This window comes from Tachypleus tridentatus, chromosome 13 (genome assembly GCF_004210375.1).
Source record: "Tachypleus tridentatus isolate NWPU-2018 chromosome 13, ASM421037v1, whole genome shotgun sequence".
In the NCBI taxonomy this organism is placed as follows: domain Eukaryota; kingdom Metazoa; phylum Arthropoda; class Merostomata; order Xiphosura; family Limulidae; genus Tachypleus; species Tachypleus tridentatus.
Genome location: NC_134837.1, coordinates 266493662 through 266565750, shown reverse-complemented (window position 1 = coordinate 266565750; position 72089 = coordinate 266493662). Strand labels below are relative to the sequence as shown.

The window sequence follows — 72089 nt, the reverse complement described above, 5'->3', positions numbered from 1 at the left end:
ATTACAGCTCGATGAGGATGTAACAATTACAGGTGAACTCAGTTTAGCTTTCAGAAGCAACAGATACAGGTTAACAACAGTGTAACATTTAGAAGGAATAATTTTAGGTTAACCACAGTGTAAAATTTCTAAGCAACAGTAACTTGTTAATTATGGTGTAACATAGAGAAGGTTGAATTACAGGTTAATCAAAGTATCATAATTACGGGTTATCTCAATTTATCATTCAAAAGCAACTAAAACAGGTTAATCAGAGTGTATTGTTTAGAAGCAACAACTACAGTTTAACACATTGTAATATTTAGGAGCAACAATTTCTGGTTAATCAATGTGTAACGTTTAGATGCAACAATTACATGTTAACACTGTAACATTTAGAAGCAACAATTACAGGTTATAACAGTGTAAAATTTAGAACGAACAAACACAGGTTAATCATTGTGTAAGATTTATAAGCTACAATTACAGGTTAACTCAGATTAACGTTTATAAGCAACAATTACACGTCAACCACAGTGTAATAAAAAAGGAACAATTACAGTTTAATCAGATAGTAACAATTAGATGTTAACTCAGTTTATCATTCAAAGCAACTAAAACAGGTTAATCAGAGTGTAACTCTTAGAAGAAACAATTACAGGTTAACACAGTGTAACATTTAGAAGCAAATATTATAGTTTAATCAAAGTGCAATGTTTAGAAGCAACAAATACAGGTTAATACAGTGTCACATTTAGAAGCTACAATTACAGGTTAACACAGTGTAACATTAAGAAGGAACAATTACAGGTTAATTAGAGTAATATTTACAAAGAACAACTGCAGGTTAATCAGAGTGTAACAATTACTGGATAACTCAGTTTAGCATTCAGAAGCAACAATTACAGAGTAATCAGAGTTAAACGTTTAGAAGCAACAATTACAGGTTAACACAGTGTAACATTTAGAATTAACAATCACAGGTTTATCATAGTGTTAAATTTATAAGCTACAATTTCAGGTTATTACATTCTAACATTTAGAAGCAACAGTTACAGGGTAATTAGAGTTTAACAATTACAAGCTAACTCAGTTTAGCATTTATAAACAACAATTACAGGTTAACCCAGTGTAACATTTAGAAGCAACAATTAATGTTTAACACAGTGTAACATTTAGAATCAACAATTGCAGGTTAATCAGAGTGTAACAATTACATGTTTACTCAGTTTAGCATTTAGAAGCAACAATTTCTGGTTAATCAATGTGTAACGTTTAGAAGCAACAATTGCAGGTTAACACAGTGTAATATTTTGAAGCAACAGTATAGGTTATTACAGTGTAACATTAGAAGGAACAATCACAGGTTAATCACGTTTATGAGCAACAATTACAGGTCAACCACAGTGTAATATACAGAAGGAACAATTACAGTTTAATCAGAGTGTAACAATTAGATGTTCACTCAGTTTATCATTCAGAAGCAACTATAACAGGTTATCAGAGTGTAATGTTTAGAAGCAACAATTACAGGTTAACGCAGTGTAACATTTAAAAGGATCAATTACACGTTAATCAGAGTGTAACGTTTAGAAGGAACAATTATAGTTTAACACAGTGTGACATTTGGAAGCAACAATTACAGGTTAATCAAAGTGTAATATTTACAAGCAAGTTTTACAGGTTAACACTGTGTAACATTTGGAAGAAACAATTACAGGTTAATCAAAGTGTAATGTTTAGAAGCAACAATTACAGGTTAACACAGTGTAACATTTATAAGCTACAATTACAGGTTAATTCAATGTAACGTTTAGAAGCAAGAATTAATGGTTAACACAGTGTAACATTTAGAATCAACAATTACAGATTAATCAGAGTGTAACAATTACATGTTAATTCAGTTTAGCATTTAGAAGCAACAATAACAGGTTATCAGAGTGTAATGTTTAGAAGCAACAATTACAGGTTAACGCATTGTAACATTTTAAAGGATCAATTACACGTTAATCAGAGTGTAACGTTTAGAAGCAACAATTACAGGTTAACACAGTGTAACATTTAGATGCAAGAATTACACGTTAAGAGAGTGTAACGTTTAGAAGCAACAATTACAGGTTAACACAGTGTAATATTTAGAAGCAACAGTTATAGGTTATTACAGTGTAACATTTAGAAGGAACAATCACAGGTTAATCATAGTGTAACATTTATAAGCTACAATTACAGGTTAACACAGTGTAACATATAGAAGCAACTATTACAGGTTAGTCAAAATGCATTGTTTAGAAGCAACAAATACAGGTTAATACAGTGTAAAATGTAGAAGCAACAATTACAGGTTAATCAGAGTGTAACGTTTAAAAGGAGCAATTACAGTTTAACACAGGGTAACATTTAGAAACAACGATTACAGGTTAACACAGTGTAACATTTAGAAGCAACAATTACAGGTTAATCAGAGAGAAACGTTTAGAAGCAACACAGGTTAACACAGTGTAACATTTAGAAGCAACAATTACAGGTTAATCAGAGAGAAACGTTTAGAAGCAACACAGGTTAACACAGTGTAACATTTAGAATTAAAAATACAACTAAATCAGATTGTAACATGTAGAAGCAGCAATTACAGGTTAACCACAGTATAACATAAAGAACGAACAACGACAGGTTAATCAGAGTGTTACAATTTCAGGGTAACTCAGTTTTGCATTCGGAAGCAACTATTAGGTTAATCAGAGTGTAATGTTTAAAAGCAACAATTACAGTTTAACACAGTGTAACATTAATAAGGAGCAATTACAAGTTAATTAGAGTAATATTTATAAAGAACAACTACAGGTCAATCAGAGTGTAACAAATAGAGGTTAACACAGTGTAACATTTAGAAGCAACAATTACAGGTTAATCAAAGTGAAACGTTTAGAAGGTACAATTACAGGTTAACACAGTGTAGCATTTAGAAGCAAGAATTACAGGTTAACACTGTAACATTTAGATGCAACTATTACAAGTTAATCAGAGTGTAATGTTTGGAAGCAACAATTAGAAGTTAAAACGGTGTAACATTTAGAAGGAACAATTTCAGTTGGGTGAGAATGTAAGTTACAGTTTAACTCAGTTTAGCTTTCAGAAGCAAAAGTTACAGACTAACAACAGTGTAACATTTAGAAGAAACAATTTCAGGTTAACCACAGTGTAACATTTGTAAGCAACAATAACTAGTTAACTACAGTTTAATATATAGAAGGAAGAATTACAGGTTAATCAGTGTGTAACAATTACAGGTTAACTCAATTTATCATTTACAAGCAACAATTACAGGTTAAGCAGATTGTAACGTTTAGAAGCAACAATTACAAGTTAACACAGTGTAACATTAAGAATAAACAATTACAGGTTAGTCAGAGTGTAACTATTACAGGTTAACTCAGTTTAGATTTCAGAAGCAACAGTTACACCTTATGCACGTTGTAACGTTTAGAAGGAACAATTACAGGTTAATCAGAATGTAAGAAATACAGGTTAACTCATTTTAAGATTTAGAAGCAACAATAACAGGTTATCGGAGTGTAACGTTTAGAAGCTACAATTACAAGTTAACACAGTGTAACATTTAGAATGAACAATTGCAGGTGAATCAGAATATAACAATTACAGGTTAATTCAGTTTAGCATTCAGAAGCAACAATTGCAGGTTAACTCAGTGTAACATTTAGAAGCAACAATTACAGGTTAACACAGTATAACATTAAGAAGGAGCAATTACATGTTAAATAGAGTAATATTTACAAAGAACAACTACAGGTTAATCAGAGTGTAACATATAGAGGTTAACTCAGTTTAGCATTCAGAAGGAACAATTACTGAGTAATCAAAGTTAAACGTTTAGAAGCAACAATTACAGGTAAACACAGTGTAACATTTAGAATTAACAATCACAGGTTTATCATAGTGTTAAATTTATAAGCTACAATTTCAGGTTATTACATTGTAACATTTAGAAGCAACAGTTACAGGGTAATTAGAGTTTAACAATTACAGGCTAACTCAGTTTAGCATTTATATGCAACAATAACAGGTTAATCAGAGTTTAACAATTACAGGCTAACTCAGTTTAGCATTTATAAGCAACAATAACAGGTTAATCAGAGTGTAACAATTGCAGGTTAACTCAGTTTAGCATTGAGAAGCAACTGTTACACGTTAAAAAATTGTAACATATAGAAGGATCAAGTACAGGTTAATCAGAGTGTAACAATTACAGGTTAACTGAATTTATCATTCAGAAGCAACTATTACAGATTAATCAGAGTGTAACAATTACACATTAACTCAGTTTATCATTCAGAAGCAATTATAACAGGTTATCAGAGTGTAATGTTTAGGAGCAACAATTACAGGTTAACATAGTGTAACATTTTGAAGCAACAATTACAGCTTAACTCAATGTAACGTTTAGAAGCAACAATTAATGGTTAACACAGTGTAACATTTCGAATCAACAATTGCAGATTAACACAGTGTAACATTTAGATGCAAGAATTACACGTTAACAGAGTGTAACGTTTAGAAGCAACAATTACAGGTTAACACAGTGTAATATTTAGAAGCAACAGTTATAGGTTATTACAGTGTAACATTTAGAAGGAACAATCACAGGTTAATCATAGTGTAACATTTATAAGCTACAATTACAGGTTAACACAGTGTAAAATATAGAAGCAACTATTACAGGTTTGTCAAAATGCATTGTTTAGAAGCAACAAATACAGGTTAATACAGTGTAAAATTTAGAAGCAACAATTACAGGTTAATCAGAGTGTAACGTTTATAAGCCTCAATTACAGGTTAACACAGGGTAACATTTAGAAGCAACGATTACAGGTTAACACAGTGTAACATTTAGAAGCAACAATTGCAGGTTAACACAGTGTAACATTTAGAAGCAACAATTAGAGGTTACGAAAGTGTAACATTTAGAAGCAACCATTACAGGTTAACATAGTGTAAGAGTTATAAGCAACAATTGCAGGTTAACACAGTGTAACATTTAGAAGCAACAATTACAGCTTAACTCAATGTAACGTTTAGAAGCAACAATTAATGGTTAACACAGTGTAACATTTCGAATCAACAATTGCAGATTAACACAGTGTAACATTTAGATGCAAGAATTACACGTTAACAGAGTGTAACGTTTAGAAGCAACAATTACAGGTTAACACAGTGTAATAATTAGAAGCAACAGTTATAGGTTATTACAGTGTAACATTTAGAAGGAACAATCACAGGTTAATCATAGTGTAACATTTATAAGCTACAATTACAGGTTAACACAGTGTAAAATATAGAAGCAACTATTACAGGTTTGTCAAAATGCATTGTTTAGAAGCAACAAATACAGGTTAATACAGTGTAAAATTTAGAAGCAACAATTACAGGTTAATCAGAGTGTAACGTTTATAAGCCTCAATTACAGGTTAACACAGGGTAACATTTAGAAGCAACGATTACAGGTTAACACAGTGTAACATTTATAAGCTACAATTACAGGTTAACACAGTGTAAAATATAGAAGCAACTATTACAGGTTTGTCAAAATGCATTGTTTAGAAGCAACAAATACAGGTTAATACAGTGTAAAATTTAGAAGCAACAATTGCAGGTTAACACAGTGTAACATTTAGAAGCAACAATTAGAGGTTACGAAAGTGTAACATTTAGAAGCAACCATTACAGGTTAACATAGTGTAAGAGTTATAAGCAACAATTGCAGGTTAACACAGTGTAACATTTAGAAGCAACAATTAGAGGTTAAGAAAGTGTAACATTACGAAGCAGCAATCACAGGTTAATCTTAGTGTAACATTTAGAAGAAACAATTACAGGTTAATGCAGTGTAAGATTTAGACGCAACAATTATAGGTTAACAGTGTAAAATTTAGAAGCAATTATTACAGGTTTTTCAGATTTTATCGTTTATAAACAACAATTGCAGGTTAATCAGTGTTTAACAATTTTAGGTTAACAGAGTTTAGCATTCAGATACAACAATTACAGGTTAACCACGATGTAAGATTCAGAAGCATCAGTTGCACGTTAAAAAGTGTAACATATAGAAGAAACAATTCCAGGTTAATCTGAGTGTAACAATTACAGGTTAACTTAGTTTAGCATTAAAAGCAACTATAACAGGTTATCAGAGTGTAATATTTAGAAGCAACAGTTAAAGGTTAACACAGTGTAACATTTAGAATTAACAATTACAAGTAAATCAGAGTGTAATGTTTAGAAGTAATAATTACATGTTAATCAGAGTGAAATGTTTAGAAGAAACAGTTACAGGTTAACACAGTGTGACGTTTAGTTGCAAGAATTACATGTTAAAACAGTGTAATATTTAGACGCTATAATTATAGGTTAACACAGTGTAAAATTTAGAAGCAGCTATCACAGGTTAATCAGATTGTAATGTTTAGAAGCATGAATTACAGATTAATACAGTGTAAAATTTAGAAGCAACAAATACAGGGTAATCAGAGTGGAACGTATAGAAGCAACAATTAGAAGTTAATACTGTGTAACGTTTAGAAGCAACAATTACAAGTTAACATTGTGTAACGTTTAGAAGCAACAATTACAGGTTAACACAATGTAACATTTAGAAGGAACAATTAGAGGTTAATCAGCGTTTAAAATTTAGAAGGAACAATTACAGGTTAATCAGTTTGTAACAGTTATAGGTTAACTCAATTTAGTATTCAGAAGCAACAATTACAGGTTAACCATAGTGTGACATTTACAAGGAACAATTACATGTTAATCATAGTGTAACAATTGCAGGATAACTGAGTTTAGCATTTAAAAGCAACATTTACAGGTTAACTCAGTGTAACGTCTAGAAGCAACAATTACAGGTTATCCCAGTGTAACATTGAGAAGCTACAATCACATGTTAATCACAGTGTAATATTAGAGTCAACAATTAGAGGTTAATCAGAGTGTAACAATTACAGGTTACCCACAGTGTAACATTTAGAAGCAACAATTACAGGTTAACAAAGTGTAACATGTAGAAGCAACAATGACTTGTTAATCACAGTGTAACATTTGTATGCTAAAATTTCAGGCTAACTCACTGTAACATTTAGAATAAACAATTACAGGTAAATCAGAGTGTAACGTTTATAAGCAACAATTACATGTTAACACAGTGTAACATTTAGAAGCGTCAATTACAGGTTAATCAGTGTAACGTTTAGAAGCAACAATTACAGGTTGACACAGTATAATATTTAGTAGAAACAATTACAGGTTAACAAAGTGTAACATTTAGAAGGAACAATCATAGGTTAACACATTGTAACATTTATAAGGAAAAATTGTAGGTTAATCAGAGTGTAACAATTACAGATTATCTCAGTTTACCATTTAGAAGCAACAATTACAGGTTATCTCAGTTTAAGGTTTAGAAGCAACAATTACAGCTTATTATCTGTATTATCAGGAGCTTTGTTTGTGCGAACTAACGGACTTCCTATATGATGGAAGAATAAGAAAATATCATATTTTTTGTAATAGTTCTTTGTATAATATGTGGTTTTGTTAAAGGTGGCGTTGTTAAGAAATCAGTGATGTCGAGAAAACTCATTTGTAGGGAAATATATATACAAAAAATATATAATATAAATTAACGCCTTTATATTTGTATTAAATGTAATAAAATAATTGATATATTCAAACATCTTTCACCGCCCTCTACATTCCGACACTCAGTTACACAACCCCTTCCAAACATGTGGTCAGCTTCCGGTCAGTTACCTCTTTCTTTCTTTGTGAACATGACGATGACCGAAAAGGTCGAAACGTTGTTCGCTCTTCTACGTAAAATATTTTCTCAACCCAAACGATTCCTTTTTGAATATATATGGTTAAAACACGTTTATGGTGTGTGGTTTCAAGTAGTTTACCAAATTATGTTGATATATTCTGTTTCCAAGATTTTATTTTTATCTAATACCAATGAAAAGCTCTAACCTTCACTTGTATATTCATGCTAGACCCAGGACGTGTTGAGCAATCTCGGAGGTCAACTTGGTCTGTGGCTGGGCATTTCCCTCTGTTTTATCTTCGAAAGAATCGTGCAGCTTCTGAAAGATATCTTTGTTAAGTTCTGGAAAGGAAAACGTTCATTGAAGGTCTCTCCGGATCCGTCATCAGGGAGTTCCAAGAACGTCTTCGTTGTCCAACAAACTGACGTTGTTCTCTAAATTAATACGCAATTAGGCCTAGCAGATATATATGATACTTAGTGAACCATCTAGAATCTTCCTGAAACAGCTTGTTGATTTACTTGTTGTTAGGCTATACAATAGGCTATTCATATATCGAAAAACTTGATTTTTGTCGTCAAATCCCTCAGACTTATGAATGATTTACCAGAGTGCGCTTTGAAAGTACAGAATTCAAATACTTTAAAGAAAATACAAACTGAAAAGAAATTTGTTCTGGTTTTAACAAGTTAAGAAAGACAAAACCTCGATAAAATACTACCCCTTTGAAAAAGGTTAGTCAAATGAATTATTTCATTTCTGAAGGTAACACAATTAAAACATAACCCAAGCTCAACACATCTATTAGAATCCAAGGGATTTTTTACATTACAGTTTGTTGAATACTTGAACGTATTTGTTAGAGATAAGTTTCTTAATATATATTTTTAATTGAAAATCAGAACAGTACGTAGTACCGAGGTCTACCTAATGACAGTAAATTCAGTATATATCAATAAATCCACATTTTCAGCAACATTAGGTAGAACTAAGGTCTACATGATGACAGTAAATACATATATCAATGAAGTCACATTCTCAGCATTATTAGGTAGGACTAAGGTCCACATGATGACAGTAAATTCAGTATATATCAATAAAGTCACATTCTCAGCATTATTAAGTACGACTAAAGTCTACATGATGACAGTAAATTCAGCATATATCAATAAAGCCACATTCTCAGCATTATTAGGTAGAATCCACATGATGACAGTAAATGCAGAATATATCAATAAAGTCACATTCTCAGCATTAAAAGATAGAAACCACATGATGACAGTAAATGCAGAATATATCAATAAAGTCACATTCTCAGCATTATTAGGTAGGACTAAGGTTCACATGATGACAGTAAATACAGAATATATCAATAAAGTCACATTCTCAGCATTATTAGGTAGGACTAAGGTCCGCATGGTGACAGTAGATATAGAATATATCAATACAGTCATATTCTCAGCACTATTAGGTAGGACTAAGGTCCACATGAAGACAGTAAATACAAAATATATCAATAAAGTCACATTCTCAGCATTATAAGATAGAATCCACATGATGACAGTAAATGCAGAATATATCAATAAAGTCATATTCTCAGCACTATTAGGTAGGACTAAGGTCCACATGAAGACAGTAAATACAGAATATATCATTAAAGGCACATTCTCAGCATCATTACACCGTTGTGCAAATTAATTGAAACAAGACGGAAAATTACGATTTTTTTCAATTTTTTTCGTTTTATTTCGAAAAACCAAAAAATTACTCACAAATTAATACATGATATGACCGCCTTTATTTTTCAGAAGATCATTAATCTGCTTTAGCATCGAGTTCACGAGTTTACTGCAATCTTTACTAATTTTTGGATCGTGGTACCATACCTCAGTTATGGTCTCAATTAGCTTATCCTTCGTAGTACAGTCTTTTCCCCGAAGTATTTTTTTACAAATCGCCCAAAGATTTTCAATAGGATTTAAGTCCGGAGAGTTTCCAGGCCAAACCAGCACCTTTATTCGCGTTGTAGTCATAACATTCTTCACAAGTTTCGATGTGTGGCACGGAGCCAGTTCTTGCTGAAAAATGCCAGATCCATCTGGAAATCTATTTTTCAATTCTGGAACGACTCTTCTCTGCAAGACTTTGATGTACTGCAGTCCTCGCATCATACCTTCTACGATATATAAGCCTCTGACGCTACAGTAGCTGAAAAAAACCCAATCATCTTCAAGAGATGTTTAACGAACTGATTGATGTGAGATTCTCGAAGTTTCTCATCTGGAGATCTGCGAACATGCAGACTTCTTTGCCCTTGTACGAAGAAATTAGTCTTGTCACTGAATAATACCTTCCTCCATTGTTCTTGCGTCCAGTTCTTGTAATTCAGACCCCATTGATACCGTTTTTTCTTCATTAAGTTCATTAAGTTGGTAAGAAGTTGTTTTTTGACTGGTCTCCTTGCCCTTCTTACGCAATTTCGAATCGCGTAATATTGCTGAAAATTTCGTTATATATCCCAAAAATAGATCGACCGTACTGCAAAACACAGCTAATGACGCCGTCTGTGTAAAAAGAATGACTATTAAAGGAAATCAGCGGGTCCAGAGAGTCTACACCGGCCGCCATGCTAAAAATATTGTAAAATGACCATTTGTTACAATTAATTTACACAAGGGTGTAGGAAGAACTAAGGTCTACCTGATGACAGTGAATTCAGTATATATAGATAAGTCACAGTCTCAGCATTATTAGGTGGGACTAAAGTCTACACGATGACAGTAAGTACAGAATATATCAATAAAGTCACATTCTCAGCATTATTAGGTAAGATTAAGGTCCACGTGATGACAGTAAATACAGAATATATTAATAAAGTCACATTCTCAGCATTATTAGGTAGGAGTGAGGTCCACATGATAACAGTAAATTCAGTATGTATCAATAAAGTCACAGTCTCAGCATCATTAGTTAGAACTAAGGTTTACCTGTTGACAGTAAATTCAGTCAGTATATATCAATATAGCCACATTATGGTCAGCTTTACGATGTACTAAGATTTACCTGATGACAGTAAATTCATTATTTATTATTAAAGTGACATTCTCAGCATCATTAGCTGGTCCTAAGGTCTACCTGATGACATTAAATTCAGGCCTAATATATCAATAAAGCAATATTCTCAGAAACATTAAATCACAGTTAGGACTACCTGATGACAGTAAATTCAGTCAGTATATACCAATAATGCCACATTCTCAGCATCTTTAAGTAGTTGTAAGATCTACTTGATGACAGTGAGTTCAATATATATCAATAAAATTACATTATAGGCTTCGTTAGTTAGTACTAAGATATACCCGATGACAGTAAATTCAGTATATATCAATCAAGTCATTTTCTGAATCATAAGTTAATACTAAGGTCTATCTGATGAATGTATGTTTAGTCAGTATATATTAGCAAATCTGTGTTATCAGTATCATTAGCTGGTAATAACGTCTATATTAATTAATCAAGTGTGAGCCTTTTTGCTTCTGATACTTGAAGTCTCTGTTGATAGCCCTAACGCAAAAATATGCGGGAAACATGTTCTTGTTGTAACTATAAACATGTCGAGAAATTCATAGTTGAATTTAAAAATATCGGATTGGGCAATTTTTGGTTTTGATTTTTGAAGTAAGTTGTTTCCCACTGTCTAGTGAGGGGTGTGTTGGAAATATGTTCTGCCGAGGTGTATAACAAACGTATCTAATAATTCACAAGTACTTTAGGTATTTTAATTTGTAATATATTCTGATTAAAAAAAAACAATAAATATTTCATTCTTTCAAACTGCTAGTAATTCGTTTAAAAACATTTAAGTGAAACTGTCTTTAACACAAACATAGTTTAAACAGCAAATCCACACCACCCCCAATTGTACTGCGGTATGTGTGCCGACTTACATCACTAGCTTTCGGGGTTTGATACCCGTGCTGAGCAGAGTACAAATATTCCATTGGTGTAACTTTGCGTTTAATATAAAATAAATTCGTATTTTTTATCAGACTGGTGTCAGTTTTTGCAGTTAACTCTAATATTGAAAAAACAATACCTAAAGAAACTTTTATTTTATTCTGCGCATGCCTGTATGTTACACGTACGTTTTTCTGAAAAAAAAAACACAACAACACTACCAAAGTAAATATTGGAAAAGCGAGAACAGAACTGATGATGTAAGGTCACTTGGAATTCTTTTCCTTGAACATTACTTGTCCCTCAACAGGATTCGTACTTGTTTATGTGGTTTTCAAGTAACTGTGGCAAGTTTGCTGCACTATTTATTATCTCGCAATGTTATAGAGGCCGCACTCTGCGAAAAATCAGGTGAAAAAAGGTAGTTTTGCTTTTAGATGCGATGTACCTGCGTTTTATATAATGTATGTACGTACGTTTTCTTATAGGAAAGTGAGATCGGGCTATCTGCTGAGTCTACCGAGAGTTAATCTGTAGACTTACCGCTGTATCAGCGGGGTTCCGTTTTAAGTAAAGACTATAAACTCGAGAATTTTTAACTTTATATATATATATATATTGCTGTTTGGAGATTCGAATACCAGAAATGATTGTAAGCTATATAAAAGCTAAGGTAATTTACATTAAATATAAGATTTTTCTGTACTGTGTGAAAACATGTTTATTGTGTGATATTTGTTAATGTTTAAAAGATATCTCTACTTTATGATAAAGAGAAGCCTACTTGAAGTAAAATTGTATCTCAATACAGATGGTTTAGGTATTAAAACTTTTACTAAAATGTAACAGAGGTCAACGTTTCGACTATCTTAGGTCATCTTAATATTTTAATACCCATAGCAGCTGTATTGATAATATAGGTATGTATATTGTTTGAAGACTTTTAAATGCGTGTATATTTTTCTTCTCAGAATGCTAACCCTAATACTGCACTAAAAAGTTGATATCCTTGTTTTACGAGTGGAAATATAATTATTTATTGGTGTTAGTGTGATAATAAATGTTTGATACATTTTATAAGCTTGAACAATTATTGAATTAAACGTTGTTCAAAGTCGTCAAATTGTTGAATTACACATTGTTTAGAATCATCAACTTGTAAAATTGTTGAATTAAACACAGTTTAAAATCGTCAAAATATTAAATTGTTGAATTACAATTGTTTGAAATCGTCAAAATGTGAAATTGTTGAATTACACATTGTTTAAAATCATCAAAATGTCAAATTGCTGAGTTATACATTATTAAATATTTAAGAAATATCGTTATTAAATTATATATTATCAGTCCAAAATAGAACTGCTGAAGTACATATTTTAAAATCAACAAAAATGTAATTGAATTATACGTTGTCTAAAATGAAAATGTAAATTTTTGAATTACAAGTTTAAAATCGTCAAAATGTTAAATTCTGAATTACATATCGTTTAAAATCATCAAAATGTTAAATTCTGGAATTACACGTCGTTTAAAATCATCAAAATGTTAAATTCTAGAATTATACGTCGTTTAAAATCATCAAAATGTTAAACTCTGGAATTACACGTCGTTTTAAATCGTCAAAATGATAAATTCTGGAATTACACGTCGTTTAAAATCGTCAAAATGTCAAATTTTGGAATTACACGTTTAAAATCGTCAAAATGTTAAATTCTGAATTACATATCGTTTAAAATCATCAAAATTTTAAATTCTGGAATTACACGTCGTTTAAAATTATCAAAATGTTAAACTCTGGAATTACACGTCGTTTTAAATCGTCAAAATGATAAATTCTGGAATTACATGTCGTTTAAAATCGTCAAAATGTTAAATTTTGGAATTACACGTTTAAAATCGTCAAAATGTTAAATTCTTGAATTACACAAGTTTGTGAATTTAAACTATATAAAAGTTGTTTTGGTTTTGATTTTCCACACACGTTATTTTGAAAATAATATTTATTTATTTTTCTGTCACGTCAGGTTTTCATTTTTAGAAATCAGGGAAAGTCCTTAATTATATGAAATTATTATTTTGTTTAACGGAATTAACGTTTTCATTATTATGTTTGAGTTGTAGAACGGTCGGACCCGGCATGGCCAGGTGGGTTAAGGCGTTCGACTCGTAATCTAAGGGTCGTGAGTTCGAATCCCGGTCGCAACAAACATGCTCGCCCTTTCAGCGGTGGAGGCAAAGTAATGAGACGGTCAATCCTGCTATTTGTTGGTAAAAGAGTAGCCCGAGAGTTGGCGGTGGGTGGTGATGACTAGCTGCTTTCCCTCTAGTCTTACACTGCTAAATTAGGGACGGCTAGCACAGATGGACCTCGAGCAGCTTTGTGCGAAATTCCAAAAACAAACAAAACTATCACGGCTGATCTATAGAAATCTATAGCCAGTGGTTGTCAACATTTTAAACATAACAAAATGTGATCGAATTTCAAGAAAAATGATTTACTTATGTAAAAGTTTTGTGAAAAATCTCTACGTGATTCAAAAAATGGACAAAGTTCTGTTTAAGAATCTGAATTGGTGTGTTTCGAACTTGGGAGTAGGTCTCACGTTCTCTTCTGGTGAACATAAGATAAAACTTAAATTTCGGATGTAAAGGTTTCAAAACAGTGTAGTATGTATTCATGGCTATAATACTTAACAAAGGTTGGATTGTGTCTTTGTGTTTTTCGGAACACAACACTATAAATATTGAAGGCAGTTTAAGAAAAAACAAGAGAGGACGTTATGAAAATTGTTTAAGTTAATCTAACTAGTTTCAGGAACTCCAGTTTGTACTGAGTTGTTGAATCATGTTAGGTTATCTTAAATGATAGTAATATATGCAGTATAATGTTGTCACGTTTTTATTTTATATGAATTTCACAATGTTCATATAGGATGTTATTAGATAACCACAGCTGAAGTGTCCATCTGACAAATATCCTTAATCCTGATTACGTAACGAAGTTTAACGGTAACAATTATTTAAATACAAAGCAAATTATTAACATGTCAGTATCGAAATGGGCAAGATATTAATTATTTAATAAAACATAAAAAACACGTAATTCAAGAGGTCAAACTGTCGGCCTTAGTGGAGAATTTTCTTTTGTTTTATCAATTATTTAATATTTTGTACGATATTATGTTGATGGGCTATTAATGCGTTTTTTTTTTTTTTACGAATTTGCACAAAGTATTTGTTCTTTAATTGCTAATAGCTCTACAGGCTTTGCTACAAACTAGTCGATTGTTCCATGAAACCACCAAACAATAAATATTTACTATGTAAATACACTGGATTATTCCTTACAGCGGAAGAAAGTGCAGACAAAACTCGTTATAGAAATAAAATATTTTTGCGAAACTAAACATTATGAGAAACATCTGCCAGTATCCATGGCTGAAAGTCTTCCATGTCTACAGAGAAGGGATGGGGGTAAATTTCATCAAACTCTAGTCACAAAACTGTTTTAATATTATAAACCCTCATTCATTGAAACGTCTCCAATAGCTGACATTCTATAGTGATGTTTGTTATGAATTTCAATACAGAGCGTAATGGCATAACTGTAATATTTTGTGTTTTCACTGTGGTGTTATAACTGTAATCTTTTATATGTTTTCTATGTGTTATCATAAGTGTAATATTTTGTGTTTTCTCTGTGTTGTTTTATGTTTTCATAAGTGTAATTTTGGAACAGAAATGTTACTCACCATACGTAGCTCGAGTTATAACACATTTTGATTCCCTCCTCTTGAGAACTGATTACATAATACAGAGTTGAGTAGATTTTAACATATAGAACATAACATGAAACACAAATATTTCTTCTGGATATTTTTCCTACTTTAAAGGTAAGACTTAATGTTATGCCCGTGGCTTGTTTCTTTGGTTTTTGAATTTCACACAAAATAACACAAGGATTATCTGCGCTTGCTGTCCCAAATTTAGCAGTGTAAGACTAGAAGGAGGGAAGCAACTCATCACCACCCACCGCCAACTCTTGGGCTACTCTTTTGCCAACAAATAGGAGGATTGACTCATCGCTGAAAGGGTGCGCATATTTGGTGTGACAGGGATGCGAACCAACGACCAGCAGGTTACAATTCAAGCGCTTTAACCACCTGTCTATGCGCTTGGCACATTTAACGAGTTAATTGAAAGAAAACATTTTGTTCGCTTCGCTTCTTCTTTATGGGTATTTGGGTATGTTACTTTTTAAATACCCAGGAGGGTTTGTTTGTTTGGGAATTTCGGACAAAGCTACTCGAGGGCTATCTGCGCTAGCCGTCCCTAATTTAGCAGTGTAAGACTAGAGGGAAGGCAGCTAGTCATCACCACCCACTGCCAACTCTTGGGCTACTCTTTACAAACGAATAGTGGGATTGACCGTCACATTATACACCCCCACGGCTGGGAGGGCGAGTAAGTTTAGCGCGACGCGGGCTCGAACCCGCGACCCTCGGATTACGAGTTGCACGCCTTACGCGCTAGGCCATGCCGGGCCACCCAGGAGGGTCAGGTGTACAAGACCTTTTCCTCCATCCCTAACTTTCGTGTCGTCTACTAGTTAGAATTTGTTGTTGTGTAGACTTTGGGTCAGAGTATCCCACAGTACTCAGGCCCTTTTCAGGGCAATGTCCATGTATTGTCTTGATTTGACCTTTTCTTATCCATTATATATATTTTGTTTTTAATTTTTATTTCATTTTTATCTTATTTTTTCTCAATATTTTTATTCGTTTTGTTGTTGTTTTTCTTCACTTTTATATATATATATATATTTTCTTTTTTTTCATATATATTTATCTGAGAATTGAAATACCAACAATAATAAAAGAAAAAGTAAAATAAAAAATACAACTAGTTGTCTATTACATGGTGGCCAACTTGTTTTATATTTATTAAATATATATTTATCGGAAAGAGGGTGTTGTTGTTTTGAACCAAGCACCAAACTACACAATGCGCCATTTGTGCTCTACCCACCATGGGTATCGTAAACCGGTTTTTAGCATTATAAATCCGCAGACATAGGGCTGAGCCACTGGGGAGCCAGAGAGAGGTACTTAGGACTATGTTCATCATAAAAATATTAGAATCACGGAACTTTTGAAGCAACAATTTTCACATGTATTACTTCCGGTTTAACTAAAGCTCTTCGGTGTTTTCTAATCTAAAATTTCATTTTCGGATGAACACCTTTACGATAATAAGTAAACTATGCGTATTTGCATCCGATAGAATACTGTGAATGAAGCAAAACTTCCCTATTGGGTTGAGCTATCGATATCAGAATATTAAAATAATAAAGTTTTGTTTATGTTAGGTCAGAGTATTGTCAAGAACAAGGGGTGGAAAGAAATAAAGTCGTTATAAAAAAGTCACAATTTTGGTTAAGAAAAGTAACATTTTATTTAAATACCATAAATAATTAAAGTGACAAACAAATTAGATCAGTTGTTAACTGACAATACATGACTTCTACACGTTGACAACACAAATTATATGTGAAGGAATCACAGTCATGAAATGGAAAAATAAAGCGACTGTTTTTTTTTTCTCTTTAATATCTTTCAAGCTCGTCATCCAAATAAAATCAAAATTAAATACTTAATTAAATGCTCCAAACTTGTTTTTAACTTTCGACAGTGTAACGCTCTGTGGCTTTTTCATTGAAATGGTGTTAGATTTAACCTTTTAAGTAAAATCTAACTTAAATACATCATATTCCAATTTTTAAGACATTAAGATTGGAATTACAAGTAGAAATGGTAAAGTAAACTACATATTCCACTGGGATCACATCTTACATTATCATCAACTATCAAATGACTGGTAAATATAAACTGACCAACAATGGTTCAGAAGTTTTATCTTTAAATATCACAACGATATCTAACGATACAACATTAACTTATCGAACTTACCAACAGAACGCCCTATGTAGTCACTGTGAGGAAAAATCTGTACACTTAAAGAGTGAAGTGAACAAAGTGTCACCGGTTGCATTTTCAGTTCACACATTGTATAGACACAAATGGAATATGTAAATTTATTATTCCGAACAGTAGACTTCTAGATTAAACAGTTTTCGGAATATTACGTTTATGTGGCTTTATAATGTGAAGAACTAAATATTTCGCTTCACCTATCTGACCAATGACACTTTTCACCTCACCAATCTGACCAATGACACTTTTCACTTCACCTATCTGACCAATAACACTTTTTCCCTCACCTATCTGACCAATGACACCTTTCACTTCACCTATCTGACCAATGACACTTTTCACTTCACCTATCTAGGTCCCCCGCTAGTACAGCGGTATGTCTCCGGATTTACGAAGCTAAACTCAGGGGTTCGATTCCCCTCGGTGGGCTCGGCAGATAGCCCGATGTGGCTTTGCTATAAGAAAAACACACACTCACCTATCTGGTGTATAGGTTTTCCTCGTAGTAACTACAAAGCACGTTCACATCAACAGTATGTTTTGTACTTTTCAGTGTGATACAGGCCGAGCTTATCTCTCTATGGTAAACCTGTGTTGATACTGGTATTCTCTTAAACTAGTATAACCAAATAACACGCATTGATCAAAGTGTAGATGGAACTGGACCTACCTTGATCTTAGACTTCGAAATTAAACTATTTTCGGGATACTAAGTTTATTTATTAACTGCTAAATTGAAGGTTTACATGTATTTTCTACGCACATGGTAATGTTTTATCTAATTTGAGCCATCAATAGTATAGAATACATTAAACGTGATCTTAATTACATCACTGTTTGAAACTATTAACAGGAAAATTAAGTCTAATTTGAACATTTATTCTTATTGCACTGCCATCTAGTGAATAATGATTTCATTATCTAATTTCGAACTAATATGTAGAAAAAAGACTTTACGATAATCAGGTTTGTTTGTTTTTTAATGATCCGCGTTTAGTTTATGATATTTTAAATTTAATTCATTATTGAGTTTTAGATATGATTTTATAAAATATAGGTTATAAAAGGTTAGTAGTAATATTGTTTTCAAAGTAATAAGTAACATTTATGAATCAGTTATGAAAATTAGGTTTCTGCTTACAATAATTAGGTTTACTTAAACACACTTGAGTGGTATAATTAAACACTGTTATATCTGATAATTCAACACAGATATTTGGGTAAATTCAATGAGTGAAAAGGTATTACGGTAAATATTTGGTGAATTTGAATGATTACCTGAATACACGATAAAGATAAATTTAGATATATTCAGTGGATTAACAAGATACGACATTGAAGTAACGTAGGTATTGTTTTATCCAAATATTTGATGAAGAGGTTATGACGGACTTGTTGAAAGACATTGAAATTTCATTTTAATAATTAATATTAAAAACTATAAACATTGAAAAAACATATTTTCTTAATGACAACCATCATAAAGTTTGAATATGTACGTTTATATCTACTGAGTTTAGCTAAACGTGTTGTTCCAAAAGTTAAAACTTTGTTCACAGACACATCGAGAAATAACTTCTTTGTAAATCTTCATCAGTTTAGGATCAACTTCAACTTGTCAGATTGTTTACTGGATCAATCTTACCTTCTTCTACTTATTATTTTATTTCAAGTGTCTTGTGAGAAAACTGGATCAATCCTGTCTTCTTCTGGCTATTACTTTAACCGAAGTGTTTTGTGATGAAACTGAATCTATCCTGTTTTTTTCTAGTAGTTACTTTAATCGAAGTGTTCTGTGAGAAAATTGGATCAATCCTGTCTTCTTCTGGCTATTACTTTAACCGAAGTGTCTTGTGATGAAACTGAATCAATCCTGTTTTTTTCTAGTAGTTACTTTAGTCGAAGTGTTGTGTGAGAAAATTGGATCAATCCTGTTTTCTTCTGGCTGATACTTTAATCGAAGTGTTCTGTAATAACAGTGGATCAATCTTGTCTTCTTTTGGTTGTTACTTTAATCGAAGTGTCTTGTGATAAAACTGGATCAATCTCGTCTTCTTCTGGTTGTTACTTAAGTGAAGTGTACTGAAAAAAAGATAAGAACCAGTAATTCAGTGTAAATACAATAATTCCAGTGGTATTTAAAGAGAAATAATAGTAAACTATGAGAAAGCATTCGAGAACTATTTCAACTTTTGTTTGTGATCCTAGATTCTAATTTCTTAATCAGAATTTACAATAAGTTTAAGTTCTACCATTTCCATTTTAAATCAAGAGGTTTAAACATTTTAAACAGTTTTTAACTACTATCCCTCAAAAGAAACAGACTTTTATTAAAAATAAATATAATTAACTACAAAATCGGTGATAATTATTAATATTGTTTTATATTATCAGTTATTGCTACACATAACAGTGTTGATATTGTGTTATATTGTCAGCTATTGTTGCACTTAACACTGTTAATATTGTTTCATAATATCAGTTATTGTTGTACATACCAATGTTAATATTGTGTTACAATATTAGTTATTGCTGTACATTTCAGTGGTAATATTGTTACATTATTCATGATTGTTTTACATAAAAGTGTTAATATTGTTTTGTAATATCAGCTATTGTTGTACATAACAGTGTTAATATTGTTTTGTAATATCAGCTATTGTTGTACATAACAGTGTTAATATTGTGTTTTATTATCACTTATTGTTGTACACAACAGTGTTAATATTGTGTTACATTATTGGTGACTGTTATACATAACAGTGTTAATATTGTTTTACATTATTGATGATTGTTTTACATAACAGTGTAGGTATTGTGTTATATTATCAGTTATGGTTGTAACTAACAGTGTTAATATTGTGTTATATTATCAGTTATGGTTGTAAATAATAGTGTTAATATTGTGTTATATAATCAGTTATTGTTGTATATAACAGTGTTAATTATGTGTTATATTATTAAAGATGGTTGTATATAACAGTGTTAATATTGTGTTGTATTATTAGTTATTATTGTAGATAACAGTGTTAATATTGTGTTACATTATTAATCATTGTTTTATTTGCTTTGTTGACATTCTTTTTATATTTCGTGATTAACTGGTTTAACGTGACTGATAGAATTTACACATCAAATATCTTTTTATTACAGCTTTAAAAGGTTTGTTATCTAGTTTTCTTTTTGTCTAGAATCCTTTGTACAAAATTAATGAAATGTGGAATTTTGTTTGACTATTCTAGAATTTTGTGAAAGCTTAAAAAGTTTAAAAGACAATGTTTTTGTTTAAATATTTGAACCACCAACTTTGCTAGTGGAGACATTTGTTATTGTGGAGATATTTCACACAAAGAAAGACTTGTAAACTTGAGAGAAAATTTTAAGTGATTTGCTTTTTCACTACAATTCTCACATTTAAGCTCTTATTCGACCAATACAACAACGCTACAGTTGAGGTAGTGGTTATTCCAACACTGAAAATTCTCTTTGCATATTCTGTTTTCCGTGGACCATTAATTAACAGTTTCTTGTTTCTACGTCATTACTTCTGGTTGGAAATTTAAATAAATGTGTGTGAACAAAAACCTATGAGGCGTGAAATAAAAACAATTCAACTAGTGCAACATTAAGTGATTTAACAAAAACCTATGAGGCGTGAAATAAAAACAATTCAACTAGTGCAACATTAAGTGATTTAACAAAAACCTATGAGGCGTGAAATAAAAACAATTCAACTAGTGCAACATTAAGTGATTTAACAAAAACCTATGAGGCGTGAAATAAAAACAATTCAACTAGTGCAACATTAAGTGATTTAACAAAAACCTATGAGACGTGAAATAAAAACAATTCAACTAGTGCAACATTAAGTGATTTAAAAATTTCTTTTTATGTACATCATGATAAAAGAATGTACATTACAATCAAATGTTCAGATGTTTCCTAATGTTCTATCTAAGATTGAAGAATTTGTAACTTAGGAAGGACACTGAGTTTTCGGATAGGGTTCAGAGGACAGACATGAAGATGAATGGTTTTCGTACAAAGATAAGGTAAAGAAGAGCTAAGGGGTCTGACTGTGGGGTTTAAGATTGTTAACGGGATTCATATTGTTGATGTGTCATACTTAATGGTGAGAATGGTAAGATAAAAATCTTAGTATTTAGTTTGATTTAGGCCCATCTGATCTATCAGGTATCGTATCATATTTTATTTTTTTATTATAAAATAGTCAGGAATAACAGTTATACAAGCAAATGATTTCACAGAAGACAACCTTCTGCAGTGTGAAAAGCATAATACTGTATTCTCCAGTAATGTATACGTAACGTTAAAAATTCTTTGTAGGTTATAATTTGATAGGTTAGATCCAGTTAAGATGATGTGTTACATTCAGTGAAGCATGGCCAAGCGCGTAAGGTGTGTGACTCGTAATCCAAAGGTCGCGGGTTCGCGCCCGCGTCGCGCTAAACATGCTCGCCCTCCCAGCCGTGGGGGCGTATAATGTGACGGTCAATCCAACTATTCGTTGGTAAAAGAGTAGCCCAAAAGTTGGCGGTAGGTGGTGATGACTAGCTGCCTTCCCTCTAGTCTTACATTGCAAAATTAGGGACGGCTAGCACAGATAGCCCTCGAGTAGCTTTGTGCGAAATTCGAAAACAAACAAAAAAACATTCAGTGAGCTGTCTGTTCAGGAATGTCTGGTTGTTGTTTTTCTTCTTCTCGATAACGGGATGTGAACCGTGAACCTACAGTTTAACAAGTACTGGCTAACTACTGTATCTCTCCTTTAAAAGTAAAATTACGTAAATCAAAGAAGTTTTAATATTCCTATTTTATATTATATTCTTATATTATATTATATACTACATTCTATACTTAATTTGTTTGTTGTATTCATGTCTTGGAGTTTCTGATTTAAGTTCCCCAATCGGTCTTTCTCATTTTTCAGTTCATAAATTACATATCTAAACTTGAACTTACTACAGAGTTACTACAAAGTCTCATGTATGATAGAACACTTTTGATCTTCATGTTTAATGAGATACTGAATCAAGTGCGAAAATTGCATACCCTTCAGAATCATCATTCTGCCAGAATTGATAGTTGTCATCTTGTTCATCATGAAAACGAGATCGGTACACGTAGTGTCTTCCATAAACCTGACTCAGTGAAGAATAGTGATTAATTGTAAGGTCATAAACATCTGTAGTATGAAATACACACTATCTGTACTACGAAATATACTTATCAAGGTCATGAAACATCTGACCTATGAAATATACTTATTAAGGTCATGAAACATCTGTAGTATGAAATACACACTATCTGTACTACGAAATATACTTATCAAGGTCATGAAACATCTGACCTATGAAATATACTTATTAAGGTCATGAAACATCTGTAGTATGAAATACACACTATCTGTACTATGAAATATACTTATCAAGGTCATGAAACATCTGTAGTATGAAATACACACTATCTGTACAATGAAATATAGTTATCAAGGTCATGAAACATCGGTAGTATGAAATACACACAATCTGTACTATGAAATATACTTATTAAGGTCATGAAACATTTGTTGTATGAAATACACACTATCTGTACTATGAAATATACTTATCAAGGTCATGAAACATCTGTAGTATGAAATACACACTATCTGTACTATGAAATATACTTATCAAGGTCATGAAACATCTGTAGTATCAAATACACACTATCTGTACCATGAAATATACTTATCAAGGTCATGAAACATCTGTAGTATGAAATACACACTATCTGTACTATGAAATACACTTATCAAGGTCATGAAACATCTGTGGTATGAAAGACACACTATCTGTACTATGAAATATACTTATCAAGGTCATGAAACATCTGTAGTATGAAATACACGCTATCTGTACTATGAAATATACTTATCAAGGTCATGAAACATCTGTGGTATGAAATACACACTATCTGTACCACGAAATATACTTATCAAGGTTATGAAACATCTGTAGTATGAAATACACACTATCTGTACTATGAAATATACTTATCAAGGTCATGAAACATCTGTGGTATGAAATACACACTATCTGTACTATGAAATATACTTATCAAGGTCATGAAACATCTGTAGTATGAAATACACACTATCTGTACTATGAAATATACTTATCAAGGTCATGAAACATCTGTAGTATGAAATACACACTATCTGTACTATGAAATATACTTATCAAGGTCATGAAACATCTGTAGTATGAAATACACACTATCTGTACTGAAATATACTTATCAAGGTCATGAAACATCTGTAGTATGAAATACACACTATCTGTACTATGAAATATACTTATCAAGGTCATGAAATAAACATCTGTACCTATGAAATATACTTATTAAGGTCATGAAACATCTGTAGTATGAAATACACACTATCTGTACTATGAAATATACTTATCAAGGTCATGAAACATCTGTAGTATGAAATACACACTATCTGTACTATGAAATATACTTATCAAGGTCATGAAACATCTGTAGTATGAAATACACACTATCTGTACTATGAAATATACTTATCAAGGTCATGAAACATCTGTAGTATGAAATACACACTATCTGTACTATGAAATATACTTATCAAGGTCATGAAACATCTGTAGTATGAAATACATCACTATCTGTACTATGAAATATACTTATCAAGGTCATGAAACATCTGTAGTATGAAATACACACTATCTGTACTATGAAATATACTTAAAGGTACACTTATGAAATATACTTATCAAGGTCATGAAACATCTGTAGTATGAAATACACACTATCTGTACTATGAAATATACTTATCAAGGTCATGAAACATCTGTAGTATGAAATACACACTATCTGTACTATGAAATATACTTATCAAGGTCATGAAACATCTGTAGTATGAAATACACACTATCTGTACTATGAAATATACTTATCAAGGTCATGAAACATCTGTCATGAAACATCTGTAGTATGAAATACACACTATCTGTACTATGAAATATACTTATCAAGGTCATGAAACATCTGTAGTATGAAATACACTATCTGTACTATGAAATATACTTATCAAGGTCATGAAACATCTGTAGTATGAAATACACACTATCTGTACTATGAAATATACTTATCAAGGTCATGAAACATCTGTAGTATGAAATACACACTATCTGTACTATGAAATATACTTATCAAGGTCATGAAACATCTGTAGTATGAAATACACACTATCTGTACTATGAAATATACTTATCAAGTCATGTCTGTAGTATGAAACATCTGTACTTATCAAGGTATGTAAATACACACTATCTGTACTATGAAATATACTTATCAAGGTCATGAAACATCTGTAGTATGAAATACACACTATCTGTACTATGAAATATACTTATCAAGGTCATGAAACATCTGTAGTATGAAATACACACTATCTGTACTATGAAATATACTTATCAAGGTCATGAAACATCTGTAGTATGAAATACACACTATCTGTACTATGAAATATACTTATCAAGGTCATGAAACATCTGTAGTATGAAATACACACTATCTGTACTATGAAATATACTTATCAAGGTCATGAAACATCTGTAGTATGAAATACACACTATCTGTACTATGAAATATACTTATCAAGGTCATGAAACATCTGTAGTATGAAATACACACTATCTGTACTATGAAATATACTTATCAAGGTCATGAAATCATCTGTAGGTCATATGTAAATACACACTATCTGTACTATGAAATATACTTATCAAGGTCATGAAACATCTGTAGTATGAAATACACACTATCTGTACTATGAAATATACTTATCAAGGTCATGAAACATCTGTAGTATGAAATACACACTATCTGTACTATGAAATATACTTATCAAGGTCATGAAACATCTGTAGTATGAAATACACACTATCTGTACTATGAAATATACTTATCAAGGTCATGAAACATCTGTAGTATGAAATACACACTATCTGTACTATGAAATATACTTATCAAGGTCATGAAACATCTGTAGTATGAAATACACACTATCTGTACTATGAAATATACTTATCAAGGTCATGAAACATCTGTAGTATGAAATACACACTATCTGTACTATGAAATATACTTATCAAGGTCATGAGTATACACACTATCTGTACTATGAAATATACTTATCAAGGTCATGAAACATCTGTAGTATGAAATACACACTATCTGTACTATGAAATATACTTATCAAGGTCATGAAACATCTGTAGTATGAAATACACACTATCTGTACTATGAAATATACTTATCAAGGTCATGAAACATCTGTAGTATGAAATACACACTATCTGTACTATGAAATATACTTATCAAGGTCATGAAACATCTGTAGTATGAAATACACTTATATCTGTACTATGAAATATACTTATCAAGGTCATGAAACATCTGTAGTATGAAATACACACTATCTGTACTATGAAATATACTTATCAAGGTCATGAAACATCTGTAGTATGAAATACACACTATCTGTACTATGAAATATACTTATCAAGGTCATGAAACATCTGTAGTATGAAATACACACTATCTGTACTATGAAATATACTTATCAAGGTCATGAAACATCTGTAGTATGAAATACACACTATCTGTACTATGAAATATACTTATCAAGGTCATGAAACATCTGTAGTATGAAATACACACTATCTGTACTATGAAATATACTTATCAAGGTCATGAAACATCTGTAGTATGAAATACACACTATCTGTACTATGAAATATACTTATCAAGGTCATGAAACATCTGTAGTATGAAATACACACTATCTGTACTATGAAATATACTTATCAAGGTCATGAAACATCTGTAGTATGAAATACACACTATCTGTACTATGAAATATACTTATCAAGGTCATGAAACATCTGTAGTATGAAATACACACTATCTGTACTATGAAATATACTTATCAAGGTCATGAAACATCTGTAGTATGAAATACACACTATCTGTACTATGAAATATCTGTCATGAAACATCTATGAAATATACTTATCAAGGTCATGAAACATCTGTAGTATGAAATACACACTATCTGTACTATGAAATATACTTATCAAGGTCATGAAACATCTGTAGTATGAAATATACACACTATATCTGTATCTATGAAACATCTGTAGTATGAAATACACACTATCTGTACTATGAAATATACTTATCAAGGTCATGAAACATCTGTAGTATGAAATACACACTATCTGTACTATGAAATATACTTATCAAGGTCATGAAACATCTGTAGTATGAAATACACACTATCTGTACTATGAAATATACTTATCAAGGTCATGAAACATCTGTAGTATGAAATCATGAAACATCTGTAGTATGAAATACATCTGTACTATGAAAATATCTATACTATGAAATATACTTATCAAGGTCATGAAACATCTGTAGTATGAAATACACACTATCTGTACTATGAAATATACTTATCAAGGTCATGAAACATCTGTAGTATGAAATACACACTATCTGTACTATGAAATATACTTATCAAGGTCATGAAACATCTGTAGTATGAAATACACTATCTATCTGTACTATGAAATATACTTATCAAGGTCATGAAACATCTGTAGTATGAAATACACACTATCTGTACTATGAAATATACTTATCAAGGTCATGAAACATCTGTAGTATGAAATATACTTAAATACACACTATCTGTACTATGAAATATACTTATCAAGGTCATGAAACATCTGTAGTATGAAATACACACTATCTGTACTATGAAATATACTTATCAAGGTCATGAAACATCTGTAGTATGAAATACACACTATCTGTACTATGAAATATACTTATCAAGGTCATGAAACATCTGTAGTATGAAATACACACTATCTGTACTATGAAATATACTTATCAAGGTCATGAAACATCTGTAGTATGAAATACACACTATCTGTACTATGAAATATACTTATCAAGGTCATGAAACATCTGTAGTATGAAATACACATCTATCTGTACTATGAAATATACTTATCATAGGTCATGAAACATCTGTAGTATGAAATACACACTATCTGTACTATGAAATATACTTATCAAGGTCATGAAACATCTGTAGTATGAAATACACACTATCTGTACTATGAAATATACTTATCAAGGTCATGAAACATCTGTAGTATGAAATACACACTATCTGTACTATGAAATATACTTATCAAGGTCATGAAACATCTGTAGTATGAAATACACACTATCTGTACTATGAAATATACTTATCAAGGTCATGAAACATCTGTAGTATGAAATACACACTGTAGTATATCTGTACTATGAAATATACTTATCAAGGTCATGAAACATCTGTAGTATGAAATACACTATGAAATATACTTATCAAGGTCATGAAACATATGACTATCTGTACTATGAAATATACTTATCAAGGTCATGAAACATCTGTAGTATGAAATACACACTATCTGTACTATGAAATATACTTATCAAGGTCATGAAACATCTGTAGTATGAAATACACACTATCTGTACTATGAAATATACTTATCAAGGTCATGAAACATCTGTAGTATGAAATACACACTATCTGTACTATGAAATATACTTATCAAGGTCATGAAACATCTGTAGTATGAAATACACACTATCTGTACTATGAAATATACTTATCAAGGTCATGAAACATCTGTAGTATGAAATACACACTATCTGTACTATGAAATATACTTATCAAGGTCATGAAACATCTGTAGTATGAAATACACACTATCTGTACTATGAAATATACTTATCAAGGTCATGAAACATCTGTAGTATGAAATACACACTATCTGTACTATGAAATATACTTATCAAGGTCATGAAACATCTGTAGTATGAAATACACACTATCTGTACTATGAAATATACTTATCAAGGTCATGAAACATCTGTAGTATGAAATACACACTATCTGTACTATGAAATATACTTATCAAGGTCATGAAACATCTGTAGTATGAAATACACACTATCTGTACTATGAAATATACTTATCAAGGTCATGAAACATCTGTAGTATGAAATACACACTATCTGTACTATGAAATATACTTATCAAGGTCATGAAACATCTGTAGTATGAAATACACACTATCTGTACTATGAAATATACTTATCAAGGTCATGAAACATCTGTAGTATGAAATACACACTATCTGTACTATGAAATATACTTATCAAGGTCATGAAACATCTGTATCTGTATGAAATATACTTATCAAGGTCATGAAACATCTGTAGTATGAAATACACACTATCTGTACTATGAAATATACTTATCAAGGTCATGAAACATCTGTAGTATGAAATACACACTATCTGTACTATGAAATATACTTATCAAGGTCATGAAACATCTGTAGTATGAAATACACACTATCTGTACTATGAAATATACTTATCAAGGTCATGAAACATCTGTAGTATGAAATACACACTATCTGTACTATGAAATATACTTATCAAGGTCATGAAACATCTGTAGTATGAAATACACACTATCTGTACTATGAAATATACTTATCAAGGTCATGAAACATCTGTAGTATGAAATACACACTATCTGTACTATGAAATATACTTATCAAGGTCATGAAACATCTGTAGTATGAAATACACACTATCTGTACTATGAAATATACTTATCAAGGTCATGAAACATCTGTAGTATGAAATACACACTATCTGTACTATGAAATATACTTATCAAGGTCATGAAACATCTGTAGTATGAAATACACACTATCTGTACTATGAAATATACTTATCAAGGTCATGAAACATCTGTAGTATGAAATATACTTACAAGGTCATGAAACATCTGTACTATGAAATATACTTATCAAGGTCATGAAACATCTGTAGTATGAAATACACACTATCTGTACTATGAAATATACTTATCAAGGTCATGAAACATCTGTAGTATGAAATACACACTATCTGTACTATGAAATATACTTATCAAGGTCATGAAACATCTGTAGTATGAAATACACACTATCTGTACTATGAAATATACTTATCAAGGTCATGAAACATCTGTAGTATGAAATACACACTATCTGTACTATGAAATATACTTATCAAGGTCATGAAACATCTGTAGTATGAAATACACACTATCTGTACTATGAAATATACTTATCAAGGTCATGAAACATCTGTAGTATGAAATACACACTATCTGTACTATGAAATATACTTATCAAGGTCATGAAACATCTGTAGTATGAAATACACACTATCTGTACTATGAAATATACTTATCAAGGTCATGAAACATCTGTAGTATGAAATACACACTATCTGTACTACTGAAATATACTTATCAAGGTCATGAAACATCTGTAGTATGAAATACACACACTATCTGTACTATGAAATATACTTATCAAGGTCATGAAACATCTGTAGTATGAAATACACACTATCTGTACTATGAAATATACTTATCAAGGTCATGAAACATCTGTAGTATGAAATACACACTATCTGTACTATGAAATATACTTATCAAGGTCATGAAACATCTGTAGTATGAAATACACACTATCTGTACTATGAAATATACTTATCAAGGTCATGAAACATCTGTAGTATGAAATATAATCAAGGTCATGAAACATCTGTAGTATGAAATACACACCATCTGTACTATGAAATATACTTATCAAGGTCATGAAACATCTGTAGTATGAAATACACACTATCTGTACTATGAAATATACTTATCAAGGTCATGAAACATCTGTAGTATGAAATACACACTATCTGTACTATGAAATATACTTATCAAGGTCATGAAACATCTGTAGGTATGAAATACACACTATCTGTACTATGAAATATACTTATCAAGGTCATGAAACATCTGTAGTATGAAATACACACTATCTGTACTATGAAATATACTTATCAAGGTCATGAAACATCTGTAGTATGAAATACACACTATCTGTACTATGAAATATACTTATCAAGGTCATGAAACATCTGTAGTATGAAATACACACTATCTGTACTATGAAATATACTTATCAAGGTCATGAAACATCTGTAGTATGAAATACACACTATCTGTACTATGAAATATACTTATCAAGGTCATGAAACATCTGTAGTATGAAATACACACTATCTGTACTATGAAATATACTTATCAAGGTCATGAAACATCTGTAGTATGAAATACACACTATCTGTACTATGAAATATACTTATCAAGGTCATGAAACATCTGTAGTATGAAATACACACTATCTGTACTATGAAATATACTTATCAAGGTCATGAAACATCTGTAGTATGAAATACACACTATCTGTACTATGAAATATACTTATCAAGGTCATGAAACATCTGTAGTATGAAATACACACTATCTGTACTATGAAATATACTTATCAAGGTCATGAAACATCTGTAGTATGAAATACACACTATCTGTACTATGAAATATACTTATCAAGGTCATGAAACATCTGTAGTATGAAATACACACTATCTGTACTATGAAATATACTTATCAAGGTCATGAAACATCTGTAGTATGAAATACACACTATCTGTACTATGAAATATACTTATCAAGGTCATGAAACATCTGTAGTATGAAATACACACTATCTGTACTATGAAATATACTTATCAAGGTCATGAAACATCTGTAGTATGAAATACACACTATCTGTACTATGAAATATACTTATCAAGGTCATGAAACATCTGTAGTATGAAATACACACTATCTGTACTATGAAATATACTTATCAAGGTCATGAAACATCTGTAGTATGAAATACACACTATCTGTACTATGAAATATACTTATCAAGGAAACATCTGTAGTATGAAAAACATCTGTAGTATGAAATACACTTATCAATCTGAAACTATGTAGTATGAAATACACTTATCAAGGTCATGAAACATACTGTATGAAACATGAAATACACACTATCTGTACTATGAAATATACTTATCAAGGTCATGAAACATCTGTAGTATGAAATACACACTATCTGTACTATGAAATATACTTATCAAGGTCATGAAACATCTGTAGTATGAAATACACACTATCTGTACTATGAAATATACTTATCAAGGTCATGAAACATCTGTAGTATGAAATACACACTATCTGTACTATGAAATATACTTATCAAGGTCATGAAACATCTGTAGTATGAAATACACACTATCTGTACTATGAAATATACTTATCAAGGTCATGAAACATCTGTAGTATGAAATACACACTATCTGTACTATGAAATATACTTATCAAGGTCATGAAACATCTGTAGTATGAAATACACACTATCTGTACTATGAAATATACTTATCAAGGTCATGAAACATCTGTAGTATGAAATACACACTATCTGTACTATGAAATATACTTATCAAGGTCATGAAACATCTGTAGTATGAAATACACACTATCTGTACTATGAAATATACTTATCAAGGTCATGAAACATCTGTAGTATGAAATACACACTATCTGTACTATGAAATATACTTATCAAGGTCATGAAACATCTGTAGTATGAAATACACACTATCTGTACTATGAAATATACTTATCAAGGTCATGAAACATCTGTAGTATGAAATACACACTATCTGTACTATGAAATATACTTATCAAGGTCATGAAACATCTGTAGTATGAAATACACACTATCTGTACTATGAAATATACTTATCAAGGTCATGTCATGAAACATCTGTAGTATGAAAATACTTACACATATCTATGAAATATACTTATCAAGGTCATGAAACATCTGTAGTATGAAATACACACTATCTGTACTATGAAATATACTTATCAAGGTCATGAAACATCTGTAGTATGAAATACACACTATCTGTACTATGAAATATACTTATCAAGGTCATGAAACATCTGTAGTATGAAATACACACTATCTGTACTATGAAATATACTTATCAAGGTCATGAAACATCTGTAGTATGAAATACACACTATCTGTACTATGAAATATACTTATCAAGGTCATGAAACATCTGTAGTATGAAATACACACTATCTGTACTATGAAATATACTTATCAAGGTCATGAAACATCTGTAGTATGAAATACACACTATCTGTACTATGAAATATACTTATCAAGGTCATGAAACATCTGTAGTATGAAATACACACTATCTGTACTATGAAATATACTTATCAAGGTCATGAAACATCTGTATCTGTATGAAATACATGAAACATCTGTAGTATGAAATACACACTATCTGTACTATGAAATATACTTATCAAGGTCACTATCTGTACTATGAAATATACTTATCAAGGTCATGAAACATCTGTGTATGAAATACACACTATCTGTACTATGAAATATACTTATCAAGGTCATGAAACATCTGTATCTATGAAATATACTTATCAAGGTCATGAAACATCTGTAGTATGAAATACACACTATCTGTACTATGAAATATACTTATCAAGGTCATGAAACATCTGTAGTATGAAATACACACTATCTGTACTATGAAATATACTTATCAAGGTCATGAAACATCTGTAGTATGAAATACATGAAACAGTATGAAATATCTGTACTATGAAATATACTTATCAAGGTCATGAAACATCTGTAGTATGAAATACACACTATCTGTACTATGAAATATACTTATCAAGGTCATGAAACATCTGTAGTATGAAATACACACTATCTGTACTATGAAATATACTTATCAAGGTCATGAAACATCTGTAGTATGAAATACACACTATCTGTACTATGAAATATACTTATCAAGGTCATGAAACATCTGTAGTATGAAATACACACTATCTGTACTATGAAATATACTTATCAAGGTCATGAAACATCTGTAGTATGAAATGAAACACACACTATCTGTACTATGAAATATACTTATCAAGGTCATGAAACATCTGTAGTATGAAATACACACTATCTGTACTATGAAATATACTTATCAAGGTCATGAAACATCTGTAGTATGAAATACACACTATCTGTACTATGAAATATACTTATCAAGGTCATGAAACATCTGTAGTATGAAATACACACTATCTGTACTATGAAATATACTTATCAAGGTCATGAAACATCTGTAGTATGAAATACACACTATCTGTACTATGAAATATACTTATCAAGGTCATGAAACATCTGTAGTATGAAATACACACTATCTGTACTATGAAATATACTTATCAAGGTCATGAAACATCTGTAGTATGAAATACACACTATCTGTACTATGAAATATACTTATCAAGGTCATGAAACATCTGTAGTATGAAATACACACTATCTGTACTATGAAATATACTTATCAAGGTCATGAAACATCTGTAGTATGAAATACACACTATCTGTACTATGAAATATACTTATCAAGGTCATGAAACATCTGTAGTATGAAATACACACTATCTGTACTATGAAATATACTTATCAAGGTCATGAAACATCTGTAGTATGAAATACACACTATCTGTACTATGAAATATACTTATCAAGGTCATGAAACATCTGTAGTATGAAATACACACTATCTGTACTATGAAATATACTTATCAAGGTCATGAAACATCTGTAGTGAAACATGTATGAAATACACACTATCTGTACTATGAAATATACTTATCAAGGTCATGAAACATCTGTAGTATGAAATACACACTGTAGTATATCTGTACTATGAAATATACTTATCAAGGTCATGAAACATCTGTAGTATGAAATACACACTATCTGTACTATGAAATATACTTATCAAGGTCATGAAACATCTGTAGTATGAAATACACACTATCTGTACTATGAAATATACTTATCAAGTCATGTCTGTAGTATGAAATAACACTATCTGTAGTATGAAATATACTTATCAAGGTCATGAAACATCTGTAGTATGAAATATCTGTACTATGAAATATACTTATCAAGGTCATGAAACATCTGTAGTATGAAATACACACTATCTGTACTATGAAATATACTTATCAAGGTCATGAAACATCTGTAGTATGAAATATACTTACAGGTCATGAAACTATCTGTACTATGAAATATACTTATCAAGGTCATGAAACATCTGTAGTATGAAATACACACTATCTGTACTATGAAATATACTTATCAAGGTCATGAAACATCTGTAGTATGAAATACACACTATCTGTACTATGAAATATACTTATCAAGGTCATGAAACATCTGTAGTATGAAATACACACTATCTGTACTATGAAATATACTTATCAAGGTCATGAAACATCTGTAGTATGAAATACACACTATCTGTACTATGAAATATACTTATCAAGGTCATGAAACATCTGTAGTATGAAATACACACTATCTGTACTATGAAATATACTTATCAAGGTGAAACATCTGTAGTATGACAATATACTGTAGTATTATCAAGGTCATGAAACATCTGTAGTATGAAATACACACTATCTGTACTATGAAATATACTTATCAAGGTCATGAAACATCTGTAGTATGAAATACACACTATCTGTACTATGAAATATACTTATCAAGGTCATGAAACATCTGTAGTATGAAATACACACTATCTGTACTATGAAATATACTTATCAAGGTCATGAAACATCTGTAGTATGAAATACACACTATCTGTACTATGAAATATACTTATCAAGGTCATGAAACATCTGTAGTATGAAATACACACTATCTGTACTATGAAATATACTTATCAAGGTCATGAAACATCTGTAGTATGAAATACACACTATCTGTACTATGAAATATACTTATCAAGGTCATGAAACATCTGTAGTATGAAATACACACTATCTGTACTATGAAATATACTTATCAAGGTCATGAAACATCTGTGTAGTATGAAAATACACACATATCTGTACTATGAAATATACTTATCAAGGTCATGAAACATCTGTAGTATGAAATACACACTATCTGTACTATGAAATATACTTATCAAGGTCATGAAACATCTGTAGTATGAAATACACACTATCTGTACTATGAAATATACTTATCAAGGTCATGAAACATCTGTAGTATGAAATACACACTATCTGTACTATGAAATATACTTATCAAGGTCATGAAACATCTGTAGTATGAAATACACACTATCTGTACTATGAAATATACTTATCAAGGTCATGAAACATCTGTAGTATGAAATACACACTATCTGTACTATGAAATATACTTATCAAGGTCATGAAACATCTGTAGTATGAAATAGGTCATGAAACATCTGTAGTATGAAATATCTGTACTATGAAATATACTTATCAAGGTCATGAAACATCTGTAGTATGAAATACACACTATGAAATATCTGTACTATGAAATATACTTATCTTAGGTCATGAAACATCTGTAGTATGAAATACACACTATCTGTACTATGAAATATACTTATCAAGGTCATGAAACATCTGTAGTATGAAATACACACTATCTGTACTATGAAATATACTTATCAAGGTCATGAAACATCTGTAGTATGAAATATACTTACAGGTCATGAAACATCTGTACTATGAAATATACTTATCAAGGTCATGAAACATCTGTAGTATGAAATACACACTATCTGTACTATGAAATATACTTATCAAGGTCATGAAACATCTGTAGTATGAAATACACACTATCTGTACTATGAAATATACTTATCAAGGTCATGAAACATCTGTAGTATGAAATACACACTATCTGTACTATGAAATATACTTATCAAGGTCATGAAACATCTGTAGTATGAAATGAAATATACTTATCAAGGTCATGAAACATCTGTAGTATGAAATATCTATCTGTACTATGAAATATACTTATCAAGGTCATGAAACATCTGTAGTATGAAATACACACTATCTGTACTATGAAATATACTTATCAAGGTCATGAAACATCTGTAGTATGAAATACACACTATCTGTACTATGAAATATACTTATCAAGGTCATGAAACATCTGTGGTATGAAATACACACTATCTGTACTATGAAATATACTTATCAAGGTCATGAAACATCTGTAGTATGAAATACACACTATCTGTACTATGAAATATACTTATCAAGGTCATGAAACATCTGTAGTATGAAATACACACTATCTGTACTATGAAATATACTTATCAAGGTCATGAAACATCTGTAGTATGAAATACACACTATCTGTACTATGAAATATACTTATCAAGGTCATGAAACATCTGTAGTATGAAATACACACTATCTGTACTATGAAATATACTTATCAAGGTCATGAAACATCTGTAGTATGAAATACACACTATCTGTACTATGAAATATACTTATCAAGGTCATGAAACATCTGTAGTATGAAATACACACTATCTGTACTATGAAATATACTTATCAAGGTCATGAAACATCTGTGTATGTATGAAATACACAAGGTCTGAAACATCTGTAGTATGAAATACACCCTATCTGTACTATGAAATATACTTATCAAGGTCATGAAACATCTGTGGTATGAAATACACACTATCTGTACTATGAAATATACTTATCAAGGTCATGAAACATCTGTAGTATGAAATACACACTATCTGTACTATGAAATATACTTATCAAGGTCATGAAACATCTGTAGTATGAAATACACACTATCTGTACTATGAAATATACTTATCAAGGTCATGAAACATCTGTAGTATGAAATACACACACGTTCATCTGTACTATGAAATATACTTATCAAGGTCATGAAACATCTGTAGTATACATAAAGAACACACCAACAACTCTGACAACCTTATCAACACGTTAACTCTGTGTATACATAAAGAACACATCAACAACTCTAACAACCTTATCAACACGTTCACTCTGTGTATACATAAAGAACACATCAACAACTCTGACAACCTTATCAACACGTTCACTCTGTGTATATATAAAGAACACATCATCAACTCTAACAACCTTATCAACACGTTCACTCTGTGTATACATAAAGAACACATCAACAACTCTAAGAACATTATCAACACGTTCACTCTGTGTATATATAAAGAACACATCAACAACTCTGACAACCTTATCAACACGTTCACTCTGTGTATACATAAAGAACACACAATAACTCTAACAACCTTATCAACACGTTCACTCTGTGTATACATAAAGAACACATCAACAACTCTGACAACCTTATCAACACGTTCACTCTGTGTATACATAAAGAACATATCAACAACTCTAACAACCTTATCAACACGTTCACTCTGTGTATACATAAAGAACACATCAACAACTCTGACAACCTTATCAACACGTTCACTCTGTGTATACATAAAGAACATATCAACAACTCTAACAACCTTATCAACAGGTTCATTCTGTGTATATATAATGAACACATCATCAACTCTAACAACCTTATCAACACGTTCACTCTGTGTATACATAAAGAACACATCAACAACTCTGACAACCTTATCAACACGTTCACTCTGTGTATACATAAAGAACATATCAACAACTCTAACAACCTTATCAACAGGTTCATTCTGTGTATATATAATGAACACATCATCAACTCTAACAACCTTATCAACACGTTCACTCTGTGTATATATATAGAACACATCAACAACTCTGACAAACTTATCAACACATTAACTCTGTGTATACTTACTGTAACTGTAACAAATAAACAGAAGAAGACGAACGTGGCTGTAGCAACAACAATGACAGCGATGATCCATTGTGGAATTAGGGACTTTTTGATGGTTCCTGTCCTTTGTTTCTTTCTTGTAATTGTCAACACTGGAAAGAAGAAATACCAGTTGTTATTTGTGACACTTGTTAATTGATGGCTATTAGAACAATAATGAATAAGAATAGGAAATGATTTTGTTTCTTGCTAACCCTACAGTTGCCCGAAGGATTAGCTGTGCTAAGCACAAAAGTATATTGTATTTACTAATATTGAAGATTTCATAGATGGATTGTGTTTTTGTTTCTCAGATAATCTTCCGAAAGTACGGTACGCGTTATAGAAATAGAACAATAACTATTTATTTATTAACTGTTAGTGGTGTACAAAATATTTGTTACCAAATCGGTGTAGTTGCTGAAAGATTACTCTTTCAAACACAGGATTTATAAAATATTACAGAAGAGTTATAATCGTAATCAGCGAAATATGTAAATCCACTTGTCTGAGGCTTAATAATAGGTAAGCCTTTTAAGTACGTCCTGTATTTAATAAATACACAGATAAACTAAACTTACTTATGTACCTTGTTTACATTAATTTAGTTGTGGTTAAGCTTTCTCGTATTTACTATTATCAACAGATAAACATGTAACTGTATTCTACTTCTTAAAGTTAGACTTTTTACAACTTTGATTAGCTTTTACCTTACTAAGGTGCATTTGCGTTCTCAGAGAGACAAAAATTGAATATTATTTTAAGCGACTTTAAATTATTTCGGGGCACACAAAGTCTTTAAAATTTCGGACAAAACTTAATGTTGAGAAAAGCTACCGTTAACCACACTTTACATTGTATTCCATTACCACCATTGAGTTGGATGACTATGATTACAGCTGCTGTCCGACATGTAATAATTTCTGTAAAGAATGTCGTGTTCATACTTGATAAATCTTAACAAACACTTGCAGATGTCCACTTCTTCCACCAACGCCATGTTTAGGCAACCATCTAGTCCATTAAAATCATGTTTAGGCATCCATCTATTCCATTAACACCGTGTTTAAACATCCATCTCTTCCATTAAAATCATGTTTAGACATTCATCTCTTCCATTAAAATCATGTTTAGGCATCCAGCTATTTTATTAACACCATGTTTAGACATCCACTTATTCCATCTACATCATGTTTAAGTAGAAGAAGAGCACAAGGACTAATCAACTATGACTCCAGTTTTTTGTCATTATCCTCCAAAATAGTGAAGGACTAATCAACTATGACTCCAGTTTCTTGTCATTATCCTCCAAAATAGTGGAACAGGAATGTTGGCGGCCTTTTTCAACTTGAAATCTTTTATTATTATTATTGTAAACAAGATGTGGTGGCTATTTGTACCAGGATACTTTCTTTATTAACTAAAACCTCGATGATGGCATCTGTGATTGATGAACGGTTGTGGAATACGTTTTGCTCTGTTTTGTGAGTTTTTCTTTGGCTGTTTATCGTTTACTGGTCTGAACATATAAACATCTCTCTCCAGGATATTCTTTTATTTAACGTCTGTACAACCTTAAGATCATAGTGGTGGCATTCTTTTGTCGATTGGTTGTAAATTCGCAGAGAAATAAATATGTATGCGTGCTATGTATTTCATGGGTAATGTTATGACTTCCAACTGATGAACAGACCTTCGATGTTGTGGTTTTTGTAAGTTGTTTTTCCTTAAGCAACCAGAAACAGATTTTCCTCAATTAAACTGGTTAAGCGGTATTCGTGAAATATTGTTGAAAGGAAATAAAAGTTTGTGTTGAGAGTTTGGAGTTTGGAATAAAAGGTGTGACATCATCAGAACCGATTTGTTTGTTTGTTTTGAATTTCGAGCAAGGCCACTCAAGGGCTATCTGCGCTAGCCGTCCCTAATTTAGCAGTGTAAGATGACAGGGAAGGCAGCTAGTCATCACCACCCTTCGCTAACTCTTGGGTTACCCTTTTACCAACTAATATTGGGATTGACTGTAACATTATAACGCCTCCACGGCTGAAAGGGAAGGCATGTTTAGTGTGACGGGAAATTGAACCCGTGACCCTCAGATTACGAGTCGAGTGCCTTAATCACCTGGCTCATCAGAACCGAAATGGAACTTGATCTTTACGACGAGAAACCCACATGAAGTAAAAATGTATCTCTGAACGGCTGGTATGGGTATTAACAATTCTATTATTAGAGCAGAGAACATTGTTTGAAGATGACATAGGAAGTTCAAATTTGAACAGTGTGGCGCTTGTTCTTTGGACTTCGTACTAGATTGAAATCCATGTTGTGATTGAGGTTTAGAGGTAGATGATTGAAGTGAAAGGTTCTGGTTTTTATTGTTTTTGGGAAGACACGAGAATTAGTCACAAGTTTCAAAAAACATACCTGAAATAGCTATAGAACATTTTACCGTTTCCAAAGAATTTCGTGTTCCATGCACACTTCAGAAGCAATCTATGTTTATATATGATTTTCTTCAATACATTAAAAACAATGTTACTTATGATTCACTTATGGTGAATAACTGAAATTTCAAAGACTGTACACAGAAGTTCACCGCGATAAAAAACAGGTTTTGATTTATCGCCTTGCTTTTGTCCAGAAGTAAAATATGCCCCATTTTTGGAAGACAAGGAAAAAGAATTATACTTATAAACTGATGTTTAGCACACACCATCCTACAATGTCCTGATATCTAACACCTAACTATGAGATACTTTATACACTGATGTTCAGAACACAACAACCTAAAATGTCCTTATATCTAACATCAAACCATAAGATACTTTATACATTGATGTTTAGAACACAACAACCTACAATGTCCTTATATGTAACACCTAACCATAAGATACTTTATACATTGATGTTTAGAACTCAACAATCTACAATGTCCTTATATTTAACATCAAACCATAAGATACTTTATACATTGATGTTTAGAACACAACAACCTACAATGAACTTATACCTAACACCTAACCATAATATACTTTATACATTGATGTTTAGAACACAACAACCTACAAATTCCTTATATGTAACACCTAAATAACACCTAACCATAAGATACTTTATACACTGATGTTTAGCACACAACAACCTATAATGTCCTTATATCAAACACCTAACGTTAAGATACTTTATACATTGATGTTTAGCACACAACAACCTACAATGTCCTTATATCTAACACCTAACGTCAAGATACTTTATACACTGATGTTTTAGCACACAACAACCTACAATGTCCTATATATCTAACATCAAACCATAAGATGCTTTATACATTGATGTTTAGAACACAACAACCTACAATGTCCTTATATGTAACACCTAACCATAAGATACTTTATACACTGATGTTTAGCACACAACAACCTACAATGTCCTTATATCTAACACCTAACGTTAAGATACTTTATACATTGATGTTTAGCACACAACAACCTACAATGAACTTATACCTAACACCTAACCATAAGATACTTTATACATTGATGTTTAGAACACAACAACCTACAATGTCCTTATATCTAACACCTAACGTTAAGATACTTTATACATTGATGTTTAGCACACAACAACCTACAATGTCCTTATATCTAACACCTAACGTTAAGATACTTTATACATTGATGTTTAGCACACAACAACCTACAATGAACTTATACCTAACACCTAACCATTAGATACTTTATACATTGATGTTTAGAACACAACAACCTACAATGTCCTTATATGTAATACTTAACCATAAGATACTTTATACACTGATGTTTAGCACACAACAACTTATAATGTCCTTATATCAAACACCTAACGTTAAGATATTTATTTTACCTTTAAAGTTGGTGAACCAGGGGTCAACGCTATAATTTCCAAGTGTGTCATTCGTTCCTAGCCCAGCGTTAAAAGCGTCTGACAAAAGCCTGGCATCATCATTGGTTCGTGCTTGTTTCAGTTCCACGCAAAATTCAACCACTACACCACCTGGACTAAATAAATCCGGAGATAAAAATACAAAGTTTATTTTGTAAAATGCAGAGCTGTTTATTCAAATCATAATATAGTATTTAGGAAAAGAAATTTTTTATTTGTTTGTTTTTGGAATTTCGCACAAAGCTACTCGAGGGCTATCTGCGCTAGCCGTCCCTAATTTAGCAGTGTAAGACTAGAGGAAAGGCAGCTAGTCATCACCACCCACCGCCAACTCTTGGGCTACTCTTTTACCAACGAATAGTGGGATTGACCGTCACATTATACACCACCACGGCTGGGAGGGCGAGCATGTTTAGCGCGACGCGGGCGCGAACCCGTGACCCTCAGATTACGAGTCGCACGCCTTACGCGCTTGGCCATGCCAGGCCAGGAAAAGAAATAAACAACAAAAGTGCAATACATATATCAACAAGGAATGGTGATCATTCACCCTTATTAAATAATTCTATTATTAACAATAGGAACGGTGGTCATTCATCCTTAATTATATAGTTCTATAATTAACAAAAAGGAACGGTGATCATTCATCCTTTAATTAAATAATTTTATAATTAAGCAGAAGGAATGGTGATCATTCATTCTTTAATTAAATAATTCTATAATTAAGCAGAAGGAATGGTGATCATTCATTCTTTAATTAAATAATTCTATAATTAACAAAGAGGAACGGAGATCATTCATATTTAATTAAATAATTCTATAATTAACAAGAAGGAATAGATGATAATTCATACTTAGTTAAATAAGTACATACATAACAAGAAAGAACGGTGATTGTTCCTTCTTTGTTAAATTACTCAACAAATGACAACAAGGAACTGTTATCTCTTCACTCCTTGTACAGATGGTTTAGATCCACGTCGGCCCGGCATGGCCGAGCGCGTTAAGGCATGCGCTCGTAATCTGAGGGTCGCCGGTTCCCATCCGAGTCGCGCTAAACATGCTCGCCCTCCCAGCCGTGGGCGCGTTATAATGTGACGGTCAATCCCACTTTTCGTTGGTAAAAGAGTAGCCCAAGAGTTGGCGGTGGGTGGTGATGACTAGCTGCCTTCCCTCTAGTCTTACACTGCAAAATTAGGGACGGCTAGCACAGATAGCCCTCGAGTAGCTTTGTGCGAAAATTCAAAACAAACAAACAGATCCACGTCCCGAAAGCACCAGAGAAACGAACTGAGATTGGAACAGGTTGTGATATCGATTTAACTTAGAGATCTTTACTTAATATTCGTTGTTCAAATTCAAGTTTCACAGAAAGCATCTCAGCTATTTTACTTTCGAAGTTAAAGTCGGATTTAATCAGTTACTATAATTTGTAATTAATTTATTTTAATCGCTATTAAATTAAATTGGTTAAAAGCCCATTTTTTCCATACAATAACTTACTGGTAACTTGCCAAAATCTTTTATTAATGAAAATGATGTCATTGTATTATCCGTCTTTGTCAACATGTTTGACAGAGCCGCAGTGACGTTAGTGGACGTAAAAGTTCATTTAATCTGCTAGGAGGAAATTCTAAATGAAATCTTGAAGCGAGTTTGTTACTAACTTGTCAAATGGACGCTAGCTACCAGAAGACAGCTAAACTATACGTTAGCTATTCAACAAAAAATTGTTAACCGAACACCACACAAGACAGATCTTTAATTAATCACATGATTTTATTCTTTATATCACCATAGTAACTTGGATTAATTGTTCGGTTTTGTTCTGTGATGTAACTTGGATTAATTTTTCGGTTTTGTTGTGTGATGTAACTTGGATTAATTGTTCGGTTTTGCTGTGTGATGGTGCTCAATAAGTAAAATATATAAAAATAGTTTACCACAAACCTTTAGTCATAGAAATACGATTAGCTTATAAAAGGTATAAAACCTAATAAACTACTGTTGTAGATCTGGCAAGTTTTTATTTTAAACTTTTAGTGCAGAGCTACACAATGGGTCATCTACGCTAAGCATATGTTGGAGAATCGAACCAGAGATTATAGCGTAAAATTACCTCTGACTAGCCGTGGACCAAAAAAGTTTAATATCAAAACGTTTGAACATATTTTGGAGTGTGAGAATCGAAACGGTAGCAGCACTTGTTTCGTAGAATAAATAATATGTGTAATATAGAGAACGATGTTTACATGAGAGTTTGTCATCAACCTATATCTCGCTTTTAAATCTATTTAAACCAGAAAGTAAGTAAACAAAAGTGAGATAAAAAATGACCATAAGTTCAGAAGAAAGCACAGTTGAGTTAGGCTTAACAATTTCAGAAATATTAAATTAGGTTTTATAACATTTTAAATTTCTCCATCTCCTCAGGAAACCTTCGAAAATGCCACCCAGAGGCAGGGCGCAAGACCGCTAAATCCGGGTTTCGAAACCTTTGATGGGCAGAGCACAGATAGCCCACTGTGTAGCTTTGTGCGTAATTCCAAACACTCCAATTCATATTCATAAAAACATTACGTCATTAGATTATGATGATGGCTGAAGATGACAAGATGCCCGTCTGATGTGGATTAACAATAATTACCCGAATCTGATGATTATAACATCAACCAAACGATCTGACAACGAAGTATGTAGAAGAATATTTTTGATCTGAAAAGAAAAGAACAAATAAAATATTAGCAGCAATAAGACACAGTCCGTTACATCTCAGTAGGTTTACAATCACAATATGATTAAATATATTATTTCATCATCTTAAACACGTGTTATTTATTCATGGAAGGTGGTGGTTAAAGCGCTCGACACGCAATCAGAGGGTCGCAGGTTCGAATCCTCACCACACAAAACAATCTCACCCTTTCAGCCGTTGGGGTGTTATAATGTGACGGTCAATCTTACTATTCGTTGGTAAAAGAGCGAAGGTGGGTTGTGCTGAATAGTTGCCTTCTCTCTAGATTTACACTTCTGAAATAGGGAGGGCTAGCGCAGATAGCCCTCGTGTAGCTTTGTGCGAAACTCTAACCAAACAAATCATCTTTTTGCTTAATTTTTCATCATTTACAACAAACCGATACCTTGTTATGAAACCCTGAAATAATCACAATACACATTTAACTTGTTATGAATGCCAAAAATAATAAAAATAAACAGTTAACTTGTTATGAAGGCCAGAAATAATCGAAATAAATAGATAACTTGTAATGAAGGACACAAATAATCACAGTAAATAGTTACCTTTCTTATGAAGACCAGAAATAATCACAATACACAGTTAACGTGTTATAAAAGCCAGAAATAATCATAATACACAGTTAAATTGTTATGTATGTCAGAAATAATCACAATAAATAGTTAACTTGTGATGAAGGCCAGAAATAATCACAATAAACATTTAATTTCTTATGAATGCAAGAAATAATCACAATACACAGTTAACTTGTTATGAAAGACATAAATAGTCATAATACACAGTTAACGTGTTTTGCATGCCAGAAAAAAACACAATAAATACTTTATTTCTTATGAAGACGAGAAATAATCACAATAAGCAGATAACTTGTTATGAAGGCGAAAAATAATTACAATAAACAATAAACTTGTTATGAAAGCGAAGAATAATCGCGATAAACAGTTAACTTGTTATCAAGGCCAAAACACATTTCAATAAATACTTAACTTGTTATGAATAACAAAAATAATCGAAATAAATAGTAAAATTGTTACGAAGGCCAGAAATGATCAAAATACACAGTTAACTTGTTATTAAGGTCTGAAATAATCTCAATAAATAGTTAAATTGTTATGAAAGCCAGAGATAATCTCAATAAATAGTTAACTAGTTATCAAGGCCATAAATAACCTCAATAAATAGTTTACTTGTTATGAAGACAATACATAATCGAAATAAATAGTTAAGTTGTTATAAACGCCAAAAAAAACAAAAAACAGTTAACTTGATATGAAGGACAGAAATGATCACCATACACATATAACTACTTATGAAGGCCAGAAATAATCACAATAAATAGTTAACTTGTTATGATGGCCAAAATAAAATACAATTTAGAGTTAACTTGCTATGAAGCCGAAAAATAATCACAATACACAGTTAACTGGTTATTAAAGTTAGAAATAATCGTAATAAATAGTTAACATGTTATGAAAGCCAGAAATAGTAACAATACACAGTTATCTTGTGATGAAATTCAGAAATGATCACAGTACACAGTTAATTTGTTAAGAATGTAAGAAATAACCACAGTAAATAGTTAATTTGTCATGAAGGCCAGAGATAATGACAATACACATTTAACTTGTTATGAAGGCCAAAAGTAATTAGTTAACTTGCTTTAAAAGCCATAAATATTCACAATACACAGTTATCTTGTTATGAAAGCAAGAAATAATCACAATACACAATTAATTTGTTATAAAGGCCAGAAATCATCTCAATAAATAATTAACTAGTTATCAAGACCAGAAATAACCTTAATAAATAGTTTACTTGTTATGAAGACAAGAAATAATCGAAATAAATAGCTAAATTTTTATAAAAGCCAAAAAATCAAACCAAACAGTTAACTTGTTATCAATGCCAGATATAATCACAATAAAGAGTTAACTTGTCATAAAGGCCAGAAATAATTACAATAAACAGTTAACTTTTTATCAAGGTGAGAAGAAATTACAATACACAGATAACTTGTTATGAAAGCGAAAAATAATCACAATACACAGTAAACTTGTTATGAAAGAGAAGAATAATCGCGATAAACAGTTAATTGTTATCAATGTCAAAAATAATTTCAATGAATAGTTAACTTGTTATGAATTCCAGAAATAATCGAAATAAATAGTAAACTTGTTATGAAGGCCAGAAATGATCGCTATACACAATTAACTTTTTATGAAGGCGAGAAATAATCACAATACACAGTTATCTTGTTATGAGAGCAAGAAATAATCATAATACACAGTTAAATTGTTATGTTTCTAAGATATAATCACAATAAATAGTTAACTTGTGATGAAGGCCAGAAATAATCAAAATAAACAATTAAACTGTTATGAATGCAAGAAATAATCACATTACACAGTTAAAATGTTATGAAAGACAAAATAATCATAATAAATAATTAACTGTTATGTATGCCAGAAATTAACACAATGAATAATTATATTGTTATTTAGACCAGAAATAATCACAATAAACAGTTAAATTGTTATGGAGACGAGATATAATAACAACACACAGTTAACTTGTTATGAAAGTCAGAAATAATCACAATAAATATTCAACTTGTTATAAAGACAAGAAATAATCAAAATAAATACTTATCTCGTTATGAAGGCAAAAATAATCTCAATACACAGTTAACTTGTTATGAAGGACAAAAATAATCACAATAAATAGTTAACTTGTTACGAAAAACAGAAATAATCCCAATAAATAGTTAAGTCTTTATGATGGCCAAAGATGATCAAAATAAATAGTTAACTTTTGATAAAGGCTAGAAATTTTCACAATACACAGTTAACTTGCTATTAAGGCCAGAAATGATCTCAATAAATAGTTTACTTGTTATGAAGACAAGAAATAAACGAAATAAATAGTTATCTTGTTATGAAGGCCAAAATAATATCAACACATAGTTAACGTGCTACGAAGGACAGAAATGATCACAATACACAGATAACTTCTTAAAAAGGCCGGAAAGAATGACAATAAATAGTTAACATGTTATGAATGCCAGAAAAAAATCACAATAACTTGTTAACTTCTAATGAATGCCAGAAATAATCATAAAACACAGTTATATTGTTATGAAAGTCAGAAATAATGACAATACACAGTTAACCTTGTATAAATGCCAGAAATAATCAGATTAAATAGTTAACTTATTTTAAAGGCCAGAAATGATCATAATGAACAGTTAATTTGTTATGAAAGCGAGAAATAATTATAATACACAGATTTCTTGTTATGAAAGCAAGAAATGATCACAATACACAGATAACTTGTTAAGAAGACCCATAATAATGTCAATAAATATTTAACTTGTTATAAAGTCCAGAAATAATCTCAATAAATAGTTAATTTGCTATAAAGACAAGAAATAATCGAAATAAATAGTTATCTTGTTATGAAGGCCAAAAATAATCCAATACACAGTTAACTTGTTATGAAGTCCAGAAAGAATCACAAAAAATAGTTAACTTGTCATAAAGGCCAAAAATATTCACAATAAATAGTTAACTCTATATGATGGCCAAGGATGAAAAAAAAAATGTTAACTTTTTTATGAAGGCCAGAAATATTCACAATACACAGATAACTTGTTATGAAAGCAAGAGATTATCACAATACACATTTAACGTGTTATGAAGCCAGAAATAATTATAATAATTAGGTAAATTGTTTTAAGAACCATGAATATTCACAATACAGAGTTATCTTGTTATAAAGACAAGAAATAATCGAAATAAATAGTTATCTTGTTGTGAAGGCCAAAAATAATCTCAATACACAGTTAACTAATTATGAAGGACAGAAATAATCACAATAAATAGTTAACTCTTTATGATGGCCAAGGATGATCAAAATAAAAAGTTAACTTTTTATGAAGGCCAGAAATATTCACAATACACAGATAACTTGTTATGAAAGCAAGTGATTATCACAATACACATTTAACGTGTTATGAAGCCAGAAATAATTAAAATAATTAGATAACTTGTTTTAGGAACCATTAATATTCACATTACACAGTTATCTTGTTATGAAAGCAAGAAATAATCACAAGACACATTTAACTTGTTATGAAAGTGAGAAATTATGACAATACACAGGTAACTTTTATAAAGTGAAGAATAATCGCGATAAACAGTTAACTTGTTATCAATGCCAAAAAATAATTTCAATGAATATTTATCTTGTTATGAATTGCAGAAGTAATTGAAATAAATAGTAAACTTGTTATGAAGGCCAAAAATAATCACAATACACAGTTAACTTCTTATGAAGACGAGAAATAATCACAATACACAGTCAACTTGTTATTAAAGTCTGAAATAATCACAATACAAAGTAAATTTGTTATAAAAGAGAAGAATAATCGCGATAAACAGTGAACTTGTTATCAATGCCAAAAATAATTTCAATGAACAGTTGACTTGTTATGAATTCCAGAAATGATCGAAATCAATAGTAAACTTGTTATGAAGGCCAGAAATGATCGCTATGCACAATTAAAGTTTTATGAAGGACAGAAATAATCACAATACACAGTTAACTTCTAATGAATACCAGAAATAATCACAATAAATAGTTAACTTGTAATGATAACCAGAAATAATCACTGTAAATATTTAAGTTGTTATGAAGGCCAAGAATAATCACAATACACAGTTAATATTGTTATGAAGGCGAGAAATAATCATATTTCACAGTTACTTTGTTGTTAAAGTCAGAAATACTCTCAATAAATAGTTATCTTGTTATGAAGGCCAGAAATAATCGCAATATACAATTAACTTGTAATGAAAGTCAGAAATAATCACAATACACAGTAACCTTGTTTTAAATGCCAGAAATAATCACAAGAAACAGGTAATTTTTTATGAACGACAAAATTATTCACAATACACAGATAACTTGTTGTGAAAGAAAGAGATAATCACAATATACATTTAACTTGTTATGAAGCCAAAAATAATTAAAATAATTAGTTAACTTGTTTTAAGAACCATGAATATTCACAATACAGAGTTTTCTTGTCATGAAAGCATGAAATAATCCCAATACACATTCCACTTGTTATGAAAGTGATAAATTATCACAATACCCAGGTATCGTGTTATGAAAGAGAAGAATAATCGCGATAAAAAGTTAACTTGTTATCAATGCCAAAAAAAATTTAAATGAATATTTAACTTGTTATAAATTCCAGAAATAATCGAAATAAATAATAAACTTGTTATGAATGCCAGAAATGAGCGCTATACACAGTTAACTTTTTATGAAGGACAGAAATGACCACAATGAATAGTCAAATCCTTATGAATGCCAGAAAGAATCACAATAAATAGTTAATTTGTAATGAATGTCAGAAATAATCACTACAATTCGTGAAGTTGTTATGAAGGCCAAAAATAGTCACAATACACAGTTATCTTGCTATTAAAGTCAAAAATAATCACATTACACAGTTAACTTGTTACAAATGCCAGAAATAATCACAGTAAATAGTTAACTTGTCATAAAGGCCAGAAATAATCTCAATAAATAGTTAACTTGTTATAAAGACAAGAAATACTCTCAATAAATAGTTAACTTGTGATGAAAACCAAAAATAATCACAATAAATAGTTAAGTCTTTATTATGGCCAAGGATGTTCAAAATAAACAGTCAACTTTTGATGAAGGCCAGAAATATTCACAATACACAGACAACTTTTTATGAAAGCAAGAGATAATCACAATATACATTTAACTTGTTATGAAGGCCAGAAATAATTAAAATAATTAGATAACTTGTTTTAAAATCATAAATATTCACAATACACAGATATTTTGTTATGAAAGCAAAAAATAGTCACAATACACAGTTAATTAGTTACGAAAACCCAAAATAATGTCAATAAATAGTTAACTTGTTATGAAAGACAGAAATAATCACAATAAATATTTAACTTGTTATAAAGTCCAGAAATAAATATTTAACTTGTTATAAAGTCCAGAAATACTCTCAATGAATAGTTAACTTGCTATAAAGACAAGAAATAATCGAAATAAATAGTTATCTTGTTATGAAGGCCAAAAATAATCCAATACACAGTTAACTTGTTATGAAGTCCAGAATTAATCACAAAAATAGTTAACTTGTCATAAAGGCCAAAAATATTCACAATAAATAGTTAACTCTTTATGATGGCCAAGGATGATAAAAAAAAAGTTAAATTTTTTATGAAGGCCATAAATATTCACAATAAACAGATAACTTGTTATGAAAGCAAGTGATTATCACAATACACATTTAACGTGTTATGAAGCCAGAAATAATTAAAATAATTAGTTAATTTGTTTGAGGAACCATTAATATTCACATTACACAGTTATCTTGTTATGAAAGCAAGAAATAATCACAAGACACATTTAACTTGTTATGAAAGTGTGAAATTATGACAATACACAGGTAACTTGTTATGAAAGAGAAGAGTAATCGCGATAAACAGTAAACTTGTTATCAATGCCAAACATAATTTCAATGAATATTTAACTTGTTATGAATTTCAGAAATAATCGAAATAAATAGTAAACTTGTTATGAATGCCAGAAATGAGCGCCATACACTGCTAACTTTTTATGAAGGACAGAAATGACAACAATGAATAGTCAACTCCTTATGAAGGCCAGAAAGAATCACAATAAATAGTTAATTTGTAATGAATGCCAGAAATAATCACTACAATTCGTGAAGTTGTTATGAAGGCCAAAAATTATCACAATACACAGTCAACTTGTTATGAAGGCGAGAAAAAATCACAATACACAGTAACATTGTTATAAATGCCAGAAATAATCACAATAAATAGTTAACATTTTATGAACGACAGAATAATTCACAATACACAGATAAATTGTTATGAAAGCAAGAAATAATCACAATAAATAGTTAACTTTTTATGAACGACAGAATAATTCACAATACACAGATAACTTGTTATGAAAGCAAGATAATAATCAAAATACACAGTAAATTTGTTACAAAGGCCCAAAATAATGTCAATAAATAGTTAACATGTTATGAAGTCCAGAAATAATCTCAATAAATATTCAACTTGCTATAAAGACAAGAAATAATCGAAATAAATGCTTATCTCGTTATGAAGGCCAAAAATAATTTCAATACACAGTTAACTTGTTATGAAGGACAGAAATAATCACAATAAATAGTTAACTTGTTATGAAGATCAGAAATAATCAATATAAATAGTTAACTTTTGATAAAGACTAGAAATTTTCACAACACACAGTTAACTTGCTATTAAGGCCAGAAATAATCTCAATAAATAGTTTACTTGTTATGAAGACAAGAAATAATCGAAATAAATAGTTATCTTGTTATGAAGCCCAAAATAATCTCAATACACAGTTAACGTGCTACGAAGGACAGAAATGATCACAAAACACAGTTATCTTGTTATGAAAGTCAGAAATAATGACAATACACAGTTAACCTTTTATAACTACTAGAAATAATCAGATTAAATAGTTAACTTATCTTAAAGGCCACAAATGATCATAATAAACAGTTAATTTGTTATGAAAGCAAGAAATAATTACAATACACAGATTATTTGTTATGAAAGCAAGAAATGATCACAATACACAGATAACTTGTTAAGAAGGCCAGAAATGATCACAATAAATAATTAATTTGTAATGAATGCCAGAAATAATCACAATAAATACTTCACTTGATATGAAGGAGCAAAATTATCAAAATATACAATTAAGTTGTTATGATGGCCAGAAAATATTACAATAAATAGTTAACTTGTTATGAAGGCCAGAAATGTTTACAATTCACAGTTAACTTGTTATGAAAGCCAAGAATAATCGCGATAAACAATTAACTTGTTATCAAGGTCAAAAATAATTTTAATAAATAGTTAACTTGTTATGAATTCCATAAATAATTCAAAAAATAATAAACTTGTTATAAAGAACAGAAATGATCACTATGCACAGTTGCATTGTATGAAAGCTCCCAATAATCACAATACACAGTTAATTTGTCATGAAGACGAAATATTATCACAAAACACAGCTAATTTGTTATTAAAGTCAGAAATACCCTCAATTAATAGTTATCTTGTAATGAAGGCCAGAAAGAATCACAATAAATAGTTAACATGTGATGAATGACAGAAATAATCACTATAAATCGTGAAGTTGTTATGAAGGCCAAGAATAATCACAATACACAGTTAATTTTGTTATGAAGGCGAGAAATCATCATATTTCACAGTTACTTTGTTGTTAAAGTCAGAAATACTCTCAATAAATAGTTATCTTGTTATGAAGGCCAGAAATAATCGCAATATACAATTAACTTGTAATGAAAGTCAGAAATAATCACAATACACAGTAACCTTGTTTTAAATGCCAGAAATAATCACAAGAAACAGGTAATTTTTTATGAACGACAAAATTATTCACAATACACAGATAACTTGTTGTGAAAGAAAGACATAATCACAATATACATTTAACTTGTTATGAAGCCAAAAATAATTAAAATAATTAGTTAACTTGTTTTAAGAACCATGAATATTCACAATACAGAGTTATCTTGTCATGAAAGCATGAAATAATCCCAATACACATTCCACTTGTTATGAAAGTGATAAATTATCACAATACCCAGGTATCGTGTTATGAAAGAGAAGAATAATCGCGATAAAAAGTTAACTTGTTATCAATGCCAAAAAAAAATTAAATGAATATTTAACTTGTTATGAATTCCAGAAATAATCGAAATAAATAATAAACTTGTTATGAATGCCAGAAATGAGCGCTATACACAGTTAACTCTTTATGAAGGACAGAAATGACCACAATGAATAGTCAAATCCTTATGAATGCCAGAAAGAATCACAATAAATAGTTAATTTGTAATGAATGTCAGAAATAATCACTACAATTCGTGAAGTTGTTATGAAGGCCAAATATAATCACAATACACAGTTATCTTGCTATTAAAGTCAAAAATAATCACATTACACAGTTAACTTTTTACAAATGCCAGAAATAATCACAGTAAATAGTTAACTTGTCATAAAGGCCAGAAATAATCTCAATAAATAGTTAACTTGTTATAAAGACAAGAAATACTCTCAATAAATAGTTAACTTGTGATGAAAACCAAAAATAATCACAATAAATAGTTAAGTCTTTATTATGGCCAAGGATGTTCAAAATAAACAGTCAACTTTTGATGAAGGCCAGAAATATTCACAATACACAGTTATCTTGTTATGAAAGTCACAAATAATTACATTACACAGTTAACTTGTTATAAATGCCAGAAATAATCACAGTAAATAGTTAACTTCTCATAAAGGCCAGAAATAATCTCAATAAATAGTTAACTTGTTATAAAGACAAGAAATACTCTCAATAAATAGTTAACTTGTGATGAAAACCAAAAATAATCACAATAAATAGTTAAGTCTTTATTATGGCCAAGGATGTTCAAAATAAATAGTCAACTTTTGATGAAGGCCAGAAATATTCACAATACACAGACAACTTTTTATGAAAGCAAGAGATAATCACAATAAATCACAATAAATAGTTAATTTGTAATGAAGGACAGAAATGACCACAATGAATAGTCAAATCCTTATGAATGCCAGAAAGAATAACAATAAATAGTTAATTTGTAATGAATGTCAGAAATAATCACTACAATTCGTGAAGTTGTTATGAAGGCCAAAAATAATCACAATACACAGTTAACTTGCTATTTAAGTCTGAAATAATATAAATAAATTGTTAACTTGTTATAAAGGCCAGAAATTATCACAATACACAGTTATCTTGTTATTAAAGTCAAAAATAATCACATTACACAGTTAACTTGTTAGAAATGCCAGAAATAATCACAGTAAATAGTTAACTTGTCATGAAAGCCAGAAAGAATCACAATAAATAGTTAATTTGTAATGAATGTCAGTAATAATCACAATAAATACTTTACTTGATATTAAGGAGCAAAATTATCAAAATAAATAATTAAGTTGTTATGATGGCCAGAAAATATTACAATAAATAGTTAACTTTTTATGAAGAACACAAATAATCAAAATACACAGTTAACCTGATATGAAAGCCAAGAATAATCGCGATAAACAGTTAACTTGTTATCAAGGTCAAAAATAATTTCAATAAATAGTTAACTTGTTATGAATTCCATAAATAATCGAAATAAATAGTAAACTTGTTATGAAGAACAGAAATGATCATTACGCACAGTTAACTTGTATGAAGGCTCCCATTAATCACAATACACAGTTAATTTGTTATGAAGACGAATTATAATCACAACACACAGTTAACTTGTTATTAATGTGAGAAATACTCTCAATAAATAGTTATCTTGATATGTAGGCAACAAATAATCACAATACCCAATTAACTTGTTAAGAAAGTCAGAAATAATAACAACACACAGTTACATTGTTATAAATACCAGAAATAATCCTTGTAAATAGTTAACTTGTTATGAAGGCCAGAAATAATCACAATACACAGTTAACTTGCTACGAAGGACTGAAATGGTCACAATACACAGATAACTTCTTATGACGGCGGGAAAGAATGACAATAAATAGTTAACATTTTATGAATGGCAGAAAGAATCACAATAAATAGTTAATTTGTAATGAATGCCAGAAATAATGACAATACACAGTTAACTTTTTATAAATGCCAGAAATAATCAGAGTAAATAGTTAACTTTTGTTAAGGATAGAAATGATCATAATAAACAGTTAACTTGTTATGAAGGCAAGAAATAATCACAACACGCAGTTAACTTGTTATAAATGCTACAAATCATAACAGTAAATAATTAACTTGTTATGAAGGCCAGAAATAATCACAATAAACAGTTAACATTTTATGAAGGCCAAAAATATTCACAATACACAGATAACTTCTTATGAAAGCCAGAGATAATCACAATACACATTTAACTTGTTATGAAGGCCAAAAATAATTAAAATAATTAGTTAACTTGCTTTAAAACCCATAAATATTCACAATACACAGTTATCTTGTTGTGAAAGTAAGAAATAATCACAATACACAGATAATTTGTTATGAAGGCCAAAAATAATATCAATAAATAGTTAATTTATTATGAAGGCCAGAAATAATCTCAATAAATAATTACCTTGTTAGGAAGACAAGAAATAATCGAAATAAATAGTTAACTTTTTATGAAATTAAAAAATAATCACAACACACAGTTAACTTGTTATGAAGGACAGAAATGATCACAATAAATAGTTAATTTGAAATAAATGCAAGAAATTAACAATAAATAGTTAACTTGATGTGAAGATCAGAAATAATCACAATAAACAGTTAACTTGTTATGAAAGCGAAAAATAATCACAATACACAGTAAACTTGTTATGAAAGAGAAGAATAATCGCGATAAACAGTTAACTTGTTTGAAGGCCAGAAATAATCTCAATAAATAGTTAAGTTGTTATAAAGTCCCGAAATAATCGAAATAAATAGTTCACTTGCTATGAAGTCCAGAAATATTCACAATAAATAGATATCTTGTTATGAAGGCTATAAATAGTCACAATAAATAGTTAACCTGTTATAAAAGCCAGAAATAATCACAATATAGTTAACTTGGAATATATGCCAGAAAAAATCACAATAAATAGTTAACTTTTTATGAAAGCCAGAAATAACCACAATAAACAGATAACTTTTTATGAAGGGCTGAAATAATCACAATACACTGTTAACTTGTTACGTGGGCCAAAAATAATCGCAATAAACAATTATCTTGTTATGAAGGTCAGAAATAATCACCGTAAATAGTTAACATGTTATGAAGGCCAGAAATAATAACAAATCACCGTTTTTTTATGAAGGCCAGATATAATCACAATACACAGTTAACTTTCTGTTTACATTTTTACTAACTTTTAATTAATTATTTTTGTCACGTAATATATATGATATTTATTAAAGATTCTGATATACAATATAGAATGGTACGTTGACACAATGAACTGGTTAGTTAATTTTTAATAAGCAACCTTATGACACTGAATTGTTGTTTCTGCAATTTCTTAAAGTTGAATATGCCATTGAATAATTTGATGTCGTTTTAAGAATCAATAATAAATTAATAATTTTGTTAGTTTCTTTTCTGAATTTCGCCTGAATCTACATGAGGGCTATCTGCGCTAGCTGTCCCTAATTTTGCAGCGTAAGACTAGAGGGAAGGCAGCTAGTCATTACCACCCACCGCCAACTCTTGAGCTACTCTTTTACACCAATGAATAGTGGGATTGACCGTCACATTATACCACCTGCTCGGATGAAAAATCGAAGTTGTTTGGCGTGATGGGGATTCGAACCCGCGACCCTCAGGTTATGACTAGAGTGCACTAACCGTGCCGGTTCTCCTTAGAGGTGGAAAAAGACGCAAGTATTAGGTGTTGAATGGGTGGCGTGGTCACAGAACTTTCACATTCTGGACTACAATTAGAACTTAAATTACGAACTTCTATTCGTCTTTGTGTTAAGCTAAACAAAGTGTTTCAATGAACAGTGGAATCCACTGTTTAATTATACACTCATCGTTTCGCTTTACAGTTCCTTCAGAAATGTTTAATTGAATAAACACAAACACAACTGACAGTTCTAAAACCAGTTCCGATTTATGTTTGAATGGAACATTAAGAGTCCAAGGTCGTTTTTTTTTTCAGTACCAGAAAGTCTTAGACATCACGCAGAGGTTAAATAATGTTCGTTGTTTACTGTTAAACATACTCAATGGGTTAAAAATGTTGTTCACGATGAAACGTGAATAGTAACATTGTTGTAAAGCTGTGATCGGATATTTTAGTCTCAACGTTTCGACTACATGTCTTCTTTAAGAGATAATCCCCTGTCAAAGCATTCATAGCCTCCATTGTGAACAATGGGCTCTCTGTGCTCTGCCAACCGCGGGTATTGAAATCAGAGTTGTACAATTATCGGCTCTCAAATATATCGCTGAGTCAATAAACAGAATATGGAAGGGCATAACTTTTAGATATAATAAAGGATAGTGCTAGCGAAATGAAAATTAAGAAAGTCGTGAACTGTGACAAAATGTTATGTCCTCTAGATTAACACTTAATACTTTTACACTGTGAGGGGGAGTGAATATAAGTAAAGTGGCTTACTCATACTGTGATGACGTAATCAGAGTGAATGTGGATCAGAAAGTATCTCCCGGAATTAGTCGATCTGTGTGGTGTAAGGTTGTTATGGACAAGATATATTTTGTTACTTTCGACTGATTAATGCTGAAGGCTTATATTTGTAGAAGTCGAGTTTGCATACCTGTAAGGGAACAATTCAGATAGTCCATTGGCTTTGCGCTTAAAAACAAACACACAATACTAACCAGCACTAAAATAAAAATAATTTATCGCTATTAGCCTCTAAATCATTACATTTTATTTAAGTTATATTATTAAATATTTATTTTTATTACTGGACCTTTAACCCATAAAATATTTAGAAACATAAGATCACTGATTTTGAAAGAAAACTAAAACTTACCAGTTCTTTCACTGTGTGTGATAGACGAATGTAATATTTTGTGTCCTTTCTTCTGAGGTTAGGTGACCACTGGATACCCTTGGTAAGTTTCATTACACCAGCTATTCTGACCACAGTTGTAATACTCTGTTGGGTATCGTTAAATGTTGTTGTTGGATTAGGTGTCGTGTTCAATGATTTATCTTTTTCAAGGGAACTAGTTCTATTTATAGGTATTTTCTTAGTCTTTATATTTGAGTCTTGTGTTAAAAGTGAGTTATTCGTTCTGACAGTGGGTGAGGTGGTGGCGCCATCTATAAATAAATTATGAGTATTTGGAAAGTTCTTTGGCGGGGATGAAGTTGAGTAAGATCCGGGATTTAAGGTTTTCAGAGGGTCTGTAAAAGATGTCGAATCTTCTAACAAACCACTTCTCAGTCGGTATTCGTTCTCCGGTGGAGTGTTAAAGAAACGTTCCGTATTTTTCTGGTGATGTGTATCATCATAACGTGTGGTATTATTGAACTTATGAGTAGTTTGGTTCGTTCTGGTTCCATCAGCTAGATATTTTGAACTAAGGACTTCTTCAGGTATTCTAATGTTTGGGTTTTTATCATCTACTCTATCGTCGTACCTGGTTGAGAAATGGTCTATGTTTTTAGTAGTTTCGTTAAGATACGACGGCTCATAAGGATCCACAGAAACGTCAGTTCTAGTTTCAATCTTTACAATATTCCCCTGTCTTGCTGTTGAAGTTACAACACTAATAAGAAAACTGATGTTTCGTGTCCAGTTATGTACTTCAATTGCCTTACTTTTATTTAAGATGTTCTTTAAAGGATCACGTGAAAGGTCAACTTCTGAATTAGGACTGACGAGCTCTGAGAAATCAGCTGTCAGACTTTTATACAGATCTGGACTTCTGGTAGATAATATAACAGATTCGAAATCTTTTAATTGTTCCCTTAAATTGGCACTTTGGTCTGTCTTATTTTCTTCAGTTACCAAAGTACCAGCTTCAGTTATGAGAGAGCTGGCTTGCATGTGACCAGGAAACAGCCAATCCTGATTCTGACCTGAATTTACGTTATTACTGGTTGTTACCCTAAACTCTTCTTCATACGTAGTGTAGTTTAAATCTAATCCACTTCCGTCTTCTCCTGAAACAGTATATTCTGTTGCATTCTCTTCAGTTTGATTATCGTCCTGATATAACATTTTCTCTGTTTTATTCTTTACCGTGGACGACGACTTGTTTTCACTAGCTACCAGTTGGGGGCATTGTGTATGTGCCATTAATCGGGTCTTCGTGCGCTTCTCCAGAGACGAGAAGAGAAGGTGGGACAGTATTAAGAAAGTCACTAGTTTTATGGTTGATGACAGTTACGTATGGTATGGTTACAGAAAACTGACTTATGTTAACCTCAGATGTGATGACGCCACTATCACTTCCATCGTTTCGTTTTTGATTATTTGTTTGTTTTTGAGTCTGTGGAGAAACCTGTAGAGTAATTATTCTTCTATTCTTCATGAAACGTATTTTCGAGTGGTTCTTTAAACTCGGTTGCAGTCCTTTGATTGGCTGAGCCGTTGAAGAGTCATTGGTTAAGACACTTGACCAGTTCGTGCCATTTGGAAGTGTCTCTGTGGCTGATAAACCTTCTAAAGTGCCAACTGTAAGTCTGTCAGTTTTGAAAGAAAGGCCATCCCTGGTTTTGGCAGACCTCTTTTCACACCTCTGATCGCTGCATTTGTTTCCCACCACTACGCTGTCTGTCTTGTCGTCAAATATATGATCTACTCCAACTGAATTAATGGGATTAAGAGTATAGATCCCAGTTTTATTCATGACTACTGACGGAGTATTCGTAAACCTTCTCGAAATGTCTGGCTGTTTCCCTTCGATCTCTGTTTAAATAGGATCCAAAAGAATTATAATTAGACTTAGGCTTAACTACAAACTCGTTATTACATAGACTTAGGCCTAACTACAAACTCGTTATTACTTAGACTTAGGCCTAACTACAAACTCGTTATTAAAACAATCAAGAAGAGAGATATAAACATTTATATTTTTATTTGAATCATGTTGTAAATAACAAAATATATTAAGTATTTTTCCCCAGCCTTGCAGTTGGTGATAACGTTATTTATGTTGGTCAGTTAATTACCAGAAATATTGTCGCTTTCGCCCTTCCATAAGAGCGTGTAAGAATTATTTACACCTTTTAACTCATGCTTAAGCCTATCATATATCTCGTTACATACTGATGTAATCAGACTTCCCACGTAATTAGTATTAAATTATCAATGATACTGAAACCGTTGGACAAACCCTTTCGGTAAGCTTATTATGTTTTCGAAAACTACTAGGTTTAATTAAACGTTATAATAAAAAGTTAACACTTATGGTATGAATTATTCTATAGACAGTTTACACATATTTATCAAAGCCTGACATGACCTTGTAGTTAGGGCGTTCGACTCGCAATCTGTGGGTGTCGGGTTCGAATCTCCTCATCAAACAGGGTTATTTGTTCAGTCATGAGGGCGTTATAACAACCAGCCAGACCAAATATTCGCTATTAAAAGAGTAGCTTAAAAACTTACGGTGAGTGTTCCTGTAATTTATCGTCCACGGCCCGGCATGGCCAGGTGGGTAAAGCAACCTTCGGATTACAGGTTCGAATCCTCGTCACACCAAATATGCTCGCCCTTTCAACCGTAGGGGCGTTATAATGTTACGGTTGGTAAAAGAGTATCCCAAAAGTTGGCGGTGGATGATGATGACTAGCTGCTTTCCTTCTAGTCTTACACTGCTAAATTAGGGACGGCTAGCGCAGATAGCCCTCGTGTAGCTTTGCTCGAAATTTAAAATAAACCAAACTATCGTCCAGCGCTAAAATTCGGGGTTCTATTACCCACTGTTAACATAGCTACTAATACACTTTATATCTGTGTGAAGAAAACACTACTACTACTAGGGTACTTTTTCTTAATGTGAAAGAAGCAGTCCTAATATAATTTATCTCTGTGTGAAATAGGAAGTAGAAAAGATACTTTACATCCGACAGCCGTAAAGTACGCTACTATCATAACATGTGAAACACATGTAGCACCCAGCAGATGGCTTTGCTATAAGAAAAACCCCACACCCCGACATGTAGCATCATTTTTAATTTTAATTCGTTAGTTACAGAAATAATATTTAAATAGACGATGCAATTTTCTAGTTAGGTGTGACACAGATATAACTCAGTACTTTTACAGTATAGGAAGTTTCTTTAAGATTTTCTAAACTTTTCCTTTCGAAAGATTCTTGAACAATATTCTATCCATGATGCCACAAGTGAACTGACAGTTATTACATAAACAATATTTTATGATCATAGTTCCCTGGATTTTTAAAAATAATTTCTTACCGTGATCTATGTTCTATAGATTCCAATCTAGATACCGACACACGGACACAATAATTCATCCTCGTGTTTATTGGTAAAGAAAACTTCCCGAAAAGCATTTCTTGTATCATGTCGGGTTTATCAGTCTCATTTCAATCAACTGATTCTTTCAATCATTTATAATATATTTTTACCCTGAAGTTTTGTCAAAACCTTCAAAATAACATAGTGACTCAATTTAACAAAAAAAGGGAGTTTATATGGAATGTAAATCATATATTCTATTTGAATTTTATTCGTGGCGTCCATCGGGAGGTCTGCGGGGAATTTACGGAACTTAAAATGTTACAATCCAGCTTTTGATTCCCTACGGTGGAAACGACAGGTGTAAGTTTTTCTAAAAGAAACAAATTTGTTTTGTAACAACAAAGAGCAGTTTCCGGATGTCTGAAACAATCATCTCGAACAGTTACCAAAATAAACCAAAACAACACATAGTTTCGATTAATTTATATTTGGTAAGATGCTAACGTACAAGAAACAGACAAAGATATCATATATGCAAAAACGGCTCGTTTGGGTTGGGAAAATATTTTACAAAAGATATTGAGTTTCGACCTCAGCGTGAAGAAACAAAAACTAACAAAAAATGGGTTTCAACCTTGACAAGAGAAAAAAAAACAACAACAAAAAACAAAAAATGGGTTTCAACCTTGACAAGAGAAAAAAACCAACAAAAAACAAAAAATGGGTTTCAACCTTGACAAGAGAAAAAACAACAAAAACAAAAAATGGGTTTCAACCTTGACAAGAGAAAAAACAACAAAAAACAACCAAAACTGGGTTTCAACCTTGTCAAGAGAAAAAACAATAAAACAAAGAAATGGGTTTCAACCTTGAGAAGAGAAAAAACAACAACAAAAAACAAAAACTGGGTTTCAACCTTGACAAGAAAAAAAACAACAATAACAAAAACTAGGTTTCAACCTTTACAAGAGAAAAAACAAAAACAAAAACTGGGTTTCAACCTTGACAAGAGAAAAAAAACAACGGGTCTTCATCTCACCATTTCTTAGCTATTTGAGTTAAAGTACAAACACATGATTACAAGGATTTATTAGTTTCTAAAACCCGATATTCTATAATCTGTAAATTATTATATACATATTTTAATAACAAACCTAAAGTTTCCAGTTCTGTTTCATTTAAGTGTTGATAAAATGTTCTTGTTTGTTGTTTGTTATGGTTGATAATTTGTTATAAAATTACAAACCTATAAATTCAACATTTTACCTTCAAACATTACGTTAGTACTCTTAACGTTAAAAGTATTTTTGTTATTGAGTTTTATGACTGCGCACTCTAAAAGTGGCGTAAATTATAGATTCTGTCCAATAGAATCATCTTTGTTTTGTAATTAACTAAAAATAACTAGTCTCTATTGATGTAGCTCTTTAGATCTCCAACATAAATATCCAATATCTACTGGAGTAGTTCTTTAGATGTTCAACATAAATAACCAGTAACTCTTGGTGCAGTTCTTTAGATCTCCAACATAAATAACCAATATCTACTGGAGCAATTATCTATATGTTCAACATAAATAACCAGTATCTGTTGGTGCAGTTATTTAAATGTTCAACATAAATAACCAGTGTCTGTTGGTGCAGCTCTTTAGATGTTCAACATAAATAACCAATATCCGTTGGTGCAGTTCTTTTGATATTCAACATAAATAACCAGTATTTGTTGGTGCAGTTATTTAAATGTTCAACATAAATAACCAGTGTCTGTTGGTGCAGCTCTTTAGATGTTCAACCTAAATAACCAATATCTGTTGGTGCAGTTCTTTAGATGTTCAAAATAAATAACCAATATCTGTTGGTGCAGTTCTTTAAATGTTCAACATAAATAACCAGTATCTGTTGGTGAAGTCCTTTAGATCTCCAACATAAATAACCAATATCTACTGGAGCAGTTCTTTAGATGTTCAACATAAATAACCAATATCTATTGGCGCAGCTATTTAAATGCTCAACATAAATAACCAGTGTATGTTGGTGCAGTTCTTTAGATGTTCAACATAAATAAGCAGTAACTGTTGATGCAGTTGTTTAGATCTCCAACATAAATAATCAATATCTACTGGAGCAATTATCTATATGTTCAACATAAATAACCAGTATTTGTAGGTGCAGTTATTTAAATGTTCAACATAAATAACCAGTGTCTGTTGGTGCAGCTCTTTAGATGTTCAACATAAATAACCAATATCTGTTGGTGCAGTTCTTTTTATATTCAACATAAATAACCAGTATTTGTTGGTGCAGTTATTTAAATGTTCAACATAAATAACCAGTGTCTGTTGGTGCAGCTCTTTAGATGTTCAACATAAATAACCAATATCTGTTGGTGCAGTTCTTTAGATGTTCAACATAAATAACCAATATCTTTAGTTGCAGTTCTTTAAATGTTCAACATAAATAACCAGTATCTGTTGGTGCAGTTCTTTAGATCCCCAAAATAAATAACCAATATCTACTGGAGCAGTTCTTTAGATGTTCAACATAAATAACCAATATCTGTTGGCGCAGTTATTTAAATGCTCAACATAAATAACCAGTATCTGTTGGTGCAGTTCTTTAGATGTTCAACATAAATAACCAGTAACTGTTGATGCAGTTGTTTAGATCTCCAACATAAATAACCAGTACTTACTGGAGCAGTTCTTTAGATGTTCAACATAAATAACCAGTATCTGTTGGTGCAGTTCTTTAGATGTTCAACATAAATAACCAGTAACTGTTGATGCAGTTGTTTAGATCTCCAACATAAATAATCAATATCTACTGGAGCAATTATCTATATGTTCAAAATAAATAACCAGTGTCTGTTGGTGCAGCTCTTTAGATGTTCAACATAAATAACCAATATCTGTTGGTGCAGTTCTTTTGATATTCAACATAAATAACTAGTATTTGTTGGTGCAGTTATTTAAATGTTCAACATAAATAACCAGTGTCTGTTGGTGCAGCTCTTTAGATGTTCAACATAAATAACCAATATCTGGTGGTGCAGTTCTTTAGATGTTCAACATAAATAACCAATATCTGTTGGCGCAGTTATTTAAATGCTCAACATAAATAACCAGTGTCTGTTGGTGCAGCTCTTTAGATGTTCAACATAATTAACCAGTATCTGTTGGTGCAGTTCTTTAGATCTTCAACATAAATAACCAGTACTTACTGGAGCAGTTCTTTAGATGTTCAACATAAATAACCAGTATCTGTTGGTGCAGTTCTTTAGATGTTCAACATAAATAACCAGTATCTGTTGGTTCTGTTCTTTAGATCTTCAATACAAATAACCAATATCTGTTGGTGCAGTTCTTTAGATCTTCAACATAAATAACCAATATCTGTTGGTGCAGTTCTTTCGTCGGTCCTATTGGTTGTTGTCTACTCCGATGTTTGTTTGTTTTGTTTCCAAGGGAGGTCTCAACTTGTGATGTAATTATTATTCCATAGTTGTTAGAACCATGAATTTCTCTATAAGTATGAGGTATGGTAGTTCCCAACACTTCGTGTATATTTAACCACGTTAACGAACGACACATGTCGTATCTTTAACAACCTTCACTTATATGGAGCGTTTTATATGAGGAAACAAAATCCATTTAACTGGTTATTCTACATATGACACTTGAATGACGTGTTCTACATATCACACTTGAATGACTTGTGCTGTATGTATTACTTAGAGTGCTCTTGGGAAAACACCTCAAATAACGCTATGGTATTCACTTTCCATTAGACTCAGTCAACTGTATTAAATATCTTTGTCTTCTTTACTGGTTTTCAAATAACACTGAGTCTAATTATTTACTAATTACAATTTTTAAACTAAAGTCACCACGGTCACAGTCTGATATGCGTACTTACCTTCTGAGAAAGCACGGTCACAGTCTAATATGAGTACTTACCTTCTGAGAAAAACCTGAAAGATTTTCTGAAAACAAGGAGATTTTAAGATGTTTACATCTAGAAACTTAGATTAAAATTAAATATAATTAAAACTCGCTGAGGTTTTAGTTTTGTTTGTTTGGAATCAAACCCAAAGCTACACTATGGGCTATCTGTCCTCTGCTCACCACGGGTATCGAAAATTCGGTTTTTAGTAATATGAGTCCGCAGATATGCCGCTGTGTCATTGGGAGACAGAGAGTTTAGTAGTCTTGCGTGTGTTACACCTGTTATCTTTCACCACTGATTTATAATATATTTCTCATGCATCGAAATGAAAGACGAATTTATCAGTGTCACAGTCGTTGTTTACCTGTCATTAGAGGCCCGTCTTGGCCAGGTGGGTTAAGGCGTTCGACTCGTAATCTGAGGGTGGTGGGTTCGAATCCCGGTCGCACAAAACATGCTCTCCCTTTCAGCCGTGAGAGCATTATAATGTGATTGTCAATCCCACTATTCGTTAGTAAAAGAGTAGCCCAAGAGTTGGCAGTGGGTGATGATGACTAGCTGCCTTCCCTCTAGTCTTACACTGCAAAATTAGGGACGGCTAGCACAGATAGCTCTCGTGTAGCTTTGCGCGAAATTCAAACAAACAAACCAGTCATTAGTGAATCTTTTTAAAGGAGGAAAAAAATTATCCAGATGGTTAGAAGATAAAAGAGATTAAATTGTTATCGCTTCAGATGACCGTTGATAACGTAATTATCTTCCGTTATGTCTCTGGTCACAAAAATAGTTTTCAACAAACCTTTTAGTTTTATCTGTTGTTTGTCGTCTTTACCTGTGACCTTTTAAAATCTAAGCATCAAAAGCATCTCACCTATAGGTACGAATATTGATCTCGTGCTATTAGCGAGACGTCACGTGATTTGTTTTTCATTGCTATACTTGAGGTATATGGAAACAAGATATTATCAAACTACTCTCTCCCCTTAGAGAACCTTTTATGTAACTTAAAATCAGAGATCAAATATCCAACTGACTTGTCAACGCTGGTAGGTAAAAGGGTTTAGGTTTATTTATACTAAAAGACATTCGATAATAAAACGCCAGATTTAATTTATCTGGAAAGAGTATTATGTCTCGGAACAAGCCATAAATTATGCCAGTTTCTAGGAAGTTGAGATGGGCATGGTTATAAAAGAAAACGTCTGGAGCAATATCTACTGAAGCCTGTATTTCGTCTATCAGATATAATTTAAGTAAGGCAGATAAGAGTAAAACCTTCACTGTCAGTCGGTCCCCCAAAAAATTAATAATATAGTTGAAGGGATATTATTCATGAGGTTAAAGTAGTAATTGTGGTGAATTACAGGCCTTTACCTCACGCCGGTAGCTCATCGTTAAGTCAATAGAATTAATAATATAGTTGAAGAGATTTTATTTATGAGGTTAAAGTAGTAATTGTGGTGAATTACAGGCCTTTATCTCACGCCGGTAGCTCATCGTTAAGTCAAAAGAATTAATAATATAGTTGAAGGGATATTATTCATGAGGTTAAAGTAGTAATTGTGGTGAATTACATGCCTTTAACTCACGCCGGTACCTCATCGTTAAGCCAAAAGAATTAATAATATAGTTTAAGGGATATTATTTATGAGGTTAAAGTAGTAATTGTGGTGAATTACAGGCCTTTACCTCACGCCGGTAGCTCATCGTTAAGTCAAAAGAATTAATAATATAGTTGAAGGGATATTATTCATGAGGTTGAAGTAGTAATTGTGGTGAATTACATGCCTTTACCTCACGCCGGTAGCTCATCGTTAAGTCAAAAGAATTAATAATATAGTTGAAGGGATATTATTCATGAGGTTAAAGTAGTAATTGTGGTGAATTACATGCCTTTAACTCACGCCGGTACCTCATCGTTAAGCCAAAAGAATTAATAATATAGTTGAAGAGATATTATTTATGAGGTTAAAGTAGTAATTGTGGTGAATTACAGGCCTTTACCTCACGCCGGTAGCTCATCGTTAAGTCAAAAGAATTAATAATATAGTTGAAGGGATATTATTCATGAGGTTAAAGTAGTAATTGTGGTGAATTACAGGCCTTTAACTCACGCCGGTACCTCATCGTTAAGCCAAAAGAATTAATAATATAGTTTAAGGGATATTATTTATGAGGATAAAGTAGTAATTGTGGTGAATTACATGCCTTTACCTCACGCCGGTAGCTCATCGTTAAGTCAAAAGAATTAATAATATAGTTTAAGGGATATTATTCATGAGGTTAAAGTAGTAATTGTGGTGAATTACATGCCTTTACCTCACGCCGGTAAAAAACTCTAAAAATTGGGTTTAAATAACCGTGGTAGGTATAGCACAGATAGCCCACTGTGTTGTTTTACGCTTAAAAACAAACAAAAATCCTCTACGTCATTCAAAATGAATCACAACCCGGTATCTATGAAAAGATAGATGTTTCTTCACCAGATTGCCCCTGAAGAAGAAAGTTTTATCGCCCCAAGACGCTCGGATTATACGATTATGATCATTTTCTGTTAAGACTTTTTGAACCTACTCTATGTTTCTAACGCTATGAACTACTACCTACATCATTTTGGTAAGGGCAGAAGACTGTGGTTTTGTTTTTGTACACACGAAGTACGTTTTTTGTTAATAACTATTTGTATCAGAATGCTATTACTGAGGACCCACGACGAATGATCTAATATTATTAATTGTTTGAGACAGAGTGTTTGTAGTTAATTTTGTACTGTAACGATAGTTGATAATCTACGAATTTGAGTTGAGAATTTCAAAAACTCATTTCTACTTTTACTTTATAAATAATAAATATAATTTTAATTAGATTATTAAAAGTTTTAGGGGTAACTAACCCACAGCCAGCCGGAGACTGTAACTGTGGGTAGGGTTTCGGGCGTTGTGGGTTTTAAATCACAAATTCTGGCCCTAAGATTTTCCTTGATAACTGTTTTATTTGTATAATGTCTGATATACCAGCTATTGCCGCACAGCATTCGTTTTAAAATTACAGCTTTTGTAGTGACCTGATTGTCGGATAATTCTGTTTCACTCTTGTTTAAGCATTTATAGTTTTATAGAAACTTGGTTTGGTTTAATATATTTATTCTGCATTGTTACTCAGGGCGAAATATTCGATTACACACTTTGAGATGATACGGCAAATTCGTTAGATTTGTGTATTCCTATTTACTCAGAATCAACAAAACATTACTGGTTTATATGGTTGGTTAATTTTAGTTTTATTTAAGTCTTTTCTAATGACAAAAACGATGATCCGAGACTCGAGGGTTTCATCATTATATAAACCATCTTTACAATTCTAGCTTATGGCATTTACGATAAGTATCTACACGCTTTATTAAACTTTCACAACGTGGGGGAAGACGATTTTTCCAACTATGAACTTAAAACTGGCAAGCTGTAGTAAAAGATTCATAAAATGGATGCCCAATCGCTTCTAGAATGTAAACTTTACTGACAAATGTATCGGTTATTCTACGAGTTTATCTAGAGGCTTGTGAACGTTATATTACGATTGTCAGTGGCTGCGTTATATTACGCACAGGTTGTGAGATCTAAGCGGAAAATAAACGACTTATCTTCCACGTGGATTACGATATACAGTTAGAAAGATAAGTGAATTATTCAGGTTTTATCATTAATTCTTTCCACGTAATGAAAAGTAATAAAATTAACTCCTTATACGAACGTAACTTAAATGGAAATATAACCTAAACATTACATGTTAATAGTTGACAAAAACAGTTAAGTACCAGTACACTATTCTGATACAACAACAACACTTCGAAACTGAATGTTGTCTACCAGTATACTTTATTCTCATACACAGAGGAAACTAGAGTTTCAACAATAGGAAATTTTCGTTTGTTTAGTAAATTATTTTAAAAATAATAATTATCTTACTGACAACAGGTTCTATTTTAGAAGGAAGTCAATCGCTGAATGACAATCACAACTAAAAGAGGAAAATGCATACCATAACATTTGTTCAATTTGACTTCAGCCGCGGTATAGTGGCTCATTGGATGGATTTGAGTTTGTTTGTTTTATACAAATATAAATTTTTAGCTCATAACTCCATCATCTCTTGACCTGTTAAGATATAATAACAGTTTCAGACTTAGGAGGTCAAATCCTTCCCATTAATATATCTGATCACGTCCAAGGTCTCATAAATTAACTTATTCTAATCCGGCCTAAAGAATTTCAATTTGAGGGTAGGTTGGTAAAAATCCTGATGAGTAATAAAATCGATTTTGGTATACGCGCGCCCCACACTGGGTATTGCTGGCGCACTCTTATATATAGCCAATAAAAATGAAAAATATTTCATAGATATATTCACTCTCATCTTGCCTAAAAGTATTTAAAGTGCCACGGCTATTGAGGATTCCCTCTTTTTCAGTTAGTTTTATTCCACAATTGGTAATATTTGAAAGTACAAACGTTTTCAGTTTAGGATAATTGTCTAAAATTTGTTTGTTTATAAGGAAGATACTAAGTACAATTAGTGCCGCCTCCACTTTTTCGCTGCCGACCGTGAAACCTTATAAGAGTAGTGAGTGTTGATATAACAAGGTGTGGGATCACTTAGCATAGAACTAAGTGCATAAAATCTGTCAGAAAAGTCAAAGTATCGATTAAACTTTAAGATTGGATCATTTCTGAATTAAGTTATTTTCTGTTACATCACCAACGTTTTTAATGAAAACAAAACTTTTTAATCTACGGAGGCTCTAAATTATGAATCTACAAATGTTTTACAGTTGTGTTTGTTTTTAAAGCTTTCCAAGGACTACCTGCGCTAGCTATCCCTAATTTAGTAGTGTAAGACTAGAGGGAAGGTAGCTAGTCATCACCACCCACCACCAACTCTTGGGGTACTCTTTTACCAACGAATAATGGGATTGATCGTAACATTATAACGTCCCTACAGCGGAAAGGTGCGAGCATGTTTGGTGTGAAGGGGATTCGAACCCACGACCCTCGGAGTATGTACGAGTCGAGTCCCTTAACCACCTGGCCTTGCCGGCCTTCCAGTTTTGGTGTCTATACATATAATTTTATATTTTCAGTACATTGGCTAACATTGCTGCTAAACAACATGGCGTAAGAGCCCTCATAGTAGTGCAGTGTTGCTACAACGTAGTGGCTTTTAAAATGCATGAACCCCTCCAGTATATACTACAAATTTTGGAAGACTATATATTAATAGATATAAGTATAACTGATTATTACTAGTTATTATTGTACGAATTCATTCTATGAATGATCTTGATTGTGATTGGCTCACTGAGGAATCTAACGACGTTTGAATGCTCCGACCGTTCTTTTCTGTCTCTTTATTGGCCAAGTTTTATTTCACAAAAATTATTCATTACAGTTAGATACGAAATGTGACGTTAGGGTCTACTATGTGTATAGTAAAGCGGGTTATATGTATGATATATTTTGGTACTGTGGTAGTATTCCCAGTTCATTATATGTATGATATATTTTAGTACTGTGGTAGTATTCCCAGTTCATTATATGGTCACGGATCCAAACTCTTATCATAACTGAAATATTTTCTGAAAAGTTAAAATTTGACTTTGGTTTTTAATGTGTTCACATTTATTTTATCACATTAAAGTTAATACAGGCACTGTTAGAAATATAAATACAAAGTTACATT

The 72089-nt window shown here is 31.5% G+C and overlaps 2 protein-coding genes across 2 annotated transcripts in view; one reads left to right on the top strand and one right to left on the bottom strand.

Annotated features, from left to right (window-relative positions):
* LOC143239057 (degenerin-like protein asic-2) overlaps positions 1–12872 on the top strand; it is a 23385-nt gene extending 10513 nt beyond the window's left edge. Inside the window, exon 5 of the mRNA XM_076479848.1 lies at positions 8043–12872. Coding sequence (XP_076335963.1) covers positions 8043–8252 — 210 coding nt within the window. The 3' untranslated portion in view covers positions 8253–12872. The remainder of the gene's footprint in view (positions 1–8042) is intronic.
* Positions 12873–18829: 5957 nt separating this feature from the next.
* On the bottom strand, positions 18830–60233 carry LOC143237570 (uncharacterized). Its single transcript, XM_076476975.1, has 6 exons — positions 59003–60233; positions 45209–45276; positions 42523–42677; positions 38623–38753; positions 22838–22926; positions 18830–19846 (listed from the first exon to the last, which is right to left on the bottom strand). Exons 1-6 carry the CDS (start codon positions 60197–60199, stop codon positions 19771–19773), a joined length of 1716 nt encoding a protein of 571 aa, XP_076333090.1. The 5' UTR covers positions 60200–60233; the 3' UTR covers positions 18830–19770.
* Positions 60234–72089: the final 11856 nt, after the last annotated feature.

Coding starts and splice junctions, on each gene's coding strand:
- LOC143237570 (XM_076476975.1), bottom strand. CDS start 60,199: ATGTTATATCAGGACGATAATCAAACTGAAGAGAATGCAACAGAATAT. Junction 38,754..42,522: donor CTGGTTCACCAACTTTAAAG/GTAAAATAAATA, acceptor TCTTCTTTCCAG/TGTTGACAATTACAAGAAAG. Junction 19,847..22,837: donor CAGAATGATGATTCTGAAGG/GTATGCAATTTT, acceptor TCTTTTTTTCAG/TACACTTCACTTAAGTAACA.